The sequence below is a fragment of the Gossypium hirsutum genome, chromosome A13 (genome assembly GCF_007990345.1).
Source record: "Gossypium hirsutum isolate 1008001.06 chromosome A13, Gossypium_hirsutum_v2.1, whole genome shotgun sequence".
Classification (NCBI taxonomy): domain Eukaryota; kingdom Viridiplantae; phylum Streptophyta; class Magnoliopsida; order Malvales; family Malvaceae; genus Gossypium; species Gossypium hirsutum.
Window position 1 is genome coordinate 109056647 of NC_053436.1, and position 72089 is coordinate 109128735.

Sequence of the window (72089 nt, forward strand, 5' to 3'; positions counted from 1 at the left end):
GATAAATTCACTAACATTTAACCATTTAACTAAAGGAGTTAATATATTTATAAAAAAAATTTGTGTTTTTTGTAAAGTATTTTTTTAAAAAGCGTTTTTTTCAAGACACATTTTCTGTTTCTCTTTTCAAAATCGATTTAATTTCCTAAATTTAGGAAATTATGGCCTAATTCCCCTTTTTTTTATTTAAGCATTTTTGCCTAATTTTCCCTAAATTGTTGTGTTCTGTTTTCAATTATGCAATTATTTCATTTTTAGTTATAACTAATTAATTATTTATATTTATCCTCTATTTAAGCTTTTTATTGAGTTGGTGTCACGGGTCAACCGGGCATCAACTTGGTTAGAGAAATTACAAAAATATCCTTATATAATTGGTAAAATCTTAAAGCAACCTCTATTTTAATATTTATATATATTTTGGGTTATTATGTAATAGTCATAACAATTTTTACAGTGACAACAATGTCTATGATCCTTGGGCTTGAGGCTTTTGACACAATCAAACATCTTTCGTAATTGACGTTACTATAAAGATCATTGTTAAGAATATCATAATCTATGTAGCGAGATATGAATTATTAAATAATATTTTTCTTCCTACATAATGAGAGCAATATCTCGAACCTCTTGATCAAGTGAGACTGGAAATGTATGATCGTGCTGAAATGAGTTAATATGAGAAATAAAAGATTGCACAATACAAGTGTGATTGTTCAATAACTTGTGTTCAATCTATATATCATGGATAAATGAATATGCTACACGTTGTTATTATCATATAAATGTTATGTCATACCACAATTTCCTGCAATTAGGATAATGGTGATGCATGGTTGGATGTCGTTCACTATTTTTAATATTAGTAGTGTTTTAAAATTACCGCCAACATTACAGAATCTTACAAGGTCACACCTTATGATTGAAATATTCAGAATCCAAAGAAAATTAAAATTATATTTAACTTGTCACATAGGTTAAATTAATTATAGAAATATGCTTATGATTAATTTAATTTGACATAGTTAGAAATAAGGTACTATAATGTGTGAAATGTGTTTCTTATATTTTAATTAGGGTCTAATTTAATTTATCAAAATTATTAAGTATAATAAGAAATTAGTTTTTTCTCTGTGCGATGCACAGATTGATTGTGTGTATTAATTAAAATATATTATATTAAATTACTAAAAATTGGAACAAAATTTATAACATTTCATAAATATTATTAATGAAAAATTAAAAATAATATAAACACTCTTGTTAAAAAAAATACACAATTGGTAATTAAATTAATAAATTAATTTGTATGATTTCAATATTGTGTGCAATTCTTTTTTTCATTTATCTATTAAAGAAGTAAATATTTTACTTATATTACATATGTAATTCAATTTTTAATAATTAGAAAAATGAGTATATGAATAAATGAATAAAATTTAAAATTTAGGGACTTGAAGCACATATTTGTATTTTTCAATATTGGATATTAAAAACGGTATATAAAGATTTAATATTAAGAAAAAAATTAAAATTGGACTAAGTGTGCACAAATTTATATTTTTTTCCGTAACCTACAACTAAATCAATTATAACAAAGATTATTAACATATATGGTCCTTGTTATATGAATAGATATTTAATATTGATATGATTTTATAAAAAAATTATATTGAAATAATATCCATTTTAAACTTTAGCCAATAAAAACATGTGGCAAATAATTAGTATGTCAAATGGTAGTTTCTTAACTATGTGACATTGGATTACATTTCATAACTATAATTTTAAATTGTTGTAATATATATATATAGATTCGGTCAAAGAAATTCTGAAGGATTTTGCATAAAAACTGATATCACACTTTATGAAAGTAGTAGGAATTCTTCTTTCTCTCTCAAACTTCTAAATCTATCAACGAGATAAATTTTAAAACTCTCTCTAAAAATTGTAGAGAATTTTGATCGTGTTCACTCTGCAGATGGTAGAGGTCAAAGAAAAACTGTTGCAAATGTGGTTTGATTTCTGCATTAAAAGTTTCATGTCAAACTCATATTTTCTCTACTTAGATCAGTGAAGGTATAATTTCAAACCTTCTTTTATCCTAGATTCATTCCTCACACATAAATCCATTGTGCGAATTCATCAGATTTTGTTTTTTCGCTACATTGATAGCACTTCAACGATCTGACATAAATGTTTTTTAAATAGTATATGCGAGCTTTAATGAAATTTTATTTTATTTAATTATTGTCAATAATACAAGTATTAAATTGATCCATTTAATAGTAGAGGGATTAATGTTATCCGGTCCCTATAATAAAAAGGATTTGTTAATTACTTTCACCATTTACTATTTCACCAAAAGTGGCAATATAAAGTGAAATATTAATCCAAATTAAATGAACTAATTGTTAACATCTTATATATGAATTGAATTTGTGCTTTAAAAAAAATCTTTGATGACAAGTAATGTCAACATTCAAACACTAATGTGTACCCTAATTAGTTATGCTCAATTTAGTTTAGGCCATTTCTTCTTACATCTTTGTAAGCTACTATGAACTAGAGTTTGGGTTTCATGAGGTTTGCTCACCCTAGGGGCACTAAGTTTGCCTATAAAGGTTGGGCAGGTTTGTTGGTTCAAATGTTGAGTGTCATGTCTAGGTAGGGATATTACATGTAACTTACATAATATGGGTAATGGAGGTCATACAGGGCTGTACAGGTCGTAGCAATAATTTTGCTATGATTGTCGCCAAGGATATTGTTGTCTTGTGCTAGTTTGGGATTGGTTTTGAGTTGTTTGAGGTTGTGTCTAAGTTTGCAAATCTTGTTCTCATTTTTATTCATTTGCAAGAAGATTTTAGTTGGAGTAAGCCTAGTTCGTACATGCTCATTACATCAATTGTTGATGCTAAAAAGTGATGTGAAGGTCAAAATCCGTTCACGCAGTTTGGGCGGAAAGCCATAAGATATTAATGGAGAAGTTAAGTTGAGAGAAGGGAGGAGCAAGGAGAAGATGAAAGGATCATGCTTGAACTTAAAGGAGAGAGTGTGTAAGTGTCCAAAGTCTCTTTGCTCCGGGGTAAGTGGGATATAAATATGAGTTGACCTCCTTTGCCATGTGTTGCCTCTTGATAGGTTGATCGATCATTCCTTGATTTCTTATTAGGTTGACAACATAACATGAGGTGATTAGGCTCTAGGGCTTATAAATGACAAGTGATGGTTGTCTTGTTAGAGTGGTTTGATTGTCGGGAGTGGTTAGCTTGCATATTTTTTATGATTTAGCAAAACAATTCTCATGATGAAAGAGATATGTAGTTTCAGTACTCGGGTGAGGGTACCTTGATAGTGGAGCATATATGTGTAACAATATTATTTCAATAAAATATTATAATTTTTACATAAAAAATATATTAACCATATTTTATTTGATGAAAAGTACATTTGTAAATTTTATTAAATATATTATCTAAATCTCACTAATTTAATAAATTTTATTTTAAAAAAATTAAATATTATCAAAATTCTATATGTTGTTATAAATGCATAATAACCACCTTTTACGGTATCCAAAACTTTGATAAGCAAATAAAAATGTTATAAAAAAAGATTAATTGTAATAAAAAAAATGATACTATAATAAACTTAAATTTAACTAAAAAGCTGAGAGGCTACTAAGTTTTTTTTTAAAACTAAACTGATGGTTAAACCAATTATGCCACAAATTTACCAATCTAACCGATACAATTAGTTTGGTGGATCCGATTAAATAAATCATTAAGAGTTAATAAAAATAAATATATTAAAAATTCGTTAAATGGATTTTTTAATCCAATTGAATAAATCTATACCAATCCTTGAATCAATGGGTCCAAAAATTTTTCTGGACCAGTATCCCAATCCAACAGGTTAGTTTCATTTAAATAATATTACTAAATTCATTGAAATAAAATTTAAAAAGAAAGATTAAAATCTAAATATTTAATAATTAAATAATAAAACACGAAAATTATATAGCGCAGGTTTTAACATAAAAAAAATAATCGCATTCCTTCTGGTATCCGTTGTATCATGAGAAAATCACGATCAGACTGTGACGTAACCCCAATAAAAATAGACTATAAATCCCTATACTCTTTACGAATTTAAATTTTAGTTTTTATATTTTATTTTTTAAAAAAAAGTTCAAATTTAATTACTAATACTGTTTTCTTTAAATTTGTTAGTATGATATTTTTAAAAAAAAATTCTCACTTATAATAAACTTAAATTTAATAAAATAATTTTAATAATTAAACCTGAATTTTAAAATCTGTAAAATAGAGCTAGAAATAAAATTATAAGGGCTAAATTCAAAACTTTTAAAAAGTACAAGGACTTATAAAATATATAAACCAAAAAACACTGAACTAAAAAAAAACCCTCGAAAACCTACTAATTAATCCCGTGAATTCAGACACCACCATTATTATTTATTACGCTTCTACCAATGCATTCCCTGTCTCTCTCTCACCTGCTTCTGCACCTTTCTTCTTCTGATTTTCCATTTCCATTTTTATTATTATCATCATTTCCTGTCTCTGCAACCAATGCTCCTCCTATTCTTAATCTACGGCTCTGACTTATAATCATTTCCGACCGTAGATATAACAGATCCGACGGTTGTACGTCGCTCCATCTTTGTTGGTACCCACTCCCCGTACCCGTACCCGATACTATAATCCTATGCTCCATTCTCTTCAATAGCATCCCGTCTTTCCTGTAACTCCCCACCGTCGCCGCCGCTGTCCGTTCTCCGGCGGCGTATGAGTGCCGCCCTGATACTCGTCTCGTCCGGTCTGACTCAGTGGGTTCAAAACGATTCGAAGATGAAGCAGAGGCAATGGTGGTTGGATCTTGGTCTGATATTAAGAGTATGTCTTCTGGGTCAACTCGGTAACGACAAAGAGGACAAGTTGAATGAGCATCGAGCCAAGTATCAACACACTCGGCATGGAACGCGTGTTTACACTTAGGTAAGAGACGAAGGAGTTCATCGGGTTCGAACCTGGTTAAACAAACGGCACATTCGAGACCGTTTTTATGACCACTCAGTGAGCTGAACCGGAATAACGGAAGCGATTCCACCACCACTCTGTTGATCCCCGAATTCCTCCCGGTGGTGACCAACGATGAACTGTAACTAAACGGGTTAGTAGTATTATAATTACTATTGTCATTGTTACCCCCACAATGTTTAGAATAGAGTAACAAAAGGAAGATGATAGCAAACAAGGTAGTCAAAATAGCGACGAATGCTACAACTGCGGTACTTGGTTTGAACGGAGAAGAAGAATTTGGTCTTGTTTGAGATGGAGATGGTAATGGATTTGTGCTAAAATTAGTGTTCCCATTGTTGTTGTTGTTAGTGTTATAATAATTGGTGTAATTATCTGCAAATAAAAGGGGAATGAAGAACAAAATGGGAAGAAAAAATGGGAGTGAAGGATAGGAAAGACCCATGTTTTAGTGAAAGAGAATGAAAAAACGATGAATGTTTGGAATTTGGGGAAGAGAGATTTGTTGAGATATTTGGGGGGAGAGGGGGGTTAGTGAAAAAGTATAAGAACAAAACAAAATAGTGTTTATTGTTATTATTTTATTCTAAATAGAGGCAGTTCTTAGTAATAAAAGAAGTAGTTCTATTATTGTTGTGATCAATAAGTTAAAGAGAGAGAGAGAGAGAGAGAGAGGAGAGGATGCGTGTATTTGAGAGAGTTGTATTGGTTAAGTTAGTAAATAATACTTTATGTATAATTGTTTAATTATTTTATCAATTATATTATTTTTTAACAGAAAAAGTTGATAAAAAGAATTAATTAATAAAATAAATAAAATATAATTTAACTATTAATACAAAAATTTTGATCACGAGATAACATGAATAACATCGAATTTATTGATGTATAGTTTAGTTTGTGAATTCATAGAAAACTTTGACAAAGAGCAAGAAAAAGTTATGGGGAATTGGGAAAGCTCGTGTAATCTTACTCGGAAATTTATTTTTTTGGTTAAATTTTGCTTTTGATCTTTGTATTATATGCAATTTGTGGATTTAGTTCATTTACTTAGAATTTTTACTTTATGAAATTCGAAATTTTAGCTTTAACTTTAGATGGTAGTTGTTAAATGCATTAAGTTACGTTATATTAAGACTAAAATTTTAAAATTCGAAATTTATAGGGATTAAGAATGATCAAAGTGAAAAATATGGATTGAATTCACAACTTAGCGCATTATGCAAAACTAATAGTAGAATTTAACTAAACAGATTTAACTACTACATTTTGTATCAAGATTAAAATTTTAAAATCCAAAAAGAATAGAGACTATAATTTTAAATTTTTAAACTACACTCAAACTATTAATAAGTTTATGTTTTGATCATTTAACTTCAAAAAGTTACAAAATGGTCATTGAATTATTCAAAAATTTTGTTAAAGTCATTAGTTTGTTAAAATCGTTGTTGTATAGTCTTTCTGTTCACACCGCTTGCAATGTCATGATTTTGCTAACAAAAATTCAATTTTTTTTTTCAATCTCCAACACTGATCGTTAGACCAATTATTAGATTTGATGCTCTAAGTATAGTATTTTCGTCAATTTGTACTTGTAATTTTTTTGAACAGATTGGTTAATAAAATTATTCATGAATTACATTAATAGTTTATATATTGTCCTCACGTGGTTTTTGCACACAAAGCAAAATGGAAGCAAATGCTAGTCATTGGTTGTATAGTGTTTAACAAATATTAAGCGGTATTACGTTGTCGGATCGTAATATAAAAAGATAACTTATATTTGTAAACAAACTTAAACATGTTCTTAGTCTAATTGTAAATGAGTAAACTTATTGAAAGACTAATATGTCGTCTATCAAATCCAATTGGGGAGATGTTTTGTCTTGGGTATCGAAGCAGATGACTCTTAGAAGATAAAGACATAGATATGACTGACTGGATATCGGATAAGACCCAAGAATAATAAATCCTAAATCCATTTATGGATTTATTCACATGTGACATTCATAGTATGGCATACCTAAATCCTAAGTAGACGACAAATTACTTATTTGTGACTCGTACACTTTGATGTAAGTAAAAACCTAAGTTCAAATAAATAAGAAATCGAAAGCTAGTGCGTTGGGTGTACAACTTCTGCGGTATGTAGCATCATTCACAATGTGGAATTCATAGTTTGAGATGTGAGTAAATGATATCATTTCATTGATATTACATGGTTGATGAAAAGTAAACATGACCACGAGTCATTCATCTTTGTGATGGATAACTCGATTACTATTTTATACTAATTGAATTTTCATGAAGGAATATGTAATTGTTACTATGAGATAACATAGGATCATATTAGGAGAACAGATATTATCCTAAAGAGATCAATGATGTCCTATGAGGGTAACACATTTATGACAAGGTCAAGTACTAAGTAGTTGCTTTCGTAATAGTATGTCGCTAGGGAGAACTCAGTTATGATACTATAGTGAAATGACTTTGTGACTAAATGAGTTTATAATTAATATGCAAAAAGTCTCAATTATAAATTATTTGAGCCCTAATTGCATATGTCCAATCGGTCCTTTTGCTAGCTTATTGAAACCAGAAATAAATTGTGTGTTTGAATCAAAATGAATGGAATAATTAGAAATTGAGAAAGGGGAAATATTCAAGAATAATTATGGTTTTCTCCGAAATAGAAAAATGGAATTATTTGGAAATGAATGTAAGTTTCTTAAAATGGAAATGAAAATAGAAACGAAAATGAGAAATGATACATTTGCAAATGTACATGGATTACTAAAGAATGATCGGAAGAATGAGTTTATATTTTTGAGCTATTTTAAAGCCCAAAAATGAAAATAAATCATTCAGTCATAGTGAACATGTTGAATGGTGAAATATTAAACATATTCTCTTGAAAAATTTACTAGGGGTAAAATCGTCATAATTTTGTTGGGGGTAAAATTGAGATAAGAAAATTATTTAATATAAAATATTAAAATTTATTTTGAGAAATAGAAAAATAGAATCGGGTTGGATCAAATTACAAAGTGTTGGGTTGAAAAGTTCATGAAGTACTTGTAATTGGACCCAATATGAGAGAGGCCCAAAAAACTCTTCATGGATATGAGGGGGCGGCAACCCTAGTAGGAATATTAGGGGATGTCATTCATCCTAATCTTACTCTAAGTAGGAAGTTAGTTTTTCTATTTGAAATAAACCTCTACAATTTAACAAAAGTTCTACTTTTTATTCCTATAAATAGATACCGATAGACCTATTAACACACAACTTTAAGAGATTGTTACTCTGCCGAAAAATAGAGAGAATTTATTCTTTACTATTAAATATATATATTTTTCAGAATAACAATTTTACCGGTTTCAATTAAAGAAGAGAGAATTTTTGTTTTCACAAAAAAAAACTTTTTCTAGTTCTATCTTTTTGATTCAATTAATTCGAGCCCACATCTGAAGCAGTTCGTGGTACAAGAATAGGAGAGAAGATAGTTTGGTTAAATTTTGAAAGACATTGAGGACTCGCTTATCAGAAAACACAGGTACAATTTCGGTCTAGGGTTTATTGCTAAAAATATCACAAACCAAGTTGATTTTCAAAATTTAATTTTTCGCTGTGTAAGAAATTCATTTTCAAACCGGATCTTTTTCAACATCGACTTGGATCTAAGATGAATTTTTTTACTTGTTGATGGGTACTTATTATCGTTCAATTGTCGAATATCACTTAGGGCTCATTAGCCAAATTTAAAAAAGAAAACCTTAACAATCGAGTGACTTAAGTAAAAACTTTTAATAGTTCAGTAATTTAAATAAAAACATTCGAATAGTTAAGTAATCATTTTATAACTTTTTAAATTGAGTATCCAAAATATAAATTTACTAATGGTTTAATAACCTTGAGTAGTTTACCTTTTTCATTATCTCATCACTTGTTCAGCTTTCATTCTTTTGCGGGCTTCAATTGGAAAATTGAGAACCGAAGGATAAACCCAACAAATTATTGGGCCTGGTCCACCCGGTACTTGTTTGACCCGACTCGTAACCCATATCGAATGCTAGCTCCGCCTTCACTTCATCAAAGGCTTTCTCGGCTTTTCTAGCCAAAAGGTTAAAAAAAAATTCATAATAATAATTATTAATCTCAAACCACCTGCATATTTTTAATTTCTATTCCACTTTTGTGCAAGGAATTACACCAAAAAAAGTGTTTGTGTGCGTGTCTTTTTTTAAAATTATTTTTCTTGATTTTCTGACTCAACTTCTCTTCGATCGAGATCCATTGAAGTTTATTTTGATCAAAATTGAGGAAATTGAAGCAAAATTTTATTGGAATTATTAGTGGAGAATAAAATTTGCACAGCGGAGCAAGAATGAATCGTGTTGAGCCAAATTCTCAAGTTTGAGGAGCCAATCATGTGGTTTTCCTTTTGGAGATCCAGAGATCGATTCTCCTTAGACGAACTCAGGTTTTATTTTATTTTATTGTTTTTTTTGTCAATCGTTTGAATTATTCTCTCTCTCTCTCTCTCTCTCTTTTTTTTTGTAATTTTGGGGATTATCTCTGTTCGTCTTCAACAATTTAAGTTCGTATTGTTGATAAATTTGAATTTGAGTTCGGTAATTTCTCGTCAGTGCTGCTGTGAAACTTTAACTGTAGAAATTGATTGTGAAGCTTCGGTTTTTCTCAGTAATATAGACTTGTGTAAGTTCTGTAAATATAAAAAAATTGAATAATTTTTACTTCTCACTGGAACTATTGTGTTTCAAATTGCTTATGCTTTTTATATCAATTTTATAGAAAAAATGCACTCGGTGAAGTTGACTACCAAACAGTGAATTAAATGTGAAATGTTACATGAATATTGAATAGTATGCGCAATGATTCCCCGTGTAGAAGTCAAATTTAATGTTTTTTTATTATTTTAATTTCGTTTATATTGGTAAGATTCATATAGCTTTGATGATACTGAAATGTTGCTTTGGAATTCCTTGAACAAGCATGTAATATTTTTCTGGTTGAATTTTAGCTGTTGGACACCTTAAATCAATAGTTGTTAGAGCTTCGATACTAATGGATATATTCATGTTTCCAAGACAAAAGTTGAAGAGCAGCTTGATTGCTCCGGAAATGTGGGTTGGACTTTTGTATCTTTGAATTTGAAATCGTGCTTTTAGATTAATTGTTGTGTTTCCTGGTGTGCAGATATTTAACGAACCAGTTGCAGAAAGTTCAAATTGTTAATGATGTTAATAAGGTAATAGAATCATACTTCATACTATTGTTATTACTGCAGTTGTCATTTGCCTTGTATCATCTGCCGTCATATTTTTATCCATTATGAAGGATTTCGTTATTGAGGCATTGAGATCTATTGCGGAGTTGTTGACATATGGTGATCAACATGATTCTTCCTTTTTCGAGTAAGGTTTCTTCATGCTTACTACCTATATGATTCATGTTCCTGGTTCAGCACTTTTATGTCGTACATTCTCCCTGCAGGTTTTTCATGGAGAAGCAAGTCATGGGAGAGTTCGTACGTATACTGAATATTAGCAGAACTGTGACAGTTTCTCTTCAGTTACTTCAAACAATAAGCATTTTGATTCAAAACCTAAGAAGAGAACATGCCATATGTAAGTTGGTTGTTGAAAGAAAAAACCAAAATTTGTAGTTCCTTGGTCTTTTGAGTTGATTCTAACACTGTTGGACGATTTTATTGATCTTCCTTGTGAAATTTTTGCAGACTATATGTTCAGTAATGAACATGTTAACTACCTAATAACTTATTCATTTGACTTCCGCAATGAAGAGCTACTTTCTTACTATATATCATTCTTAAGGTTTGTTTTCTTTTCTTTTAGCAGTCCTTATCACTATAGGTGACTTCTATATGTTATTTTTGTTAATTTCTTAACCAATTTAAGTCTTGAAAGCATTTTTTTAACATTGGTATTTCAACTGTCATTCTGGGCTTTTCTAGAGCAATAAGTGGAAAGTTAAACAAGAACACAATTTCTCTGCTTGTAAAGACTCAAGATGTAAGTGTTCCTCTCTTTTATATATGGAATTTGTTTCCCTGTAAAATTTTTTTCTTTATTACTCATTTTTTAGCCCTTGTTAAAAACTGCCGCTTCTCTCTTTTTTCTCTACTTCCAGTTGTTGAATGACTTCTTCTATTTTTCATTTTTTTTCTAGGAAGAAGTTGTTTCCTTCCCGTTGTATGTTGAGGCAATACGGTTTGCTTTTCATGAAGAAAGCATGGTTCGCACAGCAGTGCGTGCTATAACACTGAACGTTTATCATGGTTGGTTTCCATTTTTCTATTTTTGTTCATTGCCCTTTCATTTCCTTTTTATACCATTCTAAATACATTTCTGTTGGTACAAATAAATTTATATTCTGATGCATCTTTTTGGTTCAGTCGGAGATGAATTTGTCAATAAGTTCATTGCCAGTGCCCCTCAATCTGATTATTTTTCAAACTTGGTCTCATTTTTCCGGGATCAGTGCATCAATTTAAGCAAGTTGTTTTCTGAACGTCCAAAGTAAGTGTCTGAGTAATAATCTTATTGTGAAACAACAGAATCCTTTTTATCTCCTAACATGATAGGTTTTATGGCTAAGACAGAAACCCATGCTCGGAGTCTGTTTCTGCGATACTTGCTAAAGTGGATGAAATTGAGGACAATCTCTACTATTTTAGTGATGTTATCTCTGCTGGGATTCCTGTTGTTGGGAGTTTAATAACAGACAACATTTTGCAGCTTTTGATACTTCCATTGCTGTTTCCAGCTCTTCAAATAGATGCTGACAGTGTATGATCTTCATTCTGGATTCTGTAATGAAAAAAGAGGAAAAGGGAAAGAAAAAAAGGACCAAAAACTGGTTGTTGGGCTGGTTATAATTTGAAAGTTGACCCTTGACTTATACTTACGCTGCCTGTTTAATTTTTGTTCCCCTCTTAATGTAGAACTTGAAGATTGGTGCAGTCACTTCTTTGTATCTACTCTGTTGCATCTTACGCATCGTTAAAATCAAGGATCTGGCAAACACCATGGCTGCAGCTCTTTTGTATCCACTAGAGACTTTTGCTGCAAATTCCGAAGTTAAAATCAATGGCTATGTTTCTGGAAATAATTGCACAAATGAAAGTGAAGAACCATTAGTTGATAGTGTTACTCTGGTGAATGCTGGAAAATTATGTGTTGATATACCAAACAAGGCTACGTCTTCACAGGTTCATCCTGGAGGCATTATTGCAGAGAGGGATTTTTCCTGTTCACATTTGTCTTTGAGGTAAAATATGTGTTTATTAATTACAACCAATTGCTCATGCATATGGGCTTTACATTTCCTGCTCTGATTTTTATTATTTTAAACTTTTATTAACAATATATACACAGTAGATAATTCCAATCCTAAGGTCAAAATTTTTATTAGCTCTTGTTGCAGTTCTTTTACGTAAATCTTTTATCATTTCTGGAGATATATATGTGTATATATATTGATAAAGTATAGAATATATATGTCTTTTGAACTTGGGTCTTTAATTTTACATCCTGATATAATGACCAGGTAATATAATTTTGGTTAGTGGTTTCTGTACTAGCATCATGACTTTGAGTTTGTTATACTTCTGCCTTTACAGGGTTGGAACAATGGTTCTTTTATCTTGAAATTTTAGTCTAGGTTATTTTCTGTCATACTTCAGTTTAATTGTACGTAACTATTATGATATAAATTCTTATGCTTTTTGGTTTTTGTTCTATTTCATAGTTCACTCTGCCTTGAACTCTAATTTCCATTTATGGGTGAAGATTTTTATCAAATAAAAGGAAGTAGCATAAATTTTAAAGAATAAGAATCTTAAATTGAAGTAACTATGCAGCTTAGGTTGGTACACTTCTCCAATAGTTGATGAGCCTGTTAAGTGTTTTTCTAAAACTTTTATCATGAAAGATGAAGGAGAGAAGCCGTTGTATCTAGATTTAAATAAGTTGCTGAGGTTCTAAGCATATTTTGGCCTGATAGCTCAGATACTTTTAGGTATTACACTTAAATCATAAACCCTAACAAAAACAAAAATGATCATATGGGAATTTATAACTATTTAAAATACATATTTGAATTAAAGTTCAAAGGTGAAGCACTATATAGTTTCTTAAATTTTAACACATTAGAAGATCTGTAACCCTATGCCTGTCAGACCTAGAATAACAGAAAATGGGGGGAAAACATAATGATTTCCTTTTTTGTGTTGTGCTGTAAATTTTAAGATTTGTTAGATGTTAAGATAGATAAGTGGTTGCAGCTTAAAAACGTGATAGCATAGCCAAATCAGCTGTACAATTAAGTTTTGTATTCAGTTAAATATGAAAATATATGTTCCATTGGTGAATTGCAGCAATTACGCTTAATGTAGATGACTGATGGCGACTATCAGTAAGTTGTTCTTCATGCATAACTGTTTGTGTTGTACATGGTCTAATTGTGAACTTGCATACATACTGTGTCTTAGGGAGACTTTGCTTTCCTATGTCACTGATGGAGATGATGCACGAGCCCTGGGTTCTTTGAGTGTGTTGGCTACATTGTTGCAAACCAAGGGTAATAATGATGAAGTTTGTGTCACTAATCTGTTTTCTATTGCTATTTTCTTAATGAATATTTACATTGTAGAATTGGATGAATCAATGCTAGATGGTATTGGTATTCTTCCTCAGCGCAAACAGCACAAAAAACTCTTGCTGGTAAGCTTTAATGTCAGTCATTGTCTTCAGTGGGAATAGTGGGTTCTTTGCATCTGATTTCTAAAATATTTGTTTAGTTTCCTTGGGTTTTTTCTTGAAAACTCATCAGTGGCTTATAGTTCACTACTCCTCAAGGATGGTCAGATGGTCCATAATCATAAGCTCTATTTCAGTGCTCCCTAGTGAGTCTAGTAATGTCTCATATGCATGGACAGCTTAACCAGTTGCAAATGTTTTTGGAAAAAAAAATTTGTGAAGATTAATTTAATACCTATGAATGGATGCTTAAGAGTAAAAAAAAAAAAAAAAAAACTTGGAGACATATTTGTTTGTCATTCTGTACCTTATTTCTTTTTTAGGAAATTCTTCTACCTTTATCTATGTGTGATTGAATCGTAGAACCTTTTGTCTTAAATTTGGGCAGCAAGCTTTGGTAGGTGAGGGCTCAGGTGATGAGCAACTTTTTTCTTTTGAAAGTGGCTCCGCAAGAGATAGTTTTAGTTCTGAGCTTGATGGATATTTAAAAAAGTTGAAGGTATTTTTCTCTCTCTTTATCTTCCTATATTCCCCCTAAAAGAAAGTGAAAAGGAGTGCTGAAAAAAAGTAGACAAAGTGAACTATTTTCTTTCTCAGTGTTCTGTTAATTCATTTATCACTTAATGCAAAAAACAAATTATAATGGTATTTGAAAATTTCTAAAATTTTTCTATTCTTGCAGATTTTTAAATCATTTTTAAACTTCTTTTTTCTTTTTTTTTTCTTTTTCTCCACATGTAATGAATGTGCGATGAGGGTGACATGGATTTTGTTGTAACATTTTAGCAATTCGTTGAGCGAAAAATGACGTGTCACACTTCTGTTAGGTGTTAGAGTAACGAGTTTGTCAGTCTCAAACTATTGATATGAAATTGAGAAAATTTTTCCGAGTATCACACAACAGGATGGGGTATAGTTAGGGGCTACATCGAATATTCACCCCCCCTTGATTCGCACAAATTTTTCTTTTTAGTTGGAAAATGTGGTTATTTGTTTTAACTTCAACTGAATGGTCATGTGGCTATGGTTCTTTAGCTTTACTTCTAGCTTCTTAACATTTGATTTTTCAAAGATTGCTTCAAATATTTCTTGACTCATGAGATATAGGTTCTACTTACTGTTTTTAGAGTGTTTTGTGTTTTAACGCATTGGCAAAGCCATCTAAACTCTTAGAAATTAAGTTAATTACAGAAATGCTATACTTAGGCAATTAAAGAGGCGAACTCTTAGAAATTAATTACAAAAATGCTATACTTAGGCAATTAAAGAGGTGAACTCTTAGAAATTAGTGACTTTATTCAAGTGAGTGCTTCCCCCCCTCCCCCCCTCTGACTTTATTCAAAAGTGAGTGCTTCCCCCGTCCCCCCTTTTACCTTTTGGTCTAGAAGGGTCTTAGGGTCTGGAGTACATCTTGCACCTTTTAATAACACTTAACAGACCAAACCTAGGGCTAGATTGTTGGATGAATCAAGATCTAACATTACCGTGGATCGTTGTAATAGATTCAGTGCTTGCTGAATACTGATGTTGACAAAAAGATAAAAATATATGAGAAAGAAAATGAAAGCAAAGACAGTCACGAAGTATTATTTTTTATCTCATGGAGCATTTAGTGCTGTATTTTATGAAAATCTTGTCCATTCACACACCTTTTTTTATTTAATTTTTTAATTTTTGAATAATCTCATTATAGGTCTGATCATATTTTCTCTTTTTGATACAATGCCTAGAACTACCCGTAGCCCCTCCCCAACCCATAAATAGGAGAATAATACACTTTAGCGCACTCGAACCCGTGTCCTCCTGCATTGGCAACAATGCCCATGCCATTGAGCTAAGAGTCAATCGGCTTCTCACCTTTTTCTTGAATGTCTATCCTTAAGTTTTGGTTTTGATTATTTTACGACTTAAAAATCAGAATAGGGTGTCAACATTTTTCTTTGCTATTTAAAAGTTACCTTGTAGTTATCTTTTATTTGCCAAGTTGTCTCCAATTTCAAATCTTTTCATCCCTTTTTTCTTGGTAGATTTACTTTATTTTCTAATCTTTAATATCTGTAACTAATTGACATCTGTACTTGCATTAAATTTGTGATGTTTCTCATTAAACTGATAGCTGTAATCACAATTTTCATAATGATTGATAACTATAATACTCTACCTGTCATCACGTAAGTTCTGGCATTTGAGTTTAGGTAAAAAGTTATCTAGTTTGAAATTTTTTTGGCTTTAAGCTTTAGGAGATGGACTTGGTTCATTCATTGCTGCTTCTTGCTCTATATTTTAGGGGGAAAGAACTTATGTTTCTAACCAATGGTATGAATTTTGTGTAATTTCCTCTTCCTTCATTGGTTAATAGGAACAATATGGAGTGTTTATTGGGGGAGCAGCAGCAAGCCCTCGTATACATAGAAACCAGGTATTTTCATTCCACTGGATTAGGGGCTATGAGTTGTTCACCCTGCATTTCTTTATACACTTTATCCCAGATTTTGGTCAATTTTATCATTACTTGAAGAAAAAGGAATATCCTGCTAGTTTTTATTATGTGAAAAAATAAAATTATACTTAATTTCCAAATGTCAATTAAGGATAATATCAATGATTAAATAGAAGTGGAAATGATCTGTTTTTTTTAATAAGAGAAATGCTAAAAACGCTGCTAAGTGTTTTCAGAAATATATATTTTATATTTGTAAAGAAATTTATAGATTGACATATGTTAACATTAAAATGCGTAAACTATTTGTCGAAAATATATAAAAAATATTTGTTTTCCCCTTTTTTATGTCACCTTTTTTTTTTGTTTAATTTCATTCAACCCATCAATTTGTTGATATATATATTAAAGAAATGGTTAACATCAATGGTCAAATGAGATTGCATCAAAACTTAGGATAGAGTGGTAACATTGTACCAAGAAAATGTCAAATGATAAATGGATCCCTTAATTTAGTGGTCATAAATTTAAGCATGATCCTGTCTACCAATTAGAGTTACCTAATTAATGTATCCTTTATAGCATTGTCTCAACTACACACTACATAATTTTCTAAAATGCTTTCTTTTAGTATTTTGATTCCAAAGAATCCAATTTGAGATTCAAAACATCTGGACCATTAAGCAACCAATGTATTCATTAAAGTGTTGTTTCAACAACACTTCATTAGTCCATCATTGTAATTGCCTAAACTTACACTGGTGGTTAATAGTTTACAAATATATAGTAAAGTTAACTAAGAAATGTACCAATTGTAGCATTAATAATGAAAATTTCTTGGAAGTTTTTTTTTTAAATTTCAAACAATCACAATATTCTCAACATCTAATTGATAATGTACAAATGAAGATTGCATTAATCTATCATGATAATTGCATAAACATATATGGGTACTAACTAACAACAAAAGAATTATGATTCAATTGGATGAAAAGTAATGTGAACAAAATTACATATTATGTATAGAGTATTCAAATAAGCAAAGATATAATTATATGTAGAAACATTTTCATAATTCAAGCCCATCCCCACCTTGACCATCCATATTTTTACTTTAATAATAATTTTTTTGGGAAAAGTAGTAATAAATGGAATAAAAGTCTAAATAGGAATTTATCTTCAGTGATATGAAAATCATATTTGAAGTTTAATTTTTATTGTAGGTCCTTGATGCATTGGTCAAACTTCTTTGTCGATCAGATATATCTACAGAAATTTTATGGGATGGTGGTTGGCTTTTGCGACAATTGCTTCCTTATAGTGAGGCGGAGTTCAAAAGCCATCATCTTAAATTGTTGAAGGTGAGTAATATCTCTTTGAATATACAAGATATAGTAGGAATCATATTGCAACCTCAAATTTAAGGAATGTTATCCTGATGGTTTTGTTTATATCAAACTTTTATGATATGACATTACTAGTGTATGATAAATTGGAACTTGGGAAAATTATGTTTTGTTTCATTTATAAACTGCATATGTTTACATATATGTATATATACATGTGTATACAAATCATATAGACCTACACGTAAGAAAAAATGCCATCTCTTTAGCATCCTCCTCAACCATCTTCAATGTACTCACTTGACTTATTTACTACATTGTAAGATTTCTTTCCAGTATGTGCTACTAATGAACATTCTTATCATGTGCAGGACTCATATAGGAACTGCAGAAGTGCTCTTGTACAGGAGACTAAAGGGATTTGGGTCGATCTACTTATAACAGTGCTTTGTGATCAGTGGAAAAAATGCAAAAGAGGTAGTCTTCTACAAAGTTAATGCAGTAAATAGTGATTTTGGTGGTGAAGTTTTTGACTGAAGTACTTTATTGTAGCTATTGAGGCTTCATCCCCTCGAAAGGAGCCCAAGTGCATTCTTTTGCCATTCCAGAAATTGAATTCTGAAGGTAGGATTAACTGTTCTCCGAAAATTGGATGATTTTGAATAATTTTTCTTAACTTTATTTCTTTTATTTTTCCTTGAATGTGGAATATTCTATGCTGTATGTACAGATATTCCTGCTGAGTCATCCTTCACTGCTGGTGAGAGGATGAGTGAATTGGTAAAGGTTTGTATATTCGCTTTCTCTATAGATAAAGCTATAAATACTACGGCATATATGATCTTTAGTGTTACTACTATAGAAATGTCATTTTCTTTTGCTTTCCCAAGCTGATATAAAAATACATGCATATGAATAATAAACAAGGGAAGACAACGGGACCTTTGCATTAATATTTTAATCACAATACTAGTAGTTTAGCCTTTTTATTCCTTCAGCATTGCTTTATAGCATTAGGTTGCAAATATTTCTAACTTTTCTATATTAGGTATTTGTGCTGCTTCATCAACTTCAAATTTTCTCCCTCGGTAGGGCTTTGACTGAACAGCCTCCTATCCAGCCACAAATTGATATCCCAGAAATATCCCGTGCCAGGGCAGCTGGTCTGGATGTTTCAGGTCCAAAGCCAGGCACTGAAGTAAAATTTGGTCTGTTCTGTCTCTTGTACTGCTGGCTCTATCAGTAATTATGTGTGTTTGTGATGCACTGTGTTTATTCTTTACAGAAAATTGGTCACTTGTTAGCAATTGAGATATCTCATACCCTAATTCTGGTCACTGCCATTGCAGTTCATGCGCTGCCTTGTCGAATTGCATTTGAAAGGGGCAAAGAACGTCATTTTCACTTTCTAGCAGTTTCTGTGGGCACATTAGGATGGGTTCTTCTTGCTGAAGAGTTACCATTGAAGCAGAATTATGGAATAGTTCGTGTTGCTGCACCATTGGCTGGTACAAATGTAAGCTCAGCTATATGTTCTGTTGCTTATTTCATACTAAATGCCGCAGAACTTGTATGCACTTGATTAAATGTTTATGCATGTGCTAGTGAGAGTGGGAACTGGGAAGGACTTGAGGTTGTTCTTGATACATTTTATAGTTCATGTCTAGAGCTGGCAAAACGTAGCACAAAATACCTGCCCAACCAAAACAAATCAAACTTGACCCAAACCCGAATCAACCTGTACCATAAATTCAAGCGCCGACCTAAAATTGAAGCTAGCTTGAAACTTAGTTTGAGTCTTAATACATAAAAAATGAACTCGACCCGAATTTAGCTAAGAAAGGTATCAACCAAACTCGAGTGCTGTGAAACCCAAAGGCCAAAGTAATCCAACTTTTGGTTGTTTAGGATTTGAATATTGAGGTAGAATACCATGTCATTCATACTTTTTGCCTTCAAAATCTTCCAGCCCAGAATAGATGATAAGCATGCAAGATGGCTACACTTACGTATCCGTCCATCAACATTACCCTTCTTGGATGCTCCTAAATCTGGCACACCCGGTGAAACAAGGATAAAATCTCTAGTTGACGGTAGATGGACCTTAGCTTTCAGAGATGACGAATCTTGCAAAACTGCTTTATCTATGATCCTGGAGGAGATCAATCTACAAAACATGGAAGTGGAGAGAAGACTAAAACCAGTTCTTGACCTTGAACTGTAAGATTCTCCAACTCTTTAATTTTCCAAATACCTTCTCTGAGTACACTTTGCTCAAAAGTTGAAAGTACCCATTGTTACCATCCTGCTTTGAGGTTCATGTTTTTTTTAGGCGAGAGTTTATTTCCTTTTCCAATTACATCCTTTTGTATATGGTGTAGATTAGGTCCCCCAGTCCCTAGATTTAGTGCCATTCTTGGTTTAACTAGCTATAGCTAAGCTATATCCTATACCCCTTATTTGATATATATATTAGTTTTGCCTTATTTTTATTTGGCATCCTCTTTTTAAATATTTTTTTATGGTTCATTCTTAAGCTTAGGCATTTTTCTACCCTACTCCCTACCTCCTAATTTTGTAAGTTATGTAACATCAATGTACATTTTGCTACTTCATAGATGTAAAAGCCATTGTGCATTTCTTTTGATTGGTTTAAGTTTCAGTCATTTCGGATTTGAATTTTATCAGATGTGGATATTGCATATTTGATCATGTTATGTGTAATCACTTATACATAATTTTAAACTTTAAATTTAAAAATAAATTATCTATACCATACTACTATATATAAAAAGGAAGGCGTAAGGTTAGAGTAAATATTTTGTTCTATTTAAAATGTTTTTTTTACATTAATAATAATGGTTAAATTTTAATTTGGGTACTATACTCAAATTTTGATATTTAATTTCTATATTTTAATTTTTGACATAAATTTTTACTTCAATGTTTATAATGCCATTGGTTAACATAGTTTGTTTTTTTTTTTTGTTAAATTTAGATTTATTACAATGTCATTTTTTTTTCACACGATTATTGAGTGATTGCTTTTTTAAATTTTAGAATGTTAGACCAGTAAATTTAACATAAAAATTTTAACTAGACTTAAATTAAAAAAAATAGAAGGATTAAAATTTTAATAATAAAAAACATGAAGACTAAATTTAAATATATAAAAAAAATAGAAACTTAGAAAATATCGTAACCTTCAAAATAGTAAAAAATAATTAACCAAGCATGAATCATGCTCGGAATTATTATGATGATTATTCTTAGGTTAATATATAGGGATGTTAACATTTTATTAGCATACAAATTAGTTTTTATGTAAGACAACGTTAAATAATAATTGAAATTTGATAAATTATTTTGTATTAGATATGGGTTTTAATACTTAGTAGTGTCCATGGATGACTGAAATCTCTTTAGTTTGTCTATGATGTTTCGGTTTCTCATTTTTTAAAACCTGTTTTTATTTAGTATTTAATTATTTTTTATATTTTAAGAAAAATTTAAAGATAAACAAGTTAATTTTCATACTATAGAAATTACTCGATACTTACAAATAAAATAGAGGATAATTATAAAATTGAGAAATGAGTTTGGTTAAAACGAGCTTATTTTTTAAGGTTACGATTATAGTTGCAATGGGGATCACACTATAATCAGCATCTATAACTTTAATGTACAAACAAATTTATAATTTTAAATCAATACATTCTTATAACCATAATCAATTGATAATCGAAATATAATAAATTTGAATTGGATTCACACATGGTTAGATTTTAAAAAAATAAAAAGCCATGCATAATTTATATAATGTGGGATTTGAGGTAGACTTGATCAAGTGGTCTAGTCCTAAAACTAACTTGAAAAGTAAGAGGATTTGAATAAAAATATGGGTCTGAAAAATGGGTTTAAGCAAAAAAAGAGGCTCATTTTTTAAATGGACTGAGCCTCGGGTAAGTTTTTTTTGTCCGAGTTTGGCCTAACTTGAATTTACAAAAAAAAGAAGAAGTTACTTTTTGCTATTGTTTTGTCATTATTTTGGTGTCCTTTTGTTATTATATTGTTACAATTTTGTTGTTATTGTTTAGATATTATACAACTCTTATTTTATTGTTAATTTTGTTACTATTTTAGAGCTATTTGTTTGCTAAGTTGCACCTATATTAGTTTTATTTAAGTATAAAATAATTTTTTTAATTTATTTTCAAATTGTTGGGAACCATTCATTTTAATTTGTTTAGTGTATTTGATATATTATATTTTTTAAATTCACTTTTATATAAAAAAATTAATTAATATGATTAATATCAGGTTTTAACATTTTTATCCTGATTGAGTTTAAACAAAATATTAAACCTATTTTTAGATCAAATCATATCCGAGCCAAAAAATGGACTTAAAATCTATTGAGATCTGACTATGATGATCTCTAATTTGAGAACCTCAATTTTTTTTTTTGTTGAAACTCCTTTTTTTTAATAAATTATGTTATCCAAAATTTTCCAATATATATAAATTTGGGTTTGTAACTAAATGGACGAATGCCTATCCTAATGGTTTTTTTTCGTGATCTTTAAGAAAATAAATATAGAGCCAAAATATCGAATTTCATTTGGCTTCTGAAATTATTTTTTAATTTAAAAATAATTATTACTTTTTTTAAAAACATGTTCGATTTTATTTTCTTATAATAAAAACATGATAAATAAAATATAAACAAAAATCCTTCATATGGATTTGAACGAAGATAGAAATTTTTATATAAGTTTCAACTAGAGTCAATACATTTATTAAATTTAAAAATTAAAAAATTTATTGTTTTCAACTTTTTCAATAAGCATTATTAGTAAAAACAATAAAAATAAAATAAAATATATTATTATTTCTAATTTTAAATATTTTTATTTTCTAAAAATATTCTTTTTTAAAATTTTCGACAAAAAATATTTTTTAATTATGTTTTTTTTTTCTTTCCAATAAAACTGAAACAAAAATATTTCTTTTTTAAAACCAAACATAGCCTTACCTTTTCACTATTTTGGTGGAAGTTCAATTATGCAAGAGAAAACCTTTTTTCTTGTTCAACTATAACTATGAAACTTAAAAATATTAAATAATGTGAATCCCGTGTATTGATCTAATGGTTAAGGTGTTCATCACTTTAAGTATAGTTTGAGTTTAAATCGCGTTAATTACATTGCTGTTAAAATATTACTTTCTTTCCATGATTCAAAAAAATAATAATAATGCTTATCATATTTTTTTTCTTTTTCCATTGAAACTTTATCAATATCCAAGGAAGATTTGTTCTGATTTCTAAAGGGTCTACCAATCAACTACTATTTAATTTATTGATGATATAAATATACGTGTATATATAGTATAATAGATTCATCATTTCCCTATCAAAGATAAAAGCTTTTCCCTCGTACAATACTAGCACATTATTTGATAGCTTTTCCTAAAGCAAATAAGTGCTAAAATAAAGATTTGTAAATTATTATTTATTATTAATAATTAGGGTGAACTACACGCAAGATCACTAAACTATTTGTAAGTTTACGTTTTAGTCACTTAATTTTAAAAATTACAAAACAATCATTAAATTATTCAAAAATTTTCATTTAAGTCACTAGGTTGTTAAAATCGTTGTTACATGACCTGCACCAGTCGAAAGCTTTAATTGTCCTTCTCTTCTACAGTTCAATTCTTTTTCATGAAATAACTTTAAACGTCACGAATCTGTGAACCAAAATCCAAATAACTTTCTTCTTTGATCTTTGACATCGACTATTAGATCAGCCTGATTCTTCTACTCGTTGATGGGTATCTATCTATACCGATTGTGAAATCATTTCTTGAAACTCTCTAGTCGAATCTTAAAAGTAAAAACTAAACTGTCCAATAAATTAAATAAATTTTTTTAAATAACTCGATAACTATTTTGTAATATTTTAAAATTAAATAATTAAAATATAAATTTATTAATAATTCAGTGGTCTTAAACATAATTTACCCTACTATTTATTAAAAACCCTTAATATTAATTAATGATTATTAATAGAATGGACTAAAAAGAGAAGGAATAATAGTGTTTTGATAGTATGTATGATTGGAAGGCTGGCCCCACTTTCCGCCGTTTGATGATTTCATAATTTCTTTCAAAAGTCAGAATAATGGTGCAATGTGTAGGCTAATGAAATTATTTTCAAAAGTGGGATTGCCTATTTATATTATATATTTATGAATTTGGATTGCTCCTTTTTGACTTAGTTATGATGATCATCAACTTATAAATGAGCATTGATTACAGTCAAATGAATCTATTAACAATTTTCATCAACATAATATTTTCTTCAAAAAGTTTCCCACCTTAAACTATATGTATTAAGAAGTTGTTTCTGGGAGAGAAATCGGGTTCGAAATTCGTAAATATTAGTGGGAGTGAAAATCATAAATCGGTAAAAATTATTTGTATTAAAATTTAGATTACATTTGTTTTTATTATTCAAAAAATAGGAAATTAATCTATGTATATCAGATTCAAAGAGCAAACTGGTTATTTTGTTAAAAGTTTCATCAATTATTATTATTAAAAATCAGTCATTGCACGTCAAAATGAGGCACATGTGACAGACCAAGTGTAACTATCTGGTCAAAATCTATCAGCCACGCTAATTTTAAGCAGTGAAAATGGATGAAATTTTAACAAAAATGATCCGTTTACTCTTTGATCTAACATACAAATATTAATTTACTTATTTTTTGAGTAAATGGGATAAAATGCAATTTGACTTCTGATATAGGAATTTCAAATGTACTTTTACCTTCGATCTACATATATTAAGAAGTTATTTCAAGGAGAGAATTCAAACTCAATACTTAAAAATATCAGTGACAGTGATAATCACAAATTCTAAAAGAATTTATTATTAGTATTTTCTTTTTTTTTAAATACAATTTATTATGAGACATTAAAACTTAAATTCAACATCCCATATCTTTTTCTCAATCAAAAATAAAAAAAATAAAATAAAATTACAAGTTATGATGAATGTTGTTAATTAAAACAAATTGCACCAATAATTGTAGAGATAGTTGGCTAGGTGTTTATCATCAAAACATTCATCATTGTTTGCACATAGACATTATTATTTTTCTTTCTTTTTGTTCTTCACTATTGCTAATAACATAAAAAGAGAAGGGCTATGGAATTAAATATGGAAAAGCTTAATAATGATTAAATTGATGAACTTGAAAGTTTCTAAATTTCTAATGTAATCATTATGTTCTTTGTTTTATATCTCTTTAAATTATGCTAAACTTGTTAGTTGTTATCTACTATGGAATCCAAGTCTTGGAACTTTATCAAATGCCTATATATATATAAATTATCCTCTCTTTTTTTTGGTTAATTTATATATATAGGTTTTTAAACGTCAACAAGCCTAATCGTAAAAATATTATGTTATAGGTATGAGAATTCGAGTTTGATCCTAAATAATTTTATTTCGCTCTCCCAATTATACAAAAAAAAATGCAAGATAATGTTTATTTTGGAATGGGCTGGTACTAAGCTTTAATGGGATAATTTTCATTACATGAGAAAAGAGTGTAAATAACATTACTTGGCATTTATGTTGTCCGGTTAAGTCAGAGATTTATTGAGTTATGGCGAGCCTTTGACACGTGTTTAGAAGTTATGGAGAATTTTGTCTTCTTAGGTTATCTTAAATTTTGATACGACTGAGTGAGGTTCATATATAGAACATCTTAGAGATGAGTGTCAATAATCATGCAAGATTTATATATCATTTAATAATTAAATTAACGATTTCAGTGTAACGAAGCAATTAAATAGAGTTAAATTACTAACTTTAAGAAAAAACAAAAGGAACTGAAAATTAATGAAAAGAAAAGAAAAAGATTACAAAAACACATCCTATGAAAGTTACACAAACTGACATTATGGTCATTTTGGGTATTGTCAGGAATTTTACGTAAGAAAACCCCCCAATCCAAATTTTTTACTCCATGAAACTAAACTTGGATGTTTTTGGGAAGGCAACTCCCCATATATCCATTTTCCATTGCTTTTTTAAGTATACCCCCATAACTTAATCTAATTTCATCTATACCCCCTCCCCCTCCATTTTTTTTAACATTCTGTAAGCCTGTTTGAAAAATGTCTTTTAGCCATTTCTCAAATAAGCTATTCACAAAATAACTTGAACCAACTAAAACCCCCTCCAGTACCCTCTCTTCAATACTAAAACTAACCTTATTTTCACCCCCAAATATCTCCTCTACCACCCTTTTGAACTTGGCCATGAAAGCTTCTTTCATCTCCTTGTGTTGGCCTTCGGTTTGGTTGAGAAAGTAGCGTTTTTGGATCAGTTCTAGAAACCCGACATGGAGATCAGCCGTCAAGTCACTAACTTCACCACTTTCATTAGCTTCTTCTTCTTCATCATCATCCGCTGCTTTCATGTTGAGGTCAAGAATGTGGGAACTTGGTTTGGTTCTCGGTGTTTTGGTCTTGTTTGAACCGCCCCATTCGTGTTTTCTCTTGTTGGTATCAGAGCCGTTGATGTTGAGCTTCATCTCGATGACAATGTTGTCCTTTTTGGCATAATGTTCCTCAAAGCTAGACGAAATGGACTTGGTTAAAATGATTATTGATCTGCTACTACCCCCATCATCTCCACCTTCAAATCTATCAGCTAGGAGTTTTAAACACTGTGTATCAGCCAAGTCAACATTTTCCACCATAACCACAAGCTTTTCATCCCTGCTAAATGCTCTTTTAAGCCTCTCATTACATCGAGTTGTCTCATTGTTGTGTTTCATGTCCATGTACAGCAGCAAATCAGGTGACCCCAACACATATTCTGCAACAACACGTGCTAATCTTCTTTTGCCAATCATGTCAGTCCCTTCAATCAATAACCAAGTCTCTTTTTTTGAACCCATCAATGCTTCAGCTATCGAACTTATAATCTCAGATTGCCATGGCAGGTTGCCTTGCAAAAGCTCACACAATCCAGTACTTTTCCTTGGAGAATCACTACCAAGAGCAAGTGTGACCTTCACCTCTTTATCCTCAGTGTTTTTAAGTGAATCCAAGTTTGGTGATACATTACCAAAATTGAGCTCAATGGTGCATGAGTTTTGCCTTCTGAATCTTGGCACCGAATTCGGCTTTGAATCGATGAAAGAGATAGAAGCCGAATCGGTTAAGCCACTGCTTTGACTAGGCCACCAAGGGAACGATGAACCATAAGGATAGCCTTGGTTGTTGTAGTACATGGTGGACCTCAACTGGCTCTGGTTCAATCTACCTCTATGTAAACTGTGACATAATGTGTTCCATTTTCTCCTCAATTCAACCATTTCACCCTACAAAAACCAGACACAATTAAACTCTAAAACCCCCAAAAGAAAAAAGACCCAAAATGATTTTTAACTCGTAGATTCTTCTTACCTTTTGACTGTCACTGTTGTTTCTACCATGAACATGTATCCATGGTGGCAAGCCACCACTAGATTTAAACGACTGTACATCTTTCTCGTAATTTGAACTACATTCAGCACAACATGTAAGTTTCTCATGCTCAAATTGCTTCTTTTCCATCTCACTGAACAGCATTTTTGTATCATGGCAACTGCAAACATCAAGATTATTCGTATTATGGTCCATGAAGATTAATAATTTCAAAACATGAGACAGCGAAGACATAAAGAAAGCATAAAAAGGAAAAAAGGAAAAGACAAACGTGAAAACTTTTAACTTTTTTTTTTTCACTTTTTCTTTTGATTTTATGCAGCGGCTATATCCGACAAAGCATGGTAATAATACAATGCATGGACAATGATTCATATGTCTTTTTACAGACCATAACTAGAAGATAAAAACAAGAACCAAAAAGAACAAGGAATATTAATGGAGAAAAGGAACAAACCTGGAAGCATGGAGGCTTAAACTAAGTCCACCTGTAGGAACAGAAACAGCTTGAAGTGCCCATTGAACCTCAAGTGGAGGTTGTCTCATTTGACACCTTAAATATGTTTGGTAACTTGCAGTTGCCACTAACCAGACCTTGTTTGACATGTAATAATCTGAAATCAACCTTCCTAGTTCAGTAACTAAATGATCAGCTGCATTGTAACCATTGATTTCACCTTCCTCAACAACAGTCCATTTTAAATCACCTGTATAAATAATAGCACCACCTTCTGCTACAATGGAATCCACTCTTCTTTTCAAATCACAAACATGTTTCTCAACATCCTCTCTTTTCATGAACTTTAAAGACATAGGTGAGAAATAAAATTTAAGGAACCGAACATGTTTCATTTCATCCGGAACATCACCTTTCTCAACTCTTGATGTTAGTTCGGACACAAGACTTTCAGTTGTAGACACACAATCACCAACTATAACACTGTTCCTCCTCTTGTTCTTCCTTAACAAAACCTCAAACACCAACTTGATGTCTTGTTTCAAAGAAGCTGAATCTGGTATGTAGCTGGTTAAAAGTTTCTTTGAAGGTGAAAAGAAAAATGGATTTTGTTCATAAGACAAGAAATGAGTTTGAGAAGGTGAACAAGGTGAAGAAAAAACACCACCAGAACCAGAAGTAGTGTTATAACATTGAAACACAGATGAAGGTGATGAAGAAGAATCTTCAATGTTGGCTTTAACAACAGTGCTTGAAAAACCAGCTTCTCTCATAACCCTACTAACACTAGGATCATCAAGTATAGATATAATAAGCTGCTCTAACTCAACTTTAATGGTGAGTATAGGCTGTTGTGATTGTTGCTGTTCAATACAACCCCTTCTTTGATGTGCTTGTGCTCTTTTAAGTGCAGCAACTAAAGCATTTGATAAAGAAGGTTGACCATGAAGGATTGGTCCTGGTGTGGTTGGTAACCTATTAAGAGCTACATTGAAACAAAGCTCAAGTGCTCTACATTGAAGTGGATGTGAGGAAGATAACTGAGGCTGCTGAGATTTAAGACAAGCCCTTCTCAATAGGCTAGCCCTTGTGCTTAACAAAGTGGCAGCCACATGAAGAGGAGTCACTTGTGCATGGCCTCTCCTTCTGGCTAAGCTAAGAGAATGCTTCAATATTGAAGCAGCCTCTGCTGTGAGGGTCTGCTGAACCGTACAGGCACCTGAGCGCATCACTTGGCTAAAACCCACCCCCCCACACCACCCCCCAAATGAAAAAAACTTGTGCTCTTCTCAAAATTTTTCACTAACTTTCCTCTCTTATGCAATATACTCACCACCCCCACACCCCTATTTGCCTTTGTTTTTCTCTTAAAAGCTTAGAACAAAATGAACCAGTTGTTGTAAGCTTAAAATAGACAAATATGAATCTGAAAATGAAAAACAAAGAACCAAAAAATATATATTTTTGAAAGTTTTTGGAAAGAAGAGCTTATAGTATAGTTTTAGAACCAATATACAACACAAATAGACCAAACCCATCGTTCTTTATACACTTCACAAATTCGAAACTCAGTCCCTGTACTTACCTACTTTTAAAAGAAAATTTAGTAGCAATGAAATTAAAAAAGAGATATTCAATTTAGTCCTTATATACTATTAAAAAAATCAAATAAATCTAAAATATAAGTAAATATTAACTTTATTGTAATTTTACATGTACTAAATTGATAAAATTTAACCTTTCAATTACATTCAAATTTTTTCTTTTTAAAATTGAGGGCAGCTTTTTTTAGCTTTTCAATTCCACTTCCTATCTTTCTTTTCTCTCTCTCTCTCTCTCTCTCACACACACACACAGAGACTGCACCATCTTTTAATACCCTAAAGGTAACCCTAATTAAGATTTTCCTTTTTTTGGTTTCCCATGATAATAAATAAATAGATAAATAACAAAGGAATGATTTCATTTATTAAAACAAAAAAGTGATTATTTGATTAATACAAAACATTCACTGCACTTGTTGGGACTTGCAAAAAAATATCCTCAAAGTCTATATGCATATGGAGAGTAGTAAAACTTTCATGGCATGATGAAAACATATCATAAAATAATAATAAATAAATAAATTTTCTTTCTTTTTCTTTTCAACCCCAAGACGATGAAAAAGCTGCAAAAGAAGATCTGACCAATCTTAACCAAGTTCCTTTTTTCTCTAGTCACAGTGCTGCACATTTATATATACATACATATTTACAAGCATGCCTAAATTAATAGAGAATTAGCTAATAACATGGTTTCTTGTATACAACATTGATAGATTAAGTCATGGTGATGGTTGTTCCGTAAACATTATCATATAGTTATTATAATAAAATGCGATTGATGTTTAAGAGAAATTATTTTATGAATCCTCTCATCATATTATGTGTTTATTAATTTTAGATTTCCAAGGATATTGCTTAATCCTTGTTCATTCCATTGATCAGGTCAGAACCATTAATATAAGTGTAATTTTAAATATATATTGTAGTTATAGATCACTTAGGAGGAGCAAATAGAAGGGAACGTAGTGACCTTAGTCCTTGAAATGGTCTCTTTAAAAATGGTATAATCACATTTTAACCCTTTAAAAAATTGATTGATTCAATTTTGATCTACCACTTACATTGTAATTATGGTAATTACTAATTGGGAAAGACTAGTAGAAATAAAAATAAAGATGGTAAAGTGGTTGCATTTATAAAAGAAAGTGAAGAAAAGAAAAAGGAAAGACCCAACTAAGACCCACATTTCAAAAATTAAAAAAAGAAAGGAAGTGAGAGAAGTTGCTTCTCTTTCCTTTTTCCCTCCTTTGAATGGACAAACAAAGGCAGAGAAATTCAAAAAAAGTAGTAAAGAGAAAAAGTTAGAGAAAGAAGGAAAAGAAAAGTTGTAATTGTAAGTATTCTCTCTTTTTATTATTATAATATTGTGAATTAATATATAAAGGTGAAAATGTACATTCAATAATGTGTTTATCCAAAAGAGAAAGGCAGGGTGGGTTTGTTGTTGTTCACCTTCACGCCAATCCTTGTAGAAAGAGAGAGACAACATTTTATTCACCAAGTAGTACCCCAAAAAGCAACACTCTGTCTCCTATCCTACATTGCATTATTGCTCCTCTCTCTCTCTCTCTCTTTCTCTTTTATCTCCAATGCTTCATAACCCTTTTGTCTTAATCTTTGTCTTTTTACTCACTTCTTTCACCCTCGATGCCAAGAAAAAAAATTATGTTTTATTTACAATTTTGGTACTTAAACTATTCTCGATTTTCAGTTTGATACTTGAAAAGTTTTCTTTTTTAATAAAAATGATACTTGAACTATTATTTTGTCTTGTTTTATCTCTCAAAAGTGTACGACATCTAATAAAAGCTTGCCGCATATTAGTTGATTTATTGGTCTTTTTTTTCAGATCACTCTCTAAGTCTTTTGTCTTAATCTTTGTCCTCTTACTTCTTTCACCTTCAATGCCAAAAAAGAAAAAAAAATATTAAGTTTCATTTACAAAATTAGACCTTAAACTATACTTTGTTTTCGATTTTCTTTGTTAGAAGTGATACCTAAAAATAAAAGTATCATGGAGGCTCGTGTACTAGGAGCCAGATTGCATTTTTTCCTTTACTAAAAAAATAAGCAAATCAGTCCCTAAATGTTAGATGAAAGAGCAAATTGATGTTTTCTGTTAAAATTTCATCAATTTGTACTGTTAAAAACTAGCGTGGCTGACAGAATAATCAAGTAGTGTGCCACGTATACCTTATGTTGATGTACAAAGATCAATTTTTAACAGTAGAAATGAAAGGAATTTTTATAAAATGACAAGTTTGCTCTTTGATCTAATGTATAAGGACTAATTTGCCTATTTTTTTAGAAGGGAAAAAATACAATTCGACTCCTAGTATAAAGGCCTTCTTGGTACTTTTACCAGTACCTAAACTATCATTTTATCCCATTTTATGCCACAAAAGTGTATTGAAGACCCCATACCCAACCCGATTGTCGAGTCTGAGTTTTAGGATGTCACATTTGTTGCCAGAACAACTACGATTGATTACAAACAAATTTCATCATTAATCATTAATTTATAAGTATTACAATTGTAAAAAATAATATATATATAACCATTTTTGGGTCATATACGAGCTTATGAAAGCTCAATTCATTCTCAGGGTTGAACTAGGACTAAACTAAAAGTTTTCAAAGTATGTCAAGTGGGTGTCACGATTTCCAGGGCTTAGTATCGCGACTTCAAATACAGTAACCAAACTTCCCAATCTGAGGACCAAATTGCAAAGTTTTCAAAATAAAATAGGATCAATATCACAACATTGAGGATATGGTATCGTGACGATGTAAATAAACCACTAACTCCCTATTTTCCAAAGCTTCCAACCTAGCCTATTAACCAACATTTGGCCCCAAAGCCCCAAATCAACCATTTCATGTATTCAAATATGCAAAAACATAGTTACCAAAACAACCACCTCACTTATATGTGTGTGTAACACCTTTTACCTATCCGAATCGCTGGAATTGAGCTATAGTGCAAAATGGAATAGTTATAAACATTTAACAGATAATTCGAATAAAAAATCATTAACTATTATCATATAAGTCATTCAGTAAAAATTTAAACTTTCCCTGAGCTTTATACGAGCTTTTTTAAACATAAAAGTTGACCCGGATTCGAACAAGGATTAAACTGCAAAGATTTCAAAAGTTCAAAACGACATTGCGACGAGACTCCCCCCTCGTCATGACGTTGCCAAAACAGTATGTCACATCAAAATGTCAGACCACTTGACGTAGGAACATCACAAACTATTGGCTGATATTGCAACGAGAGAAAAACGACATTGGGACGAGGAATCTATTTGGTGCAAAAATAGGTCATTTATACTCATTTCAAATCATCATCCAATTCAACTCAAAAGAAACACTTAATACAACTTATACCTGCACAATTCATACCAATTTCATACCAAACACATACCATTTGAAAACCATTCCAACATATGAACCAATATGCCACATTTCGCACAAATTTACATCAAAACTATTTATAACATTTCAAGCCATTCAACATTCACTTTCTCAATTCAATTCATACTCAATATATCCAACATTAAGAACCAAACAAATATAATGCATCATGTACTCTAATATGCATACATATATCATTTCCATTTACACATAAGTTCAATTCAAGTAAAGTTCCAAAAAAAAAACATTATAAGATACTATGACAGTCCTAAGTACATACCGAATATAACCGAACTCAAAATGACCAAAAGGCTACCAAAATGGGAGATGGATAGTGTGAGCTCCAAAGTGATCTGATTGTCACGCTTTGTGGTCAACAATCTACAAGGACGTGAAGTCAACAGTAAGTATAACAAATACTTAGTAAATCCATTCAAAATTTAACTTACCTAAGTTTTATATCAATTAATCAATAGAACCTCAAAGATGCACAACATGGTAATACTTTAACTTTCTTAAACCTATTTATACAATTTCAAAAAACCATCATCAAGTTAACATATTAGTGCCATAACATCAAAGTGTCCAGATCACATACATATACCAAATAGTACTATATCATTCCAACTTATACGATATTACAAACATGTCAACTAAGTTCCTTATCAATCTTTCCAACCATTTCTTTATCAACTTGCCAATATATTTGCTTGGAGAAATGTAGTAAATTAATTTTGGATACTCAGAACTAGATTGCTCACACAAGTTGTAACATATAAGTTGCTCACACAAGCTGTAGGTCGGGATTGTTCATATAAGTGTTATTCGATGTTGCTCACACAAGCTGTATAAAATCCACAACTTATGTTAGATCTTAACCATTGATAACTAAGTCATTGACCAGCACTCGGTTTGTATCATTTGGGTCTACTCTCACAAGCTGTGGGTCGAGATTATTATGCTAACTCTATTCGGTGCTGCTCGCACAAGCTGTAGAGAATCCATAACAAATGTTGGATCTTAGCCATCGATAAAGTAGTCCCTGACCAGCACCCAATTCTTTTAAAATGCTAATGGTTTGCCATTTGTATAGTAAATATTTACTAAATTCTCATGGCATTGTTTTGTATTCATACATTTTATTCTTTTTAATATCATCATTTATACATATTTTTTTACCATATAAACATTTTATAACCATCTAATGAGACGTTTTTATTCAGAATCATTTTGTATTACATACTTTGCAATTTAATCCATTCGATTTTAAAATTTAACATTTTCACAACAACTTAACTAACAAACAAGATATTGTAACACTTAAATAACTAAAATTAACATAATAAGTTCCGTATGAACTTACCTGGAAAAAACAACAACCGACAATATTGAATCAAAGACTTCAGTTAGAAGTTTGTAGGCATTACAAAGCTTAAATAGCAACATTGAGATTTTGAAAATTGAAACTAAATGGAATATGAATAGCGACAATAAAAATGCCATTTGGCAAGATAAAAGGTTGTCAAAACCTACCTTGTTTCAAGTGTCTTCTCCCTACCCAAGGGGGCAATAGCCTATTTGTTTCCCAGCTCATTAATGTGGAAAATAAAGTTTCGAAGCAAATATGAGGTTGATTATTTTTCCAACGAAGAATAAGCAAAGATTTTCTTATCCATTTTGATTGGCCTTCCTCATAGTGATGATTCTCTTATTTAGCACTACACTCGAAATGGTTGTTGTGCAGTGAAGTTTCGGTGTTATTGCTTATTAGAAAAAAAAATAAAGTGCTACTCAAGACGCTAACTTTAGTGTCGATCATAGGCGGAAGGTTAATTATGGAATAGAATCTAGACTTTAGAGACTACCTTGCCTACATGATTGCATGCAAAGCACCCCAACGAGTGGGGTAGGTTTGCACAAAATCCCTAGAGTAGAGTAGTAAAAAATTGGAAAGTTCATGATAAGGGCATCACAAGATTGAGTGTGGATAATGTCATGTCAACCACTCTAAAGGAATAGGTAAGATGTTAATCCCACATTAGAAAGGAGAGGGAAGGTCTTTGGGTATATAAGCGAGTGTATTACACATCCAAAATGGTTTTAGGGCATATAAGCAATTAAGGTTGCATATCCTATCACACATGTCTTTTAAGAAGAGGGTAATGGGTATGTGACACATGTAAGGGCATTCGCTTCCCTTGATCAAAAGGTACAATTGCAACTCTGAACTAATAATTCAATTCAATCTCTTTGTTTAAAGAAAAAAAATCCAATGTTAACCCTCTCAAAAGTTCAAAAACTAGCTTAAGCATAATATAACATTTTTAGTTTCATCCCTTAATTTTTTTCTTGGCTTCTTATCACACAATTCTTAATTTTGCCCTTGCTTGCTAAGGTGATTTGTTCAAAGATTAAACTACCGGTCCTCCTATCTAGTCAAACCTTTCTTGAGCTTTGATAAGAAAATTTTGACTTTATCCTATGTTTGGATTGCATCACAACTAGAGAAAGGAAATGAAGGGAAAACAAGACTCTTCTCTTATTTGGATAACTTTTTTATTATTATTCAAGGGGAAAAAACGAAAGTTGAATATTTCTTTATTTCTTTGGAAATACTCAATTTTGTCTAGAAGAAAATTTGAGAAAAGAAAATATTTTTAGGATGTGAAATATCATTTTTTAATGTTAATCTTCTACATAAATTATTTTATTAAATATATAACGAAAAATATATTATAATCAATCATTTCTTTTCCTTTCAGAGGCTTAACCCAAACCAAGTTCGTAAATATATTATAATGAAAAACATATTATTCACACATGATGTTAGATTGGCTCAACCTAATTTGAATTACTATTTATTAATTAAAAATAAAAATATTTTCATTTAAAATTATCTATAAATATAACTTTTTAATTTTACATAAAAAATAATATTACGACTCAATTCATAAATAAATCCACTTTTAATTTTTTTGAACAATCTCATTATAAGTTCTGATCATATCTGCTCTTTTTAAGATAATACCTAAAACTATCCATAGTCACTCCCTAACCCATAAATAGGATGATAATGTGCTTCAATATACTTGAAATCTACGTTCTCTTGCATTGACTAACAACATAAGCCTTTTAGCAAATCGTCTAAAAAGGATGAAAAGAAAACACTTTACAATAAAAGAAGAGGGAAAATAAATTACCTATAGTCTAAGTTATACTTTTGTAGCTAATTTTATGGTCAAAGTCATAAATATCGTCCATTAAAAAAAAGTTAATTTTAACATCTTATTACTAATAAATATGCCTTTAATCACTCTTTTGTCGTTTCTAATCTATTTATGATTAAAATGACATTTGTTTACTGTAAAAAAAAAAGGTTGGCCAAGCCCAACACAAAAGTTTCAACCCTTAATTAATTTATTATATAATTATAACTTTAAAAGCAATATTATTTAAATCTAATGTTATAATTTATGGATAATTACGTGATGGTAGAGTTTTTAATATTATACAAGTGAAAGTTAAAAAATCACTACATGTTTTTAATTAATATTTAAAAAAAAAAAAAGGATGTCATCGCATTTTAACTCACTTACGGAATTAAAAATCTTAACTCAGAGGCTAATTTGGAAAATATCTTTTAGGAATCGTATTTGAATTATAAACCTTCGGGAGAGTTAAAATATAATGTTATCGTTGGATTAATAATACAAAAATTTATCAATTCTTGGCCTAGCAACACCGGGTATTATCTAAAAACTCACATCATGGGTTTGAATCACAAGGACAACCATTTTTATAGTGTGTGAACCGGTAATGGTTTATTCTTACTGATAGTGTGTGAGTCAATTACAAATTTACTAAAAAATATAAAATTTTACAATTTCTCGAGATTAAATTATAAGATTTTTAATTTTAAAAAAAAGTCAAAATTAAATTTTAAAACTTTAAAATTACTTCAATTTTTAAAGGAATTAAAGGAATGCATATCGTTTTAAAATGTAAGAGAAGGGCACAACCTTTTTGTTTTAAAATTTAATGAAATGGATCACACATATACACTCCTTTATATGGCTAATAAAAAAGATAGAGAGATTGGGTAGTGATTGAAGTTGGGAGATAGGTGGGATAGGGTTGGCCAAATCATTGGAACATAAATACTATTTGATGTTAGTAAAGGCAATGGCATTGCCATGATGAAGAAGCAATGAATATTGGGTTAACTCTGCCATGAAGAAAAGTATATCCCTTTAAGAATATAATGAATTGGGACCCAAATATGAATTTTTTTTTTCATTGTGAAAATTGGATTAATTGGTCACATCTTTCGGAGTCGAATGATTAGGTTTACTTCTTTACTTAACAAATTTTCAACAAAGCTGTGAAAATGATGAATTACTAGTTTACATGACTTGGGGACACTAAGGCCCCACTTGCCAAAAGTTGAATCACAATCATAAGTTTTGTGTTACATTTATTTAACTTGATACTGAAATTATTAATTTCAATTAAATTATAGATAAATATTCGATAATCGATAAAAATGTATCACGTATTATAATCTAATTGGTTGGTGTCGTGTAAATTTATAGTTTAAGCATTATTTTTGACAAAAAAAAAACTCCTTAACAGAAAAACCAAGGAGCGAAGCCAATCTTTTTTCTATGAGATGGAATTAAGTTGCAAGTTTTTTAGAGATCTAAAATATAATTTCACCATTTTATTAGCTTATAACTTTATATTTTTAAATGATTGGATTAAAAATTTATCATTTGGAGATCAAAGTACAATTTTACCATGTACTAACTTATAATTTTATAAAATTTATATGGCCAAACATGTAATTTTCTATTTTAGGGGATCAAGACCTTTGCCAACTCCATAATAGAGCCCCAAAAAAAATGATATAATTTAAGAATCAATTTTACATTTAAGCCTAATAAACAAAAATAACATACATATCATACCTTTTAAAAATATAATAAAATCATATGACAATTACAATCATATTCAATAATTATATTCATATACACTAACATACTCAGACAACTCCAATACAAATATCAAACTCACACATAATAAAACTTAAAAATAGTATCTTAAAATTTATCAATTTTTTCCCTATTAAATAGGTAAAATGCAAAAACATATAATTTATTCTTTATTTTTACAAATTATCTTAAAATCAAAATTATCTATTTTATTGTGTAACCTAATTGGTGACCCATTGAAGTCTCAATGGCAGCTTTATGATCAATAATAGTTTAAATAAAATTATGAGAGTTAAGTGAAATGGTAATTTTTTTTTATTTTAATCAATAGTCGAGGATTTGTTCTTTCTTCTAGGTTTAGAGCAGTTTTAAAATTTGTGACTAGTGTTTACCCCTTATTAGACATATAAAATGCGTGGATAATTAATTACTGAGCTTATTTCGGTAAATGCCTTAAGAAATAAATAATAATAATTTAAAAAAATTTCTATGAGAAAAGAAGAAAAAAATAATTATTAATAATTTAATGCATTATAATTCAATATAATGCATTAAATTAGCTACCAAACCCATTGCATGCATGCACTTGAACTAGAGCTGTTAGTGTTAAGTGTCAGTGAAGTGGAAAAATTAATTTAATCGTTTATGTAGTCCAAACAAACATAGGCTTATCTAAGCATTTAGAAATTGATGTATGAGGAAATCAAATCACTTCCATTATTTACACATATAAAGAATTTTTTGTTTAAATGAAATTCTAATTAATATCAAGTTTTAAGTTTCACCTCATAATAGACCTCATTATGGGTCAAGTTAGACCGGATTTGGATTGGGTCGATATAAAATTTTAGGTTCGTTTTTTAGGCCTAGGTTCGATCTAAAAAATAGGCTTAAAATTTTGTCCAATGTCAACTCATATTAAAAATACTAAACTCGAGCCCTACTCGGCTTGTCCATATTAATTTGTTAAAATTATTTTTTATATATAAAAATAAATTTTAAAAATATAATACATCAAATACACTAAAAATATTAGAATAAATATTTCCTAACAAATTAAAAATACATTACAAAAAAGGCTTTATACTTAAATAACACTAAGGTAGTTACAACTTAGCAAACAAATGCTTGTAAAATAGTAGCAAAATTAACGATAAAACAAGAGTTATTCAATATCAAAATAATAACAACAAAATAGTAGAAATATAATAGCAAAATGACAACAAAGCAATAGCAAAACAGTTGATTAGGGTCGGGTCGAGCCGATCCCGAGTCAAAAAATCTTACCTGAGGCCTAACCCATTTTTTGAACCTATATTTTTACTTAAACCCACCCACTTTTTCTGCAAGCCTTCGAATCTAAGCGAATGACTCAACCTATAATCAAATCTATCCGAAAACACTTCTATTCCTCTATATATATATACACAAAAACAAAACCATATAAACTAATAAAAAAAGAGTACAATGCAAAGGTTATATCTCATTTGTTTTTCTCATGAAAAATATCATTGTAATAATAAATGTAAATATATTAGATATTACTAAACTAATAAAATCAACAAAGTTTAATTTAAGAGAGTTACTATTTTTTTCAAAACCAAAAAGGATAAGTGATACCCAAAATTTAATATCAATCAAAATTTCATTTTACCAAAATTCTTTTTCAAATTTTATTGACAAAAATATTACTAAATTTGATATATTAATTATTAAATTCTAAAAAGTAAACCTAAAATCTATTGCAATTTAAGATTAAGCCTTGTTAAGTTAAAAAAAAACAAAACAAAAACAAAGCATTTTTTTAATTAAAATTAAATTTTTTTCTAAAGATTGTAGAAAAAAGAGAAAATAATGATTGATGATGGTAAAACATTGCATGCAGTACAAAATGTATCCTTTCAGACCTTTTGACAAATAATGCTAAAAAAAAACAAAAGAGAAAAAAAAAACACATAATGATTTTAAAGACTTTAAGAATAAGCAGCTTGTTATGAATAAGCAGCTTGTTATGTATGGTAAAATTAAATTAATTAGATGCTGATTGAGTCTCGATTGGTATAGACATTGTTGCTAATATAAGAGGATGTGGGTTCGAGTGCGTTAAAACGCATTATCCTCTTATTTATGGATTGAGAAGGGGTTATGGATAGTTCTAAATATTACGTAAAAAAGAACATATATAATCAAAACCTATAATCTTATGATTTAGTTAAAAAAGCAGTATATATTATCTAAACATCCTATCACATTAAATAAGTTTATATGATCCTCGAAAGATATATAAAAAAGAGATTTTTTATTGTATCCATAAATCTATCACCTCCCAACATAACAAACGTCATTCTACCACTGCACATATGAGATAGGGAATTCAACGGTTGGGAGGCTTAGGCTTAGTTTGGATGGGCGGTGTGTTTACCTCCAGTGAGGTTAAAAACAGCGGTGGCGGTGAGATTAGATACTATGACAGTGAGATTAGAAACAATGATGTGGTATGTGTTTAGATTTAAACGCAGCTATAGTAGTGAGGTGAGAATATAAAATGACTATTAAGTACATTAGATTAGAAATGACAATGTATTTATGTTATATTATTTAATATAAAACATAAATTAAAATTATATTTTTTTATAAAATGATAATTAAAATATTAAAATCATACACAATAAAATTTAAATATTTTTAAATTATATTCATAATAAAATATCAAAATATTTTACAAATTATATTTAAATCAAATAATAAAATATAAATTAAATTGTATTTATACTAAATTTATAAATAAAAATTATATATTTATTGAAAATTAAACGTATTAAATAATGACATATTAAACTTATGTTATGTGTATTAAATAAAATAAATAATAAAGAAAGAGTTGGAGGGGTAAAATAATAATTACCCTTATTTTTGGACTTCCAAATTAGTCCACTGGACCTTTTTAACTCCAGCCAATATTTTGAGTTACAGTGAGATGAGAAATGCTCACCGGTGTGCTTGCCAAACACCACAATTGGAGCTACATTTCAGTTCAAATTTTTTTACTCTTGAAATCTTACCACGCTGGAGGTTACTGGTGATCCAAAGGGGCCCTTAGTTGATGAACAATAACTCTTCAGCACAAGAGCAGCGGTCACAAATGATACATAATCTATACTGCACTGAAACTCAATCTCAACCTTCTTAAATCACCATTCTAGCAATTCTATAATTTTATTTTTTTTGAGTTTTTTTTATCATTTTTAATTTATTTGCTAACATGGCAAATAAGATAAAAATAGTATCATGTCAACAATGAAATATTAAGTGTCAATTTGGTCCAAATAAAAGAGTAATGATCAAATTGAATAAAGATATAAATATTAAGGATTAATTACTATATAAAGGCAAAAATGAACATTTAAATGCACAGTCCATATCCAACGAGGCTTTGTTGCTAATTCCCCGGATTTTGTTATGATGCAAGAAAATTGGGTTAATTATGGTTTTATAACTGTGTCGTCTGCAAACAATAGAGATTTATGCACATTTCTAAGTTAAAATATGTTATAAGTTATTACACTTTTTAAAAATTTAAAATTTAGTCCTTATATTTTTATTTTTAAAAATTTAGTTTCTGTATTTTTTAGATTTCAAAGTTCAAGTCCAACAATTAACACGATTTTTTTTTTGTAAAATTCTGGCTAATTACAATGTCATTTTTTAAATATATGACTATCGAGTTAACTTTTTTTATTTCAAAATGTTACAACAACAAATTTAAAAGAAATAGCATAGTTAACAACTAAACCAGAATTTGAAATCTACACAATAAAGAGATTAAATCTACAAAATTTGAAACCTACCGAACTTATCTCGATTCAACACGAAATCCAAAATCGAAAATTTTAAGACATTACAAATCTTCCGTCCTTACAAAAAATGTCACCATCAAAATTTACTCAATTTGTTAAAAACCTTTAATAAAAATAAAATTAAAATAAAAAATGTTTTTTAAAAATCATTTAACGATTTATTTAAAAGTATCCATAAACAAAAACGTCTCGAAAAACTTTAACAAAATACTAAATTTTAAAATTGACACTTATCATAATTCTAATGTACATATAATCGGAAATCCAGATCCAAATCCAAGTTCTAAACTGAGCATAAATGTTAAATTTCTAAATAATTTATTATCTAAATTCTAAAAAAACCTAGTTCCCAAAATATATGTATCATATTTAAAGAAGTGTCAAACTTACACACTAAAAAAATTATTAAACATATATATGCTTTGTATGGTGCTGTTACGAGGTTGCCTTTGTGTGTTATTTCGGTGCTGATAGTTTTAATTTTGTCTTACAAAAGTTTCCATGAGAAAATTGTTGTTATGTGGTTTTAAAGTTAATTGGATTTGTGAAGGGAAAATATAATGAGTTATCTCTTAACTTTGGAATATATTTTGAATTACTTGATTTTAAGTTTAGAATCTCAAGTTATGGTTGTTTTAGTGAAAATTACGTTTGTAGAAAATTTTTGAATGGGACAATTACGTGAATGATGAATTTTGGACTTTGATTTATCTCTAAATTATATTGGATTCGATTTTAAGATTTAATTTTGATTATATATAAGCCAAATATTGCATTTATTAAGTTTTAATTTTCGATTTTTATTTATTTTGAATTTTAGAATATTCTTGTACACGCATGAATCAAACCCAATATGATTTAAACATGAATCAAAGTTTAAGACTCGTAATTCCCATAATAATCTCATCCAGAAGTATTTGCATGCACAATATTCACTAGAACGACCATAACTTGAGCTCTTGAACTCAAAATCAGGTTATTCAAAGTGTATTTCGGAGTTAAGAGATACATTTATCATCAATCAGAAGACATCTCAACCCATAAATGTCAGAATCTCATTCAAAAAATGTGTCGCAAGTCAACTAATTTAGTGAATTTAATTTAATAAATTTCACTCAATATATGCATGTATCAAAATTGAGAGCTAATAATCAAATTATTGTACTCAAGATTAACTACTCCAAATCTATCAACCCTCGAAGCTCCATACTTCAATGTTTACAGAATCATATTAGTTGACTGGATTGAAACCAGTCAATACATCGATCTAGAATAAAGTAAAAAATCAATTGACTCACGAATTGATGCAAACTGATTGAACTAACTGTTAAATTGGATATTATAATTTTTAAAAAAAAATTATTGATTTTTTAATAATTTAACTATTTGTCTGGTTGTAAAAACATTCCTAAATTTGGAAAGCAGTGTTTGAAATAGGGATCTAACAAAGCCCTTGAACCCGATGGTAAGCCTGCAGTGCTGTATAAAAAGAATTGGGATCTAGTGGGAGAAACTGTGGTTGATACAACTTTATCTGTCCTTAACTCAAAGTCTTCTTAAAGAAAAAAAAAACATGACATTCATCACATTAATTCCCAAGAAATCTAATCCTGACTCAATTCATCAGTACAAACCTATAAGCCTCTGCAATGTCACTTATAAGATATGTGCTAAAAGTGATTATAAGTAAGTTTGAGGGAGTACTTATTTCTTCCTTTCAAAATGCTTTTATAAAAGGATGGGTGGGGATGATGAAAATAAGACCTATGATATGGATTCAATTGAGATTTTATATTTTCAATTTTGATAATAATAAAAAATCATTATAAAATATATATGTACAGTGAATTACCAAATTATTATCAATGGAGAACCATCAAAACCTATTAAACCAAACAATGGGTTGAGACAAAGGGATCCATTATTCCTTTATATCTTCCTATTTTTGCCAAAACATATCTTCAAACTCAAGTTCTATTACTAGTTTATTGTTTATGGACTAATCTTTGTGTTGTCATTTATGATATTTTTGCTTTTTATCTCTCTTAAAAAAATTAAAATATACGTTAATTGAATGTTAGCTTGTTGATGTGGGTTCGAGTGCACTGAAACTCGTTATTCTCCTATTTAAGGGTTGAGGAGGAACTATGATTAGTTTTAGGCATTATATCAAAAAGAGCATTAAAAACCCTATAATGAAATTAATATTAAAAAATCAAAATATAAAATATTTCTTTCAAACAAATATAATTAATGTAACTATTTATATATTTTTCCCCACATCATTAATATGAAAGATATATATATATATATATATAGTAAGTAGAAATAGAATCAAGAAAAGCAAAAGTTTAGAATTGTACACACTAAACCTATCCACTATTGCAGTCAAAAGTTTTCTCAACCTTTTGCATCTTTTATCCTTTATTATTATTATTATTATTATTGAAAAAATATTTCAAAGTTATCAAAGTCTATTACTAGGGTCACACATATTTTATTTAGGAATAAATTTCTAAAAATAAAAATTTAAAAATTAAATTTTAAATTTGTAAAAAATAATATTTCAAATCAATTTGTCAAAAATAAAATATTTTATTGAAAATGTATCAAATATGAACTTATCGAAGGCTTTACTCTCTTTTTTTAATTTTCATTAGTTCTCTAGGTTTTATTTTTAAAAATTTTAATTAAACCCTTTTTTTGAAATAGTTTAATTAACCCCAAAATTTAATGTCAAGATTTGCCACAATAATATGTTGTTGTCAATTGAGCCTATAGTTAATGGCAAAAGGACTTCCACTGAATAAAGTTATGTTTGACATTAGATCTTGAGTTCAATCGTTGAACACGCCTTGTGCCTCCTCTTATAAAAAAATTAAGTTGCATTATAATTACAATTTATATAAATAAATATATTAGATTGTTTCAAAAACTTACATGCATGAATTTTTTAATTATATTGATAAATTCAATCGTGGATTTAAATAGATTTGTCCCGATAATAGTCTTATGGAGGCCCTTATATTAGGAATCAGATTGCATTTTACCCCGTTTACTCAAAAAATAGGAAAATAAATCCACATGCGTTAAACAAAAGAGCAAGTTGATTATTTTTGTTAAAAAATTCCATCCATTTGTATTGTTAAAAACTGACATGATTGATAGAATAACTAGACAGTGATATATGACATGCTACGTGTACCTTATATAGTTTTACAGCGTGACTAGTTTTTAATAGTGTAAATAGATGGAATTTTTAATAGATGGTTAAGTGTGGCTGACAAAATAACCAGACACTGACATATGACATACCATACTTATCTCATGCTAATATACATGGACTGATTTTTAACAATAAAAATATATAGAATTTTTAACAAAAGAACGAATTTGATCTGTGATTAACATATAGAAATTACTTTATTAATTTTTTTAAGTAAAACAAACAAAATATAATTCGACTCTCATTATTATATTGAGGAGGGAATCAATAAAGCTCTTTTCGTATCCTACATTTGTGCCTTTTTAAACTTTTAACGACTCTCATGAAAACAATAATTTCCTACCAAGTGCTCAATGACAGGAAATAAAGAAAAAAAAAGGATTTTTTTAATAGATTTGAGTGTTTTTTATTGGGTTAAATATTTTTTGAGGCCTGAAGTTAGTAACTATTTTTACACAAGGGTCTAAATTTATTTTTGTTAAAGTTAGCCTTTGATATTTTTTTGAAAATCCTAAAGTCTAAACTTTAATATGAGAATAGTTAATAAGTTCAAGTCCCAAAATGGGAATAATTGCCTAATTCAAGCTCTAATATAGGAGTAATTACCAAGTTTAGAGACTAATTTGGACAAAAAAAATTGAAGTCCTAATTTGAGAGTCGTTGCCAAGGTCAGATCCTAAATAATAATTTAACCTTTTTTTTTACAGTAACTATTCAAAAAGGGGAATATAAGGAGAGGGGCTTACTTAAGCCTCTTGGAACAGGAAAAAGGAATGTGGGAAAACGCCAAAAAGAAAGCACCAAATTTTCCTTGATGATTGAAGCAAAGCAAAACACAGCACAGTGTTGGTGTTTTTTTTTTCTGGGTTTTGATGTTTTGAAATAACGCATGCCCTATCAAGCTGACACAAATAAATAAAACCCCATCACATTTGCTCTTTTTATTTTTATTTTTTTAAGCTTATAAATTGTGTATATATATGTGGATGGCTCACCTTTTCAAGGTTTCCCCGACATGGATTATCCTTGCCACTGCAAAACCCATCACTAACAATTCAACTCTCAAGAGAAAGTACTTAGATTCTGTTTTCACCCTTCTCTCCTTTCTTCCTTTGTTTTCATTTGCTATTTTGCATGAGAATAATGCAAATTTTGATGGTTAAGAATTATGTACTATGTATATGTTTAATTTATGCATTGTATTGCGATTTGATTTGTTCGGTTTTAGTATTATACTTTTTGAATTTTAAAATTTTAGTATCGACCCAAAATATAATAATTAAAGTGCAGTAGAGCCAAGCCAAACTTGAATAGGAGCAAGCTCGAGATAGACTCAAAATTTAAGGCTTAATACTTGGCTTCAACTCTGCTGAACATCAATTTCTAAGCTTGAAGAAAGCTTGAAACTTAATTGAGCCACTCGAGATTTATCTCAATTAAGCTCGATTAATCTTATTTGTTTAATTTCTTTCTATATAATAAGAGTAGAATATAATTTCATAATAAAAAATATATTAAAAAATCAAAACCTCGATAAGGCTCATGAGTAGTTTGAATCGAATATTATGATACTCAAATTCAGCTTGATTAATAACTCAAGCTACTCAATTTCAACTCGGTAATTACCAAATCGAATTTATTTTTTTTTCGATTTGAACTCTTATAGTTTATGAGAATCAATGTCTTATTTACACTCCTAATAACAGTTAAATTCGCTAGGTCAAAATTTTCCATTAGTCCCACACCATGTGTAAGTTATAGATTAAGACACTATACTTTATTTTGATCACTTTTAGTAACTATACTTTTCGAATTTTAAAATCTCAATCCTGACTCAAATGGCCGCCATCAAATTTATTACTAAAATGACATGACCTTTTTTAAATAAGGACTAAGTGAAAACATCAAGTTGATAAATATTACACATGCGATAATATATTTACCGCATATAACTTTAAAAATAATATGATTTAACTTAACAAATTAATCGCTACCAGATAAGTGAAGACTAAATTTTCAAATTTAAAAAAAAATCAAAATGAACTAAATTAAATTACATAAACTAAATCTACAACTCAGAAAAATTGATGCACAAACTTTAGTGATTAATTAATATGAGAATAGAGTGGGGGAGTGAAGGAGTAAGCATAGAGACCCCGCCCTACTATTGTCGTGATTATTAACTTTTTTTGACAATATTATTATAGGTTAGAATTATATCTGTTCTTTTTTATATAATGTTTAGAATTATCTAAAGTTTCTCCCCAATTTATAAATAAGAAGATAATACGTTTCAATACACTTAAACTTATGCTTCCTCTATTAACAACAATACTCATACTAATTGAGCTAATATTTGATCAATAACTTTAGTGATTAATTAATATGAGAATAGAGTGAGGAGTGAAGGAGTAAGCATAGAGACCCCACCCCACTATTGTCGTAATTATTGACTTTGCAAGTTGCAGATAGTATTGTCGGAGAATAGGCTGCTTTTTTTTCACTTTTGTTTATCCCCTTTTTGGTAGGGTTGAAGGAATGTCTCTTTGCTTCCTTCACATTATACTTACTTTTTGGACTTTCTTTTGCCATATTGCTAGCATTTCATTCCACTCTCTTTTAACCTCCCTTTGTATCCCACATCAAATAATAATAAGGGTAGGTTTGGATGAGTATTACATTTAATTACAATTAGTATAAAAATAACGATGGCGATAATATTAAATATTGTAGTAATATTATAGTGTAAGATAAAAAAGTAAGTTAAACGCACTGTACCTTATTGTCCATCTAAACTTACTCTAAATGTATTTTTTGATGTTTGAATTTGTATTTTTATTTCACAGGGTCGAACTCATGTCCTCCAACATTGATAATAATGTCCATGAAAATTGAGGTTCAATTACCGATATATAATAATTTTTAATAATTTAAAAAAAACTCCATCATCATATCAAATAAAAATCTTAGAACTAAAAAGAATTTACTTCCTGTTAAGCAGAATAATGAAGCAATACCAAAATTAATCTACAAGCTATTATAAAGCACTGAAGAAAGACAGTCCATCAGATTGGGTGGATGTAGCCCTAAAAATCAGTTGAGGTTGGTTAAAATATTGCCCACCAAAATCATTTAATTAACCTAAAAGGCTGCAAGCATATTATAGTATACTTATTGGGCAGACAGATCAGGCTTTTTTTTCCTTTTAGAATTAAAGTATGTTTTATGCTGATTTTATGGTTTATAAAAATTAAATTTTTGGAGATTTGTGATTATTTTATTTAATAATGTTATCTCTAATGTTTATTATGTGTTAAATATAATATGTATATAAGGGATGACAAATGAAAGTGAAAAATGGTAAATATAGTGTAGATTCTTGAATTTGGTTTTAATATTCAATTTGGTTCTCAAACCATATGATATCTTATGACTCGATAAATGTTTAATATATGCGCTTTAGTAAAAAAAAACATAGGTACTTAATTGAGACAAAAAAAAAACTTAGATATTAAAGTGGATAGTGAAACCAAACTCAGATACTAAATTGAACATTAAAGTGAAACTCATGTACTTAACTAATATAGAAAAAAAAAAGTATCAAATTGAAAAACTTATATACTAAAATGAACATTGAAATCAAATTTAAATACCAAATAGAATATTAACCGGAAAAATAGGCATATAAATTAACATCCCACCTAGGCTTCTCCATGGGCTGGCCCAAGTCATAAATAGGTTTGGGACTTACCCCAAAATATAGGTAGAATTTCATAAAAGGCCCTTTCCAACTATAGGACATTGTACAGAAGGCCCTGAAATATTTAGCAAAAAAGGGCAATGTTCAAGGCCCAATTCATTTTTAAACAGATTTCACTTTTCTTTTCAAGCCTTTCTTTGAGTGTTTTCTTTTATTTGAGTCCTCTAAAATATTAAGTGGATCTTCAGTAGTTGAATATGTAGATACCTTTCCCCCTCCCTCTAAATTGTTTTCTTCTATTGATTTATGTGGAAATTTTAGCGTTTTTTGGGTTAATATATTTTTTAATCCTTGAACGTAACTATTAGTTTCACCTTGGAACTTGTACTTTCATTTTATCCACTTTGGTACCTGAATTTGGTAATTAGGTTCATCTTTATCCTTGAACATGACAAATATAAAAGTTTGATGATATGACACTTTAAGATTATGCCATGTGATCACCTGATTTTATTTTTTATTTTCAAGTGGTGATGTCTCAATTTTTTTTTTTGTAGAATCAAAGTTCAAGGACCAAAATGGACCTAGTTGTCAAGATAATGTACCAAAACTGACAAAAAATTATAAATAGGTATTAAAATGGATCTAATTACCAAATTCAAAAACTAATTATATATATATTTATTTATATATTGAGTGTTGAAGTTCATAGCATGGTGGAGTAGGTTTGGACCTACCATGGATTTTTTATGGGTCGGATAAGTGAAAAGGCCCAAATTTTGTTTCTCTTAAATTGCATGTTACAATTATTTTATTTTGTTTTTTCACATAATCTCAATTATTATATGAAAAATTACATAATTTTTGGAGTTTTTTAAATTTCACGACTCAGGGTGTAACAAGTATCTTATACATAATAAAAAAATTTAAAAATTAAATATATAAATAAATTAAACACGTCACATTTTTCATCATATTTGTAGAATCTAAAAACTCTATAAATTGTATATAAAATAATACCCCGAATATAGACCATAAAATAGACATAAGAAATAAAACAAAAAATTGATTCAAAAAATAAAATTAAAAAAAAAACTAAATTTCCAAAGGCTAGATTTCACTTGATTTTTTATTGCCATATACTATTTTTTTAATACTATTACACTATGTATCCTACATAAGGTGGGTTTAATTTGATTTGACCAGGTTTTTGATTTTTGATCCATTTATGATAATTTTGGTTCTGTTTGTTCCTCGGTTTAACCAAATCTACAATTTTACACATTGTATAGACTAATAGTATATTTTAACCAAATAGATTTAATTGCAACCATTTGAGTTAAACATTGAAATTTCAAAAGTCGAAAACTACAAAAACTAAAATTGATAAAATTAAAGTATAAAGACTAAATAAATAACTTATGTGGAGTACATGAACTAATAGTAAATACAGTATCAAGCATGGGTGCAAGGAAGCAGACAGTGGCCTTGCCCCTAGAGGTGATCATGAACCGGGCTGTAAGAAAATTTCAAACCCATTTGATAAGCACGGGCCTGGCCCGACCTAAAAAATGGGTCTAAATTTTGCCTAAGCCTTATTTGCCCGTATTAAAAATTTTTAATTTAAAAATATAATACATCAAATACACTAAAAACATTAAAATAAATGTTTCCCAACAAATTGAAGACAATTTAAAAAGTTTTTATACTTAAATAACACTAAAATAAGTACAACTTAACAAGCAAATGTCTCTAAAATAGTAGCAAAATTAACAATAAAACAAAAGTTATACAATATCCAAAAAATAAAAATAAAATAGTAGCAATATAATAGTGAAATGATAACAAAATAGTGGCCAAACAGCAACAATTTTTTTTTGCAAATTTTGGTGAAGCCCAGGCCAAAAAAGAGTTTACCTGAGGCCCAGCCCATTTTCTAAACGAACATTATTTTTTTGCTCAAACCTATTTTTGGGCCTATATTTTTACCCAAACCCTCTCACTTTTCAAGCGGGCCTTCAGGCCGAGCCACCCCCTCCACAATGAAAAATTTCCTATTAGCTCCTTCAATTTTTAAGAAATTACAAGATAGTATAATGGTGTAATTGCACTTTGTCCACTAAAATTTTCATTCATTTAGTATAATGGTGTAATTGCACTTTGTCCACTAAAATTTTCATTCATTTGTAACCCCTAAAATAATTTTTTGACTTTGCCCTTGGTATCAAGTTTTTCTTTTGCCATTCAAAGCATGAACTTGTCTACATCTGTAGTCTTTGAGAAAATTCATTTGGAGGGATATATGCATCGAGAAGCAGGAAAATATCTAAATCAAATTTTTTTTTAAGTTCACAAGTACAATTATAGTTATAAAATTATACATATCTGAATAGACTACAATCAAAATCAAGCTGGGGCGGTTGGAGTATTACAGGGGGGACTATAACAAATCCGGGTATTTGGAGTTACAAAGGTGTGGCCGGAGCACATATTGTGTTTTCTGGCTTGTGCTTCTTGGCAGCTATCTGGCATTGGCTATATTGGGATCTAGAAATTTTTTGTGATGAGCGCACAAGAAAACCTTATTTGGATTTGCCCAATATTTTTGGAATTCATTTATTTCTCTCAAGAGTGGCTTGCTTTGGCTTTGGCGCATTTCATGTAACAGGATTGTATGGTCCTGGAATATGGGTGTCGGACCCTTATGGACTAACTGGCAAGGTCCAACCTGTAAATCCGACGTGGGACGTGGAATGTTTTGATCCTTTTGTTCCCGGAGCATGATGAAAATAGTAATTAGAATATATCTTGAACCAAATCTAAATAACTTTATAAAAAGGACACAAAGAGGATTTAAACCAAAATGAATTTGGTGAAAACACTATTAAAATCCCAAAATCTTACTAAGTACCTCATTGGCAAATCAAAAGCAATTTGAATACAACCAACTATGTGAAAAGAAAATCATAAAAGCAGTAATGAAAGGTTAGGAGAATCTTTGAAAGTACGAAAAGCAAATCTCTTTTAAACGTAAGCATATTTGTCATACCTCTTCTGAAATTGCTACGAAAGTTTCAGCTTCTCCATGACTATGACCAATAAGATCCTAAAGCAAATTCATCCATCTCTACACAAGGAAAAGAAAGCCAATTAATGCTGTACAAAGTTTGCTTTTAAAGATATTATTACCTTGTCATGCAGTGAATTTTGCGTATTTTTAGTCTTACTCGATTCACTTAGGTCCGAAACCGAATTTCAAAAAAGAAAAAAGAAAAATCTGATCCTATTAGATCGGAGTAAATTGAAACCTGTCATATTCGGATTTTTTTGACATCCTTATTTCATATCACTCTTACTTTATTTTTATATACAATTATAAGCATCTTGATCTCAATTTTCTATTGAAATGGTCTTAAAAGTGTATGTTATTCATTGTCATCTTGGTGCATACCTTGGTCCAAAACCTGATTTCAAGAAAGAATGAGAGAAAGCCTACCCCTATTAGATCGGGGCAGGGCAAAACTTGTCATATTTGAGTTTTTTGACGTCCTTTCTGTTAACATTAATGGGAGACAACATTAATGGCAAACAATACAAAGTGGTGCAAGTTTAGCACCCTAAAGTTGACTTTGAAAAAGTGGCATGGGATAATTTTTTTTTGGTCCTTGAGATAATGGGCTATTTATTGTTTGGTCCTTAAACCTCAACTATAAATAGGCCTTCTCATTTCTCATTTCAATTCATCCCAACCAATCTTTCTCTCTTAGTTTTCTCTCTTCTCCCATTTGAGAATTCTTAAGGAATTCTATTTGTTTGTAATATTTTGGAGATAGTAAAGTTATCATCTGGTGTTAGTGCCCGAGGACGTAGGTATAATTTACCGAACCTCGTTAAAACTCTTGTGTTCTTTCTTGTCCTATTTTTCTTTCAATATTTGAGGGTATAATAGTAGTATTTAATTGTGCTATTAAATTACGTTAGAAGGGATATTCTGTCTAAGGAAAGACTTGGTATTTAAGAGATCCATGTGATCCACCTCTCTTCCCTGGGAATTGAACTTTGTGTGATTTTTTAGTACAATAATTTACACGCTTCCGACCCTATTGGAACAACAAGTGGTATTAAGAGCCGAAGGTTAATCGTAGTATGCTCTGTGGTTGCAGTTTGAACTGATCTTCCACATCAGAAAAGATTTCCTTAGGTATATTGAAAGATTATGGAGAAAACGGTCGGTGTAGGAGCTTCAACATCGTCCATGTGGACAAGACCGACAATTGCAAATGCAAGATTGGCCGTGGAGATATATGATGGCACGGGCCATTTTGGTATGTGGCAAAATGAGGTTCTAGATGCCCTTTTTCAGCAGGGTCTAGAAATTGCCATTGATGAAGAGAAACCAGATGATATACAGGAGAAAGATTGGAAGGCGATCAATCGGTTGGCATGTGGCACAATTCGATCATGCCTTTCTCGAGAGCAGAGGTATGCTTTTTCAAAGGAGACTTCTGCAAATAAGTTGTGGGTGGCACTTGAAGAAAAATTTTTGAAGAAAAACAGTCAAAATAAGCTCCACTTGAAAAAAAGACTGTTTCGCTTCACATATGTCCCAAGTACCACAATGAATGATCACATCACCAAATTTAATCAGTTAGTCACTGATTTGCTGAATATGGATGAGACATTCAAAGATGAAGATTTGGCTTTGATGCTATTGGGGTCACTTCCTGAGGAGTTTGAGTTCCTAGAAACTACTCTACTTCATGGCAGGAGTGATATATCTCTGAGCGAAGTCTGTGCGGCCTTATACAGTTATGAACAGAGAAAGAAGGACAAACAGAAAAACTCAATCAGAGATACAGAAGCTTTAGTAGTCCGAGGTCGTTCATACACTCGGAAGAAAACTCAAAAGGGGAGATCAAAGTCAAAGTCCAGACTCGGGAAAGATGAATGTGCTTTTTGTCATGAGAAAGGCCACTGGAAGAAAAATTGTCCAAAGCTGAAGAATAAGGGAAAAGCTGCTGTAGATGCTTGTGTTGCAAAGCATGATACTAGTGACTCTGAACTATCACTGGTTGCATCATCATCGTCGTTCCATTCAGATGAGTGGATATTGGATTTGGGTTGCACCTATCATATGTCCCCTAACCGGGAGTGGTTCTCTGATTTAGTAGAACTAAATGGAGGAGTTGTTTATATGGGCAATGACAATGCCTGTAAAACTGTTGGGATAGGTTCAATCCAATTAAAGAATCAAGATGGATCAACCAGAGTTCTGACTGATGTTCGGTACATGCCCAGTTTGAAGAAAAATCTCATCTCATTGGGAGCCTTGGAATCCAATGGTTCAGTTGTTACTATAAGATATGGGGTTTTGAAAGTGACATCTGGCGCACTTGTGATATTGAAGGGCATCAGGAAAAATAACTTGTATTACTACCAAGGTAGTACAGTTATTGGAGCAGTCGCTGCAGCTTCCGGTAACAAAGACTTGGACTCAATGCAGTTGTGGCATATGAAGTTGGGACATGCCAGCGAAAAATCCTTGCAAATTCTGGCAAAGCAAGGATTGTTGAAAGGTGCAAAGGCTTGCAAATTAAAATTTTGTGAGCATTGTGTTCCGGGAAAGCAAAAGAGAGTGAAATTCGGTACTGCTATCCATAATACAAAAGGTATTTTGGAATATGTTCACTCAGATGTGTGGGGGCCTTCCAAGACACCTTCATTGAGAGGAAAACACTACTTTGTTACTTTTGTTGATGACTTTTCCAGAAGAGTTTGGGTGTATACCATGAGAACTAAGGATGAAGTGCTTAGAGTTTTTCTTAAATGGAAAACTATGATCGAAAACCAGACTGGCAAGAAAATCAAGCGACTTAGGACGGACAATGGAGGGGAATATAAAAGTGATCCGTTCTTTGATGTGTGCCAAGAGTATGGTATTGTTCGACACTTCACAGTTAGGGATACACCACAGCAGAATGGATTGGCAGAGCGTATGAATCGAACATTGCTGGAGAAAGTTCGATGTATGTTGTCCAATGCTGGGTTGGGCAAGCAATTTTGGGCTGAGGCTGTGACATACGCTGGCCATCTTGTTAATCGTTTGCCATCATCTGCATTAGAAAGAAAAACTCCTATGGAGGTATGGTCTGGAAAACCGGCTACAGATTATGATTCCTTACATGTGTTTGGAACCACTGCATATTACCATGTGAAGGAGTCAAAGTTAGATCCGAGGGCAAAGAAAGCTCTCTTTATGGGAATCACTTCTGGAGTGAAGGGATTTCGTCTTTGGTGCTTAAGCACAAAGAAAATGATCTGTAGCAGAGATGTTACCTTTGATGAATCTGCCACATTGAAAAAGGTAGCAGATAAAGATATTCAGATGAGCAATACTCCACAGCAGGTGGAGTGTACTCCAAAACAGGTGGAGTTTGAGCAGATGGGGATTTGCCCAGTTAATAAGTCTAATTCTCCAGCCACAATGGAGGAATTAGAGGTTGAAGAGGTTCTGACCCAAGAACCACTAAGTACACCAGAACCAGTTGCAGTTGCAAGGCCACGGAGAGAAATTCGTAAACCTGCTCGATTTACTGATATGGTGGCCTACGCCCTTCCCGTTGTTGATGATATTCCTATCACTTATCAAGAAGCAATGCAAAGCTTAGAAAGTGATAAATGGAAAAGCGCCATGGATGAAGAAATGCAGTCTCTCCGGAAGAACAATACTTGGGAGTTGGCGCAATTACCGAAAGGTAAAAGGGCAATTGGATGCAAGTGGGTATTCGCAAAGAAAGATGGATCTCCTAGCAAGAAGGATATTCGCTACAAGGCAAGATTGGTAGCTAAAGGCTACGCTCAGAAGGAGGGAATTGGCTACAATGATGTATTTTCCCCTGTTGTGAAGCATTCCTCCATTAGAATTTTGTTGGCCTTGGTAGCACAGTTGAATTTGGAGCTAGCTCAACTTGATGTTAAGACGGCTTTCTTGCATGGTGAGTTAGAAGAGGAGATCTATATGACTCAGCCCGAAGGATACACAGATGCTGGTGGTAGAAATTGAGTTTGTAAGCTGAACAAATCGCTATATGGATTGAAGCAATCCCCGAGGCAGTGGTACAAGCGATTTGATAGCTTTATGAGAAGGCAGAAGTACACAAAAAGCAACAATGACAATTGTGTGTATTTGCAGAAGCTGCATGACGGATCTTTCATTTATATACTCTTGTATGTTGGTGATATGTTAATCGCTTCGAAGAGCCAAAAAGAGATAGATAAGCTGAAGGCTCAATTGAATCAAGAGTTCGAGATGAAAGATCTAGGTGAGGCCAAGAAGATTCTCGGCATGGAGATAAGTAGAGATAGACTGAGAGGCAAGCTCTGTTTAAATCAGAAGCAATATCTGAAAAAGGTATTACAATGTTTTGGTGTAAATGAAAACACAAAACATGTAAGTACCCCACTTGCTTCTCATTTGAAACTTAGTGCTCAATTATCTCCGAAAACTGAAGAAGAAAGAGAATATATGGCGAAAGTCCCATATGCTAATGCAGTTGGGAATTTGATGTATGCGATGGTGTGTACGAGGCCTGACATTTCACAAGCTGTTGAAGTTGTGAGCAGGTATATGTATGATCCTGGAAAAGGACATTGGCAAGCTGTGAAATGGATTCTACGGTATCTTCGAAAAACCGTAGATGTTAGTTTAATTTTTGAACAGGATGAATCACTTGGTCAGTTTGTAGTTGGATATGTTGATTCCGACTTTGCTGGTGATTTAGATAAACGTCGTTCAACTACGGGGTATCTGTTTACTCTTGCGAAAGCCCCAGTGAGTTAGAAGTCTACCTTACAGTCTACAGTAGCTGTGTCTACTACAGAGGCAGAATATATGGCAGTTACAGAAGCTGTTAAGGAGGCTATTTGGCTTAATGGATTGTTGAAAGACTTAGGAGTTGTTCAAAGTCACATAAGTTTATATTGTGACAGTCAGAGCGCTATTCATTTAGCGAAAAATCAAGTCTATCATTCAAGAACCAAGCATATCGACGTAAGATATCACTTTGTGCGGGAAGTCTTTGAAAAAGGAAAAATTCTACTTCAGAAGATTCCGACAGCAGATAATCCCGCAGATATGATGACCAAGGTGGTAACAACAATCAAGTTTAATCATTGTTTGAACTTGATTAACATCCTGAGAATTTGAGCACCTTCAGGTGTATGGCGCTCGAGAGCGCATTTGTAGGCACTACAAAAGATAGCTTTATCGAATTTGGGGAGTTGAAGGAAGTGTGTGAAGATGTGATTATCCTAATCAAATCTTCAAGGTGGAGATTGTTAACATTAATGGGAGACAACATTAATGGCAAACAATATAAAGTGGTGCAAGTTTAGCACCCTAAAGTTGACTTTGAAAAAGTGGCATGGGATAATTTTTTTGGTCCTTGAGATAATGGGCTATTTATTGTTTGGTCCTTAAACCTCAACTATAAATAGGCCTTCTCATTTCTCATTTCAATTCATCCCAACCAATCTTTCTCTCTTAGTTTTCTCTCTTCTCCCATTTGAGAATTCTTAAGGAATTCTATTTGTTTGTAATATTTTGGAGATAGTAAAGTTATCATCTGGTGTTAGTGCCCGAGGACGTAGGTATAATTTACCGAACCTCGTTAAAACTCTTGTGTTCTTTCTTGTCCTATTTTTCTTTCAATATTTGAGGGTATAATAGTAGTATTTAATTGTGCTATTAAATTACGTTAGAAGGGATATTCTGTCTAAGGAAAGACTTGGTATTTAAGAGATCCATGTGATCCACCTCTCTTCCCTGGGAATTGAACTTTGTGTGATTTTTTAGTACAATAATTTACACGCTTCCGACCCTATTGGAACAACACTTTCGTCATATTATAAGTGGTGAATCTTGGAATTAAATTTTTGGGGCCTAATTAAAATTTTTAAAAAATTTAAGAGTTTAATGAGATTTTTTTAAAAAATTTTGGGTCTAATGAAAATTTTAATTTTTTGTGAGATTAATGAGAATTTTCAAAAATTTTAAGAGAGTTTATTTAAAAATTCAATAAATTAAAAAGTATAACGAGATTCTCAAAAGTTTAGGGGCCTAATTAAATTTTTTTAAAAATTTCAAGGGAGAAATAAAATTTTCTCAAAATTCTTAGCTTGCCACCATTACAATTAGGGGTGAGTATTCGATCGAGTCCAGTCAAATCGAGTAAAAAAAATTTGAGCTAGTTTAGCAACCGAACTCAATTTAAATTTTTTTCGAATCGGATCGAATCGAGTCAAAAATTTAGAGTTAAGTCGAGTCGAGTTAACGAATCCTATTATTTATACTCAATATTGCATTTACATGAACCAATTACTTAACTAGTAAACGAAGTATAAAATTATTTAACTACATAAACAATATAATTGTTTTGCCTTTTAACTTAATAAGTAAACATTTATCAAAACAACATAGTTTTACCTTTTAACTTAATAGTTTTGACTTTTAACTTTAGAAAATGTAAACATTTATCAAAATGACGTAGTTTTGCCTTTTCTTATTCGAATTTTTGGATAACTTGAATTGTATAATTAGTTTTCAAGTTAAACCGAAAAACTTAACTTTTTATTCGAGTTGATCCAAATAACTTGATTAACTCAAATAACTCGAACCATTTAATTTAAAATTTGAAAATTTTATCGGATTTTTCGAATCAAATCGGATTTTACTCACCCCTAATTACAGTCCGCCTTAGCAAATCATTATTATTTTATTTGATATATAATTACAAGAGTCTCGATCTCGATTTTCTGCTGAAACGATCTTAAAGTCTATGTTATTCAATATGGTCTTGGTACATATAGAAATTTATTGCTGGACGACTAATTAAATTAACAAAGAAAACGAACTCCTTCCTTTCTTTAATTGTTATACCTAGCAGCCTTGTGTCAGATTGTTGGGAATTTTGAATTTTATTCCTACCCAAAAAATACCCAACAAATAATTGTTGAATTCATTAAGACCGGTTTAAAGGGGGTCATCTCAAAAAATGGAAAATTTATGCTTTAGACTCTTCAAAATACATAAAATCATAATATATGATAAAATTATAGTATGCCCCCTTAAAATGTTAAAATTCTAATTTAGTCCTTTTGAAAACCATAAAGATAAAGGCCGACACAAGGGTACAATTGCATTTTGGCACTCATAAAAATATATAACTTAATCTCGCCCCTAAAACAAAATTCTGGCTTCGCACTTGGTTAGGTTCTAAAATTTCCAAAATCTTATGCACAAACATATTATTATATCTCTAATATCATATCAACTTGTTATTTCTACATATTACTCACAAAAAAATCAATTAATGAATTTAACGACTGTCGTTTATATTAAGATTTGAAAAATATATGAATTATGAATGATAAAATTGAAGAATATGGAGCAAACCTACAACTTTACTAATTGGTCTAGATTGGAATTTTTAGGGATAAATCTCAAATTTATGCATAAACTTTAGCCAAATGTAAAATTTGGTACATGAATTTTAATTTGGTGCAATTGCATACATGAAACCTTGATTTTGATTCAACAAAACACAATTTAAAGAATAAATACATCCATTTAGTTTCATATTTAATAAATATAATTATTTGTGTATACTATACATAAATATAAAATGATGTTATGGCGATAATTGAATTAATGGTTTATGAAAATTGAATCAAATTTAAATTTCATGCATACCATTACACAAAATCAAAGTTCATGTGTGTCACATTGCACATTTGACTAAAGTTCGTGTATAGCTGTGATATTTATCTTTAATTCTTAAATTCAAAAAATATAATTACTAAAATGTTATACTATAGTCAATAATGGCGGTAGGAATGATCGCAATGCAATAAGAAAGAAAAATAAGAACACACAGATCTTATGTGGAAAACCCTTATCGGGAAAAAAACGACGGGTAGAAGAAGAGAAATTGACTAATTTTGAGAAACAACAATACAAGAGGTTTTTCGACTATGCGCAGTTTTTAACCAACGTCTAATAAAAGAAGTATAGTCCTATACGGATTCAACTTGTGCGGCAAGATTCGTATAGAGATCCCTAATTTTGCCTCTCTATTTTTTTTTTAACAAAAGACTTACACCTCAAACTTTTCAAGCCGAATCAAATGATATTCAAATCACACAACTCTAACATAAATTTTAACAAATTAAATACAATATTTAAATACACAACTTAGACGTAATACGGAAGCTGATAACACTAACTATTTTAAGGATACAAATAAATTGAGTATCTCAACAAATCATTCTTCTGCCAATCAAATTGCATGAAGAATAAAACAAATTGCAACCCCAATAAATCATTGCATGGCTGACATGCAGCACTAAAGTCAATTTCTGTCACATTATGTCTGAAAATAACACAGAAACCACCACGGCAATCAAATGAAATGTTTTTCAAACTTGGAGATTTGAACTTGATGAGTTATTACATTTAGGTCCCCATTCATTTTATTTCATAATGTCAGATTGAACAAAGAAAGAAGAAGAGAAAATAATGGATCTGGCTGTATTGCATCACCCATCCCATCATTAGAGAGACAAGGGTAAAATGAGTGAACTATAGGTTAAAGTTGCATCTTTCATACTTTGATAATAGGGTAATGTCGGGGTGGATTTCCCCTAAACCCAACTTTGAAAATCTTAATAGAAAACTTAATCCATTCTCGGTCTGAAACCCGATCTTAAAAAAAAAAAACTTGTCCCTATTTGGTCAGACCAAGTAGATACCTATCAAATTCAAGGTTTATTGTTATCACTATTTCATATTATTGTTACGTAATTTTAATATATATTTACAAGTATCTGATCTCAATTTTTTACAAAAAAAAATCATAAAAGCATATATTTTTCAATCTCATATTGGTGCATGTAAAATTTGATTATCGAAAAGTTAAAAATGAACTCTTTCATAAATTGTACACCTAACAACTTCGCCTATAAAATTTTATCATAGCAAAAGTCAATCACTTTGATTAAAGACTGCTCACTCATTTAGGCCCATTAGATACCCATGTACTTTTAAATGGGTCATCACTATCACATCTTAGAAAATCTCTTAAGACTCTATCACTGACTGTACCAAGCATATTTGAGTCATGTCTTAATTAATCTATCTAGAAAGGCTCGCATCGAACTCTCTCATACAAGCTCACCTTATCTTTATGGAGACTCCAAGCAATACGATGTTGAAATTTTTTACTGACATGACATATATTAGCCAAAATTAAAAGTAATATAATATGATCTAGGTTCATTATGCTTCAGTTATTAAATAAAATATAGGTCTAATACAAATAACTAATTTCTATTCGATGATGAGTTAATTAGAAATTATGATTAATGTACAAAAAAATTATACATTAAGATTATGGCCACACGTTATATTTATGTAAATGTTTTAACATATCATTTTCAAAAAAAATCTAAAACAAAACATGTGTGCTAATTAAAAGATTACAATTGATGATTTTACATAACAAATCTTTAAAAATTAAGTTTTATATTAGTTTTTTTTTTACCATTATAACACCCCGAGACTACCTAAACCCCGTCTAATTATCTCCACAATTCTTCAAACAGGCTCTTCTAATCAGAACTGGATCGGTGGTCAAACTAGTCAGGTAGTTAATTCGATTAAATAAATTATTAAAAAAATCACTCCACCTAGTTCAATAAATTTGTATTATTCTCAGCAGGGGCAAATCCAGAAAAAAATATTAGGGGCAATGTAATTTTATCTTATATTAATTTATAGTTTCGTCACTTTTAAAGAGACTAAATATAAATCTTTTTATTTTGAAAGGATTAAAGTAAAATGTTATCACATGATAACTTTTAATTCTATAATTTATTAAAGGACTAAAAGATAATTTTTTTTCATTTGAAGAGAGCCAAGCCCCTACCTTTCCCTCTAAATTTACTCTTATCCGTTTGTTTGCAAGGATTTGGTTTTCCGGAAAATATTTTCCTAGTTTTACAGTGTTTGGTTGCAGGAAAATAATTTACATGGGAAATGATTTTCCAAAACACGGTAAAAAGCGAGCCTTTTTTACGGAAAATGTCTTACAAATTTTTAATCGGTAAGACATTTTCCGGAAATTCTTCCTCCCATCTCACTATCCGTTCTTTATTTGTTCTGAGATTTTCCAAAACAATGTAAGACTTTCTCCTTCTTCCGTTCTTCATCCAGTTTTGTAAGATTGGTTTTGGGTACAACTTTTTCTTCTTCTTCTTCTTTTCCCTGAAATTGGTTTTTGGGTACGGCTTTTTTTTCTTCTTCTTCTTTTCGCTGACTGATCTGAATTGATCCTGCTTCTGGGATTGATACTTGTTCGATATTGCTTAACCATGGTGTTTTTGGCTTGGGATGTTGTTGAATTCTCTAATTTCGACTTTGATCCATTTCTGTGCTTCAGATTCTGTATCAAACTTATTATTATCATTCAATTCATTGAATTCCATGTTTTTTCTCTTTTGATGTGTAAATTGAATCTTTCTCCCAATTGACATGTTCGATTTTTTTAAAATTTCTTTATAATTTACTTCTTTTATCAAGAGATTTTCTTTCTCATTAATTAGTTTTATCGTAAGCACACATAAATCCATTATATGTTCCTACCATCTCTTCTATGTTAGTCTAGTTTTCGTTCAGAAGCAATTAGTGTGATTCTTTTAGCCTTAGGTTGTTTTGCTTCTCATATAGCAGATTTGTATTCCAATAAGTACATCAGCCGAGTTGGCGCAGATTTTACCATGGATGTTTTATCATAAGGTTATTGGAGTCACAACCTTTTACCTCTTTGTCGAAGGACATGCAGCATCTCCCAATGTTTCCAGAGTTTTGGAATCTATTCCTGTGAGTTTATGAAGACTTTGGCTTCCTCTGAATTAATTTTTGCTCTGTATTTCATTTATAAGTTGAAGTTTCAATTGATTTTCCTCCGCTTGTTTGTCTGAATTACTTATGAAATAAGTTATATGTTGTTGTTCTTTAGCGAGTTGTTGTTCATTTATATGTTGTTGTTCATTTATAAGTTGAAGTTTCAATTGATTTTATGCTTGTTTACTTATTACTTTAGCTGAAAGCAAGGTTGTTCTCAATGTTTCTTCCTACTATTTTTTTAACTAATACCTTTGCTGAATGTGAAGTCTACCAGTGATAAATTGTCTTTATTTTGCATTGATTTCATTCTTTCTTTCATTATATTTGTGCACACGCAAATATTCACCATCTGTTGCTTTTCTGGTTCTTTAGGGACAAGTCCCATACATAGATTTGAACTGGATATTTTTGTTTACCTCAGTCTCTTTACTACTGCTATTTTTGAGTTGTAAGACTTATTAAGATATGGGAAATGCAACAAGCTATTAAGGCACTAAACCTCTATAAATTTGAACTGGATATCTACTGCTATGAGTTGAGACTTTTGGATTGAAATTTATAAATTGGAAGCAATATTAAAGATGATGTTTTATAGCGTCCCCACCTCCCAAGCAATTCATAAGGCATTACGATTATGCATGATGAGTTTTTTGGTTAATATTCCTGTGAGGTGTTCAGGGACTATATTACATTGCATGAGCTAGAACCATCTTGGATCTTAATTATCAACGGTTCTGTCGTTGTCTATATAAATGTTATTCTTTGTAGGCATTCATAATTGCTTCAACTGCAAAGAGGAAGAGTTACTTCATTGGCATAAACTTGAAGGCAGTCTTTTTTTCTTTTTTTCCCTGGATGCGTTGCTTTATTGCACCTTTTTGCTCGATACAAATGTATGGATGCGCTGATGTCAAACTACAGACCTCTGGTTTTTGTAGGTACAGGGAACATGTTGTTTGGGGTGATAAAGACCTTAGGCTGAAACTCCTAAGAAAGGGGATTTTAACTCGCAAATATACTCCTATGGTAATGACAATTATAACGTTTTAGAAAATAAGAAATGACAGGAAATTAAAACTACTTTTATAAGCATCCATCTTTAAAATTCAGTTCAAAATGATGTATGATTTTAACTTAAACGGATAAGACACCTTTTTGCTACAATGCGTAACTTAAATGGATATGCTGGCATATAAAGGCTCTAGTGCTATGCTGGAAGGTGTCATGGTAGTTGAGGGTAGTCGTTTGAACTTGAAACAACAGAAATTCAAACATTTTCTATGGATTACTTGTCTAGGAAATGCATTACTATTTTGGACCGTTTGATTATTATTATAGTTAAATAATATGTTTTACAAGTTATCTTGTACTTGTGATAATGTGTTAAAATTTCTGACTTGCAAACAAACATGTGTCAATGTTCAAGAAGAACTATGACCATCTTCCAAAGGAAACACATTTTGGCTTGTATAGAGAAGCAACTCGTGGTAACCCAAACTACTTCTTGACTTATGGGAATGAGAAAGAAGCTGCACGTGTTCAAGATGAGCTTTGTCCAAATGGTGCTCATTGATGGCACAATTATATGAAAACTCCAGACTATGGTGACTATGTACTAATGGAAAATCTTGATCAAATAACTTGATGCAATATTAGCATCACAAATACATGTCTCATAGATTCTTATGTAATTCAATATACTTTGCATATCTGGATAAAGGGTAAGGATAAAGGGTGTTTGGGGCATTAAGGATGGGGATGGGATATGTGCAGCTGGTAATTGATAATAGAGAAAGTTTTATGTTGCTTTCATATCATTGATATACATGTTAGTAACTGAAACTGCTTGATTTGTAAGAATGATAGTTGCTTTTATAACACAATTACAAATAATTTATTTGACTCTGGTTGGTTTCAATTGACTTTCGATTAATATTTTAACTTAATAATTGAGTATTATTATATATTTAATTTGATTAATTTATTTATAAATAAATCATTGCAATATATGTAAAAATAATTTAAAATATAAATTTATTAATATATAAATTTATTAATATATATGTAAAAACAGCTTCTCCGGAAAATATTTTCAGGAAATCTGCCAAACAACAGAAAATATTTTACACAGATTCATCCAAACACCAAAAAAATAAATCATTTTTCAGAAATCATTTTCTAAAAATTATTTTCTAAAAAATATTTTACCTGCAAACAAACGGAGCCTTAATTCTCAAATCAATCCATCTAATACCTTCCACTAAACTAATTACTTGCATTGATTCTCAATCTAATACCGCTAACGAATTTCCGCCCCCCGTGAGAGCCTCGAAATTGGTTAACCTAAACCCTTGAATGGAACAAGAAGATTCGGTTTGTTTCCTTTTAATTTTGGTAAACTTTGTGGGAGGAGGATGTTCTTGTTGGTGACGTATTTCGAGGAAATTATAGAGCAGGAAAAGGAACAGACGACAGCTGAGTCATTACATCAATAAATATTGTCCAAGTCAACTGCATGGTCTAGTCTTAAATTTCATATTGCCGCGTGGATAGCAACCTCGACAATGTGTAGGCGGGTCCGATGGCCATGTCGTGCCGCACGGTACCACTCCCACTCCCCAATCACACATTCACAGGTAGGTTCCTCCAACCATCACCGGGTAAACTAAGAATTTAGTTTAGTCCCATCTACTTTTTAAATTTTTAAATTTAGATTTAATAAAAAATAATAATATTAATAATTAAATTTAAATTTTAAAATCTTAAAAATAAAAAAAAATTAATTCAGTCCAAAAATAAAAAGAATATAACTTCACTCCTAACCAGAAAATAATAAGTCTTAATGAAATTCGTCCGACCTAATCCACCAAACTTATCTAAGCTATTTATGGCTTTTAGAACCCAATCTGCCACAACATTACGAGCTCAATTACAATGATGAAAGCAAAGGCATAGATAAGGACAACCAATAACTTTAACCTTAAACTTCAACACAAAAACATATAATTTAAAACTAATTTACCAAACAAGATTAATTCGAAGTCACATCCATTAAAACAATTGACGCGTAAACCAAACATCTATCAGACCAATCCCGTCGTTTGACCAAAGTGGTCCACTCTTCACATGAAAAAAAATTAATTTCTCATTTTTAATATAAAAAAATGTAAATTATCAGATTTTTCACGTGTGAATTGAAAGGGCAGACATTATGAAAAAATAAATTCAAAATAAATGTGAAAGTTGAAAAAGAAATAGCAATCCAACAAAATCTAATATGGAACGTTGTGAAAGAAGGCTTCTGTTTTTACGTTGAAGTTCCTTTTTTGGGGGCTGAACAAAAAATTCTGCTACTGAGTCACTCATCACGTCATTAGAAAACGTAATGAAAAGTGACATCACGTTAAATGACTCACTGAGTTGGAAAGCATCACACACACCCCACGGGCCCTTTCCAGCACGAGTCTGATTCAGAGTTGGGTTGGATGGATAGATAAATCCGTTGATTTCTCTGTTACCAACCATTTCTCTTTTCGGTGATTGATGAAATGGTAATGGGTGAAAGTGAAACGTGACAAGTGATTTGTTTTTGTTAAAAACGTGAGTTCTATAAAAATTCTCTTTCAAATTATTACGATATTTGATATACTGTAAATGAAGTTCATGAGTAGAGTTAAAAGGCTAATAAGTGTTTTACATGTGAAAGGAAAGCCTAGCTCCAAATTGTTTAAGAATGGTAGCGTTGTTGAGTTTCTTGATCCTTTAATTTAAGATTAGTCAGTTCTACATAACTCAGCGGTAGAGTGTCACCTTGACTTGGTGGAAGTCATCAGTTCGAGCTTGATTATTCCTAAACCCAATGTGAGTTTCTTTATTTTGCCTTGGCCCTGCCATGATCGAATAAGAATGGATAAGAGGCTCGTGAGATTGACGTGAGGGGTAGGGATAGCTATATTTCTAAAAGCAAATTCCAAGCAGAGTATAATTAATTATTTTTATATATATTAAAAAAAGACACAGATTAAATTTTTAAAATTTTTTGTGAAATAAAAAAAATGTTATACGAGTACCAAATACTCACCCTACACTTATAATGCTGGGGAAAATATATGTTTATAGAAAATGAGTTAAATCACTATTTGAGACCTGAGCTTGGTAATTATTCTCATGTTGGGGCTTGAACTTGAAAATTGCTCTCACATTGGGGGGTTAACTTTTAGGGTTTTCTAAGGAAATATCAGAGTTTAACTTGGACAAAAAAAATAGTTCAAGCCCCAATGAGAAAACAATTGCACAGTTCAGGATCTAGCTTGGACAAAAAAATATTCAAGTCTCAAAATGAAAATAATTGCTAAGTTCAGGCCCCAATAAGTGATTTAACCCTAGAAAATTAATGATAAATTAACATTGAATCTTTGAATTTGATAAATTTTCTCTATTTGGTTTTTAAACTTAGTGTGATGATGTGGTACTCTAAAATATTATCATGTTATTATTTGATAATTATAAAAAAAAAGAAACGTAAAAATATTTAAAAAATTTTAGGTGATGACATTACATAATTTCAAAGTATCACATCAACTAACTTCAATAGAAGTCCAGTTTAGAGACTAAATTGAAAAAAGTTGTAAGTTTTGAGATTAATGTGGGGAAAATTTTTCAATAACCAATGTGAGAAAAGTTGTCAAGTTTTATCTTTCTTCTAAATTTATTTTGGGTTTGAATTAATTTTTATTGATTTTATATGAAAATGTAAAAATACAAGAACACCGTCATTGTAATATTTGTTATTTTAGTCATTTTATCAATTGAGATGATGTCCAATTGACTTGTGACCAACTCAGTCAGGTACTTAAATATAGTATAGGTTAAATACGATATAAAAAATAAAAATAATATAAACATGATATAATATATATGTGTATAAAATAAATACATTATATGAACTAGATTATGACACACCCACAATGTGTTGAAAAAATTATGTAAAATATATATTTATTAAAATTTAAATAAAGCTTTAGTTTACATCATGTGTGAGATTTTATTGATTTTATATAAAAAATATTAAAATGATAAAAAAAACACTATCATAATAACATAATTTACTTTGTATAATTAATAGTTTTTAAAATTATTTCGTAATTGAGTTGGTATTCATTAACTTGTGAGTAGAGTTGATCATGGGCTGGGCAGCTCGGCCCGGCCCGAAGGCCCGTCCAAAAAATGGGAGGGTTTGGGTAAAAATATAGGCTCGAAAAATGAGCTTAGGCAAAAAAACGAGGCCCGTTTAGAAAATGGGCCGGGCCTCGGGTAAGAGTTTTTTGGTCCGGGCCCGGCCCGAATTATATATTAATATATTTTTTATTTTATTTTTAATCATTTTAAAATTTTAATATAACCATTTTTTTATTATATTGTCAATTTGTGCATTGTTTTAAGAATTGTTTTAGTATCATTTTTATTTGTTTTAATATTTTTAAATATATTTGATTTATTATATTTTTAAAATTTTTTATTTAATGAAATAAGCAAAAAAAAAATTAATATGGGTCGGGCCGGGCCGGGCTCGGGCTTAGCAATTTTATTTCGGACCGGGCTTGGATAAATTTTTAGGCCCATATTTTGGGCCGGGCCTAGTAGGCGGGCCTAAAATTTTGTATGGGCCCGGCCCGGCCCATGATCATCTCTACTTGTGAGTTGAACTCAAGCAATAATTTAAATAATAGTATTGATATTTTTTTGAACAATCTCATTATAGGTTTTGATTATATCCGCTCTTTTTGATAGAATGCTTAGAACTACTCATAATCCCAATATCGACTCAAAATGTATAATTTAAATTTTAATTGAAATATATGAGCTCAATCTAATTGTTTGTGAAAACATGTCACGATAAATTTGGTCTTTAACATTTAAATTATTTTATCAATTTGATCATTACTCTCTTTTTAAAGTTAAATTTAGTTATTAACCTTTTGAAAAATAATCCGATTACTTTTTTCAATAGAAAAGATTAGTAAAACATGACACTGTTTTTCATATATGTCAAGTCAAAAAATAATTTAAAAATTATAAAAATATTAAAAAAATAAAAATATCAAATTTAATATATATATAAAGTTCATACATTAAAAAAATAAAAAAAGAATATAAAGTGCACGTGGATTATCATGTGAGCTGCCAAGTTTAAAAAAATTAACATTTTAGTTGATTTTTTTATTAAAAAAGTTACTCTTTTTGAAAAGTTGATGATTAAATTTAATTAAAAAAATAAAAATGAAAATGAAAAAAGATGTAAGGACTTTTTTTTTTTTATACAATGTTTAGAACTACCCATAATTCCTCTCCAACCCTTAAATAAGATGATAATGCGCTTCAGCGCATTCAAACTCACGGTCTTCTATACTGATAAAAATATAGATGGGAATCAAGTAATATACCCTCTTGATGACGTCTATGTGCTTTTTTAACTTGTTCTTCAGCTTAATCATTAATTAACGAATGAGCATGTGAAAAAGATGGGATTTAGTAAATATATAGAGCTTAATTTCGCAAAACATTCATAATTACTCACCCATTTACTCCACTAAGTATGAAATTCACTTTTGTTTTGAAATTAATTTTGAATAAATAAATAAGAGTTCCATTGTGTAAAGGTTATTTGCGTGTGCCATGACTTTTACTATTATCTGGTTGAAGAAGGTTAATAATATAACTTAAGATGTGATTTGTGTTTGGGTCGCGCTAGTTGCGTTGCTGTTAAAATTTTGTCCTCCTCTTATCATTAATTGAACAAAAAAAAAAAAGAAGGATAATAAAAAATAGTCTTAAATTGAAAGAAATTAAATTTAGAAAATGATAGTTATCTCAATTGAATTGAGTTATGTTTTTTTAATTAATTTTAGTTCTTTATAATGTAAAAATAAATATTTTATATTTAAAATAAACATGTTGTAAAAAAAATTACTTTTCAAATAATATTTACAAATATGAAAAGGTTGTTAAGATAAGTCTAAAAACTCAAATTCCAAAATTAACATGAAAAATCGAGATTCGAATCAAATTATGATGGGCAATTGAAGAATTTTTAAAAACTTGATGGTAGTAAATCGAAATCACCCCTAGTGATTATGGTTATCAAGTCAACCATACAATTACTACTTTTAATAAGGGTTAGCATTCAATTTTTTCAATTGGTTTAGTCAGCTTTTTGTAATTTAACCAATAAATTTCAACATTAGTTAAATTGAACTAATCAAATTGAAGCACTTCGTTTGATTTAAATTAACTGATTTAATCCTTATTTATTTTATATTATAAATACATTAAAATAAATAACTATAAAATAAATAAAAGTAATAAATATTAAGTCGGTTAAATCGATTGATTAAAGTTATAAAGTTTAATAAGTGGATCCGATCAACTTAACCATTTTAACCATAAACTAATAAAACCAACTTATAACATACCAACTTGTAGGGTTGTGCAAAAGTCAGGTCGAACCGACTAAATCGACTAAATTGGTTGGTTTCAACTTTGTCGGGTCAATTTATTCGGTTGTAGTTTTAGGTTGGTTGCAAGGGTTGAGTAAAACGATTTAGTTTTGAAAAACCAAAATCGAGTTAATCAAATTAATCAACTTTAAAATATCTATTATTTTAACGATAAGTATTTGATAGACTACCAATGGAATTTAAAATTTTCACAGAGTTACAATTCTGTCACCTGTCCTATTTTTTTATATTTATATTTTAAAATTTTTTACTATACGTTACATACACTTATCAACACTCCAACTTTACTTGTAGAATTTTTAAATTTTATCGACAATGTACCAAATATTTTTATTTATTTTAATATATTTTAAAATATTTAAATCCAACCCATACTCAAGTATAGAGGAAAGATTGTATGAAACTGTGATTCCACATCAACTCTATCCCTTTCCAATAGACTGACAAATCATATTTTTTCCCCATATATTCAGCATTTTTAGTTGAATTTGAATTTTTTTCAAGAGGAAAAAGCTAAATATCAGAAGGAAAACCTGATTTGTCATTCTTATATTAAAAAGGGATAGAGATGACGTGAAATCACAATTTCATACAATCTCTTTTCCTCAAGTATATTACCCGAGCTCACACCCAAAATAAATTCAATCCATTCAAATATATGATCTATATCCAAACTTAACTAAAAATTAAATCCAAATCAAGTAATGTCGATTAAATTAGTTAACTGATCGACAAAAATTTATTCGATTTATTCAATTTTATTCATAAAATCAATTAATTTCAATTTTTTTTAAAAATAAAATCAATCAAATAATTTTTAAAATTTTAACTGAATGAACTGATTACTCACCTATAAATTTGACCAAATTATAACCACTCAAATGGGTTATATGTGCAGAGCCTTGAAGGTGACATCCGTGAATTGAAAGAATGCTAGGAACTTGTAGTGTCCTAAACCAGCAGCGTGTGTGGACGGAACTGAAAATTGCGGCTAGACTCGTACAAGCACATAACTTGGACAACATATTTCCTTATATGCGACTTATTGCAATCACTAGGACCTAGGAAGCCCTACTATTATGCCCCCTGCAGAGCCACCCTGATGGCACAAGTCAAAATAAGATTGAAATACTAAACCCAAAATTAGCATAAAAAATTTAGACTCGTTTAAGATTATAGTTTAGTACAACGAGATATCATGTAATCTTTTTTAAATTAATAATTGTGGTTAAAAGATAAAATCGAGGAGGCTATAACATAAACATAGCATGTGTATTATATATACACACATGTTATATATTAATAACTTGATTGAGTAGGGGTCAGAAATCAATCGAGCACCAACTCAGTTAAGCATTGACAAAAATTTCATTATTTTACAAAGTAAATTATATTATTTTATATCTTTTATATAGAAAATTTGAAAAATATACACATAGTAAGAATTAAACCCTAGCCTATATAATTTTCAACATTTATACTTCACCAATCAACCAAAACCTCATTTATTATATATATATATATATCAATTTTTTTATAAATATATTTGTTATATAATTCTATTTTTCACCCACATTGTAAACAGTGGTGAATCTAGGGAGTTGGCAATGGCCTTGTCCCCTAAAATGGACTTTGGCCCCCTAAAAAATGATAAATTTTGATTTAATCATTTGAAAATGATATTTTTACTATCGTAAAAATTATAATTAAATTTCGGCCACCTAAAAGAAATTTTTGACTTTGCTCCTAGTTGTAAATGTGTCATAATTTAATATGATTTATGTGAAATAATTATGTAACATATTTATTAAGAATTGATAAAAAAACCAAAGAATTAAATTAAGATCTAATTATTAGTGATACCAACATAGTGAAAATCTTTATATATTATATAGATATATAAATACATTTATTAAAACATCTCTTCGGATTAAAAGTTACTTCTATTCCCAGTCAAAGGACTTTTTTCTAAAAGAAGAAAAAGTTAAAAGGAAGGTTTATTATATTAAAAGAAGTACAAAGTATCAACATGAAGCAGCTTCCTTTGTCTTTCATGATCTAAGTTCATGCAAACAGCTGGAAGTTAATACAGTTTGGCAAGATAATTCCTGGAAATTCTATCACTACAATAAAATTGATTCTTTCTATTTGCATAGTAATCATTTGTTTTGGTTTTTTCTT

The 72089-nt window shown here is 30.3% G+C and overlaps 4 protein-coding genes across 22 annotated transcripts; 2 read left to right on the plus strand and 2 right to left on the minus strand.

The window, feature by feature from the left end:
- Positions 1-4335: 4335 nt before the first annotated feature.
- On the minus strand, positions 4336-6068 carry LOC121203563 (RING-H2 finger protein ATL43). The gene has a single exon (XM_041085739.1). The coding sequence runs from the start codon at positions 5509-5511 to the stop codon at positions 4519-4521; it is 993 nt and encodes a 330-aa protein (XP_040941673.1). The 5' UTR covers positions 5512-6068; the 3' UTR covers positions 4336-4518.
- Positions 6069-9188: 3120 nt separating this feature from the next.
- LOC107937193 (protein TRANSPARENT TESTA 9) lies at positions 9189-20315 on the plus strand. 2 transcript variants are annotated; one of them, XM_041085740.1, is made up of 21 exons: positions 9189-9552; positions 10290-10341; positions 10431-10507; positions 10587-10720; positions 10831-10927; positions 11068-11125; positions 11283-11391; positions 11509-11632; positions 11716-11902; positions 12058-12383; positions 13606-13694; positions 13767-13837; positions 14262-14372; positions 16233-16292; positions 17537-17674; positions 18031-18136; positions 18212-18283; positions 18390-18445; positions 18708-18867; positions 19009-19175; positions 19629-20315. In XM_041085740.1, exons 1-21 carry the CDS (start codon positions 9500-9502, stop codon positions 19881-19883), a joined length of 2502 nt encoding a protein of 833 aa, XP_040941674.1. In that variant the 5' UTR covers positions 9189-9499; the 3' UTR covers positions 19884-20315. The 2 variants fall into 2 exon arrangements, with proteins under 2 accessions (XP_040941674.1, XP_040941675.1); XM_041085741.1 differs by lacking the exon at positions 19629-20315 and having other exon boundaries at positions 18945-19168.
- A 5229-nt stretch (positions 20316-25544) lies between these two features.
- On the minus strand, positions 25545-29477 carry LOC107937197 (protein SMAX1-LIKE 4). The gene is made up of 3 exons (XM_041085742.1): positions 27631-29477; positions 27153-27333; positions 25545-27067 (listed from the first exon to the last, which is right to left on the minus strand). The coding sequence occupies exons 1-3, from the start codon at positions 28857-28859 to the stop codon at positions 25709-25711; spliced, it is 2769 nt and encodes a 922-aa protein (XP_040941676.1). The 5' UTR covers positions 28860-29477; the 3' UTR covers positions 25545-25708.
- Positions 29478-61404: 31927 nt separating this feature from the next.
- On the plus strand, positions 61405-64293 carry LOC107953246 (glycosyltransferase-like KOBITO 1). 18 transcript variants are annotated; one of them, XM_041085750.1, is made up of 4 exons: positions 61425-61664; positions 62281-62364; positions 63330-63417; positions 63818-64293. In XM_041085750.1, exons 1-4 carry the CDS (start codon positions 61522-61524, stop codon positions 63962-63964), a joined length of 462 nt encoding a protein of 153 aa, XP_040941684.1. In that variant the 5' UTR covers positions 61425-61521; the 3' UTR covers positions 63965-64293. The 18 variants fall into 18 exon arrangements, 14 of the variants coding, with proteins under 14 accessions (XP_040941684.1, XP_040941682.1, XP_040941680.1 ...); XM_041085748.1 differs by having other exon boundaries at positions 61426-61664; positions 62254-62364; XM_041085746.1 differs by having other exon boundaries at positions 61427-61664; positions 62254-62364; positions 63160-63417.
- The last annotated feature ends 7796 nt before the right edge of the window (positions 64294-72089 follow it).

What these genes read in the sequence shown, in the direction of transcription:
- LOC121203563 (XM_041085739.1), bottom strand. Translation starts at nt 5,511, where the DNA reads ATGGGTCTTTCCTATCCTTCACTCCCATTTTTTCTTCCCATTTTGTTC.
- LOC107937193 (XM_041085740.1), top strand. Translation starts at nt 9,500, where the DNA reads ATGTGGTTTTCCTTTTGGAGATCCAGAGATCGATTCTCCTTAGACGAA. An exon ending in TGTTCACATTTGTCTTTGAG is followed by an intron (nt 12,384 to 13,605) that starts GTAAAATATGTG and finishes ACTGTGTCTTAG; the next exon opens with GGAGACTTTGCTTTCCTATG. An exon ending in AGCACAAAAAACTCTTGCTG is followed by an intron (nt 13,838 to 14,261) that starts GTAAGCTTTAAT and finishes AAATTTGGGCAG; the next exon opens with CAAGCTTTGGTAGGTGAGGG.
- LOC107937197 (XM_041085742.1), bottom strand. Translation starts at nt 28,859, where the DNA reads ATGCGCTCAGGTGCCTGTACGGTTCAGCAGACCCTCACAGCAGAGGCT. An exon ending in TTAAGCCTCCATGCTTCCAG is followed by an intron (nt 27,334 to 27,630) that starts GTTTGTTCCTTT and finishes TGATGTTTGCAG; the next exon opens with TTGCCATGATACAAAAATGC. An exon ending in ACAACAGTGACAGTCAAAAG is followed by an intron (nt 27,068 to 27,152) that starts GTAAGAAGAATC and finishes TGGTTTTTGTAG; the next exon opens with GGTGAAATGGTTGAATTGAG.
- LOC107953246 (XM_041085746.1), top strand. Translation starts at nt 62,266, where the DNA reads ATGTTTTATCATAAGGTTATTGGAGTCACAACCTTTTACCTCTTTGTC. An exon ending in GAGTTTTGGAATCTATTCCT is followed by an intron (nt 62,365 to 63,159) that starts GTGAGTTTATGA and finishes TATTCTTTGTAG; the next exon opens with GCATTCATAATTGCTTCAAC. An exon ending in CTCGCAAATATACTCCTATG is followed by an intron (nt 63,418 to 63,817) that starts GTAATGACAATT and finishes TCAATGTTCAAG; the next exon opens with AAGAACTATGACCATCTTCC.